The 67,816-nt window shown below is 44.7% G+C and overlaps 8 protein-coding genes, 1 long non-coding RNA gene and 2 pseudogenes across 14 annotated transcripts; 6 read left to right on the top strand and 5 right to left on the bottom strand.

Moving 5' to 3' along the window:
* The first annotated feature begins 4,019 nt into the window (after window positions 1–4,019).
* LOC133925345 (uncharacterized) lies at window positions 4,020–6,999 on the top strand. Its single transcript, XM_062371290.1, has 10 exons — window positions 4,020–4,513; window positions 4,604–4,701; window positions 4,798–4,843; window positions 5,049–5,131; window positions 5,243–5,304; window positions 5,802–5,863; window positions 6,087–6,146; window positions 6,250–6,282; window positions 6,420–6,485; window positions 6,621–6,999. Exons 1-10 carry the CDS (start codon window positions 4,109–4,111, stop codon window positions 6,663–6,665), a joined length of 960 nt encoding a protein of 319 aa, XP_062227274.1. The 5' UTR covers window positions 4,020–4,108; the 3' UTR covers window positions 6,666–6,999.
* Window positions 7,000–8,042: 1,043 nt separating this feature from the next.
* Window positions 8,043–11,154, bottom strand: LOC133925344 (uncharacterized). 2 transcript variants are annotated; one of them, XM_062371288.1, is made up of 4 exons: window positions 10,416–11,154; window positions 9,255–10,226; window positions 8,485–8,559; window positions 8,043–8,325 (listed from the first exon to the last, which is right to left on the bottom strand). In XM_062371288.1, exons 2-4 carry the CDS (start codon window positions 10,173–10,175, stop codon window positions 8,212–8,214), a joined length of 1,110 nt encoding a protein of 369 aa, XP_062227272.1. In that variant the 5' UTR covers window positions 10,176–10,226; window positions 10,416–11,154; the 3' UTR covers window positions 8,043–8,211. The 2 variants fall into 2 exon arrangements, with proteins under 2 accessions (XP_062227272.1, XP_062227271.1); XM_062371287.1 differs by having other exon boundaries at window positions 10,836–11,152.
* Window positions 11,155–12,032: 878 nt separating this feature from the next.
* On the top strand, window positions 12,033–16,735 carry LOC133925346 (probable methyltransferase PMT26). Of its 3 annotated transcripts, none has more exons than XM_062371293.1 (9): window positions 12,033–12,411; window positions 12,524–13,588; window positions 13,680–13,829; window positions 14,235–14,505; window positions 14,590–14,700; window positions 14,864–15,038; window positions 15,124–15,396; window positions 15,603–15,797; window positions 16,059–16,735. In XM_062371293.1, the coding sequence occupies exons 2-9, from the start codon at window positions 12,758–12,760 to the stop codon at window positions 16,273–16,275; spliced, it is 2,223 nt and encodes a 740-aa protein (XP_062227277.1). In that variant the 5' UTR covers window positions 12,033–12,411; window positions 12,524–12,757; the 3' UTR covers window positions 16,276–16,735. The 3 variants fall into 3 exon arrangements, with proteins under 3 accessions (XP_062227277.1, XP_062227276.1, XP_062227275.1); XM_062371292.1 differs by having other exon boundaries at window positions 12,715–13,588; XM_062371291.1 differs by having other exon boundaries at window positions 12,033–13,588.
* A 109-nt stretch (window positions 16,736–16,844) lies between these two features.
* On the top strand, window positions 16,845–20,794 carry LOC133925348 (proteinaceous RNase P 1, chloroplastic/mitochondrial). Its single transcript, XM_062371295.1, has 6 exons — window positions 16,845–18,055; window positions 18,913–19,002; window positions 19,117–19,298; window positions 19,527–19,647; window positions 19,916–19,984; window positions 20,090–20,794. The coding sequence occupies exons 1-6, from the start codon at window positions 16,943–16,945 to the stop codon at window positions 20,186–20,188; spliced, it is 1,674 nt and encodes a 557-aa protein (XP_062227279.1). The 5' UTR covers window positions 16,845–16,942; the 3' UTR covers window positions 20,189–20,794.
* Window positions 20,795–28,697: 7,903 nt separating this feature from the next.
* Window positions 28,698–29,441, bottom strand: LOC133925354 (uncharacterized). Of its 2 annotated transcripts, none has more exons than XR_009910936.1 (3): window positions 29,305–29,441; window positions 28,847–29,222; window positions 28,698–28,801 (listed from the first exon to the last, which is right to left on the bottom strand). It is a non-coding gene; the product is annotated as an uncharacterized LOC133925354 (long non-coding RNA). The 2 variants fall into 2 exon arrangements; XR_009910935.1 differs by having other exon boundaries at window positions 28,698–28,805.
* Window positions 29,031–30,646, top strand: LOC133925353 (protein STAY-GREEN LIKE, chloroplastic-like; annotated as a pseudogene).
* A 2,899-nt stretch (window positions 30,647–33,545) lies between these two features.
* On the bottom strand, window positions 33,546–41,177 carry LOC133925347 (SNF2 domain-containing protein ENL1). The gene is made up of 20 exons (XM_062371294.1): window positions 40,973–41,177; window positions 40,016–40,875; window positions 39,349–39,479; window positions 39,212–39,266; window positions 38,774–39,010; window positions 38,628–38,683; window positions 38,456–38,546; window positions 37,820–37,957; window positions 37,650–37,733; window positions 37,146–37,355; window positions 36,987–37,058; window positions 36,208–36,288; window positions 36,002–36,120; window positions 35,782–35,893; window positions 35,284–35,352; window positions 35,107–35,201; window positions 34,519–34,647; window positions 34,353–34,424; window positions 34,140–34,269; window positions 33,546–34,060 (listed from the first exon to the last, which is right to left on the bottom strand). Exons 1-20 carry the CDS (start codon window positions 41,142–41,144, stop codon window positions 33,890–33,892), a joined length of 3,084 nt encoding a protein of 1,027 aa, XP_062227278.1. The 5' UTR covers window positions 41,145–41,177; the 3' UTR covers window positions 33,546–33,889.
* Window positions 41,178–41,532: 355 nt separating this feature from the next.
* On the top strand, window positions 41,533–44,584 carry LOC133925349 (farnesylcysteine lyase). Its single transcript, XM_062371296.1, has 5 exons — window positions 41,533–42,095; window positions 42,400–42,573; window positions 43,038–43,397; window positions 43,643–43,818; window positions 43,916–44,584. Exons 1-5 carry the CDS (start codon window positions 41,616–41,618, stop codon window positions 44,199–44,201), a joined length of 1,476 nt encoding a protein of 491 aa, XP_062227280.1. The 5' UTR covers window positions 41,533–41,615; the 3' UTR covers window positions 44,202–44,584.
* A 2,491-nt stretch (window positions 44,585–47,075) lies between these two features.
* LOC133925352 (probable magnesium transporter NIPA4) lies at window positions 47,076–50,569 on the bottom strand (annotated as a pseudogene).
* A 152-nt stretch (window positions 50,570–50,721) lies between these two features.
* LOC133925351 (uncharacterized) lies at window positions 50,722–52,540 on the bottom strand. 2 transcript variants are annotated; one of them, XM_062371299.1, is made up of 3 exons: window positions 52,210–52,533; window positions 51,977–52,120; window positions 50,722–51,001 (listed from the first exon to the last, which is right to left on the bottom strand). In XM_062371299.1, the coding sequence occupies exons 1-3, from the start codon at window positions 52,411–52,413 to the stop codon at window positions 50,861–50,863; spliced, it is 489 nt and encodes a 162-aa protein (XP_062227283.1). In that variant the 5' UTR covers window positions 52,414–52,533; the 3' UTR covers window positions 50,722–50,860. The 2 variants fall into 2 exon arrangements, with proteins under 2 accessions (XP_062227283.1, XP_062227284.1); XM_062371300.1 differs by having other exon boundaries at window positions 50,879–51,001; window positions 51,936–52,120; window positions 52,210–52,540.
* A 68-nt stretch (window positions 52,541–52,608) lies between these two features.
* Window positions 52,609–54,776, top strand: LOC133925350 (uncharacterized). Its single transcript, XM_062371297.1, has 7 exons — window positions 52,609–52,876; window positions 53,049–53,169; window positions 53,273–53,434; window positions 53,564–53,610; window positions 54,116–54,275; window positions 54,356–54,419; window positions 54,514–54,776. The coding sequence occupies exons 1-7, from the start codon at window positions 52,673–52,675 to the stop codon at window positions 54,569–54,571; spliced, it is 816 nt and encodes a 271-aa protein (XP_062227281.1). The 5' UTR covers window positions 52,609–52,672; the 3' UTR covers window positions 54,572–54,776.
* Window positions 54,777–67,816: the final 13,040 nt, after the last annotated feature.

Genomic DNA, 67,816 nt, shown 5'->3' on the forward strand with positions numbered 1-67,816 from the left:
CGAACTAACCACGTAGCAGACAGCTGAGCTAGGAGACACATGAGATGACCCGATTACTCTTGGACCCATCCCAACAGATACTCCCTAAATAGTAAGGAGGTTAGGGTCAGCTGTTAGAACTTTTCGTAGTGGATACAAAATGAGCAAAGAGAGAAATGAGCATTGATGTACGACGTTGGAGAGGTAAGGTATAGGATAATGACAACTAATCTTGCTAAGATCTACAACAGGGTCATGTGGGGTATGAGGCCCCTTCCACTTGTTAGAATTATTGAAGGTATTATGCATGGAACTTGCAGATATTTCATTGATCGCTACACAGCTGCTTCAAAGGCAATGGAAGATAATCGTATGCTGTATGGACCGATGCTATGTGAGTATATGGAGAAGGCCACAAAGAAGGCACATATGCACCGCGTCAATAAGGAGGGAACTTTGGAGCACAGGTTCAATGTCCTGTGCTGTGATAAGGGTCATAGGGGTGGCAGACGTGAGCGTCATGTGCAAAAGTGCGTGCTTAGGATTGGAACATGCATCTGTACGTGCCAGAAGCTACAATTGCTACACAGGCCGTGTACACACGTCATAGTTGCATGTACTCGATCTCGAGGCACTTAGAGGTCTACCTGTTTTGGTTGTTCGGCTGGGTTATGTTCACCAGCGGTCAAGGCCACCTAGTTTCAAGGACCCTTGTTCCGTATGTTAGGTGGATCGCAGATGCAGAGCCCGATGATGTCCGGCAGCACGTCGCTTCGACTGCGGAGGCCTACCCGGGTCATTGGGACGAGGAAGCTACATTAGAGGTATGTGTAACCAACGTTTCGTTTATTTATCATATAATCCCATAAGAACCACTATAAACTGAAATTCCCATTTCATGTTTGTTTCAACAGGCTGATATCATATACGATATCTATAGGGACCGGCTGGAACCATGTAGCGCCTCAAGCAAGGGATGCATCTTAGTACGGCAGATGTAGCGGAATTTGTCAAGCTGGTTTTTGACAAGACTGTACGGGTCCTAAAGCTTACCTCATATTGATCCACTGCAAACGTCGTCGGTGCTTCTTCCAGGTCGAGTGGGGTCCACACAGTGTCGTCCAGGAAGTCTGATGTGCAATGACCTCCACCGGGACCGACATCCACACTGCCACCTGGACCATGCACTCGAGGCACGGACACAACAGGTATGCATTTTTCATACACATGGTGGTTAGAGATATTCATTTGTTATTGATACATTAATTTCAAAAAATATATTAGGTGCACCTACATACTTATCAACACTGACACCTAGACCATACCTAGTGCTGACACCTTCACCGCTTGCAGGCCTCTCAGGTAATGGATGCCAATATACTGCCGCATTCAATATATTTAATAGTATATCTAATATATTCCGCAAGTTACTACGGTGATGAAGCTGGGACGTCTTCATCTGCACCTCAATCATTCGCACGTCCACTGTTCGAACCTCCACTGTTCGCATCCTACTTTGGCACTCATGTCTGGACATCTACTGCTGCACCTACATATCATACAGGTACAACAATGCATTTTATGCTAATACATTCATTTGCACATTTACCGTATCTAATAAATTTATCCATCAACATGCCCCTCGAGTGATTATACATGGACGACGACGGCACCATCGCAGTCTTCATACCCGAGTCAGGAGCATGAGCCTGGGCAAGACCCCCCGTTCGACCTCGTGAGGGACTTCTTTGGGGCCACACCAGACTACGATGTCATCACGTGGTCCCAGTTGCCCAGTGCTCCACTTCCGACGCAGCAGACCCAGGAGGAGGCCTCAACACCTGTGATTGCTACTAGGCCTACCAGGCAAGTTGGTCCATCGGATGCCCTAACATACTCTATGAGCCACATGAGGGCGAACCAGCGGCAGCGGCTTCGAGACCATGATGGTGGGAATGGCCGACAGCAGCGGGGGAGACAGCAGTAGGATTTTACCTTTGCTATTGTAACTTACATGTTTGTTTCATGATGATGCATCTTTAATTCACGAGCTAATCTTACATATTCGGACGTGTCTACTTTCTATAGTCTACTTATCATGTCATTACTGCATTTCTTAATCCCATGTGACCGCATGCTAGTTGTATTTCTTCAACAGGTTGACTCATTTCTCGTTCAAGGCTTTGTATGAACCATTCACGACAGAGTTAGAAAAGCATTTCTTACAAAGCTACTTATACACGAAGTGACCACACGACACCTCTGTTGTGAGTATGGCTTTAGACACGAAGTGACCATGCGACTCAATTTTAACCATGAAATGACAACACATCTGTCCTGATGCAGGCTGTAGACATGAAGTGACTACACGGCAGAGCTTTAAACATAAATTAAATGATAACACCTCTATCTTGACACAGAGAATTTCTGTCTAGTATCAATACCACAATTTTTCCATCTTTCACAGGAAATTCTATGCTCTAGCCTCTAGCCAAGCCCATACACCCAGTCCATGTACCAGCCCCCAGGCACCATAAATAACCTCACCCTCATCCATGGATAGACCATTCTTTCCTCATCTCTCTCAATTGCAATATCTTCCTCAGCTCCACCAAGCCCACTCAAGAAATATTAGGGGATTTTCATTCCTCAGGGGGTCGAACCGCCGATGTGCTTCTGTGGCGACCTTTGTAAGCTTCGCGAGTCTTAGAACATCTCCTACACCCATGACCTATGCTTCTTCATATGTGCCAACTACCAATACGACAAGCCTCAACATAGATCGTATGAGTACCTAGCGGTATAGCGACATAGATCAGTCATGTGGTACTTTCAACATCTTGTTCCATACGATTTCATGCATTATTTTACTAATCTCACACCTTGTTTCATTTATCCAGTCTCCTTTACCTATCTGTAACTTCATTGAATGGCTCGATATGGAGCAAAATGAAGACCAGAAGCGGTAGGTCGACATGAGTATATAGTGGAAGAGGAAAGCGTACGAACGCCTGGAGCACAAGCAACAGCAGGAGGAACTACGACTAAAACGGCAGGAGGAGGAGCGCATGAGGAAGGTAGCGGAGGGGCTCGCCACGGCTCAAGCACGCGAAGCAAAGACGGCAAGGAAGCGGAAGAGGGTCTATCGTGCTAAGGCATGTGGCCCCGATGCCCTGAGAAAAGGTAAATATCCTAGGTGTACTTAGTAAAGAGCATCTACTGTAACTCGGCATATTTTCACTCACTAAGGTATGTTAGGATTAGCAGCGGCACGCTATTAAGTTGGTCTTTAGGCGTACCGTACATGCCAACGTTTGTTGTCATCGTGTCTTTATGGCTAGGGTCCATTCGCGCAGCAACAACAAACCCCATGTTCTATGTAATGTTTGTCACCGTATGTAACCTTCGTGGTCACCGTATGTAACCTTCGTGCTGGGTATTATGCTAATAGTGCTTCACAACTACAGTTGTTTAAAAAAAATTAGATTTTATATCCTCCAAACATTATGTCACTAAAAAATTACTCATACAATTTTACATCAAATAAATAAACAAATATCAACAAATTTACATTGATCCAAAATTTCTAAAAAGTAACTACTCAGTTATGCCGTTTTGACCACTTGTTACACAACTAACATTTTTCACCGAATGAATATGCACTATTTTTCAAATTGACGTATACAAAAGTTAAATTACAAAAATAAATTAATTTTCTAAATGGTGGGGCTAACCGCCCCTGAGAGGCGGTAAGGGCGGTACGGCCGCGGGCACTGGGGAAGATCCTACCCGTCCTCTGAGAGGGCGGTAAGGGGTGGCGCTGTCACCGTGATATCCTTACTGCTCTCTGAAAGGGCTGACAGTAGACAGCTATTTGTGCAAATCTTACCATGAGAAATCTATTTATTTAAATATTAGTTATAAAAAATATAAAAAAAAATTCGGTTCCTACCTACACATGGGCCGCGGAGGAGGCTGTGATTTTTGGGCCGGCCCGGGCAGCCTCCTCCTCCTGCTGCTGCTGCCTCTGCCTGTCGCGGCTTCTTCCCTCGTCTCGTCCTCCTGAGCTATCCACCACTCTCCTCCTCTCTTCTCTTCCTCCAGCAGTGGGAGGAGCGAGGAACAAGAAATGGCGTGCAAGCGTTGGCCGCAGCAGTTACTGCTAATTCACACCACCAAGCCGCCCTTGCCTCTGCTCCTGCCCCTGCTCGCGCGCTGCCCCACCCCCACCCGAGCCGTCTCCGTCCGCGCCGCACCACCACGTCAGCACCAGCCCCGCCGTGCCCGCCAGCGCCCGCCTCCCAGGAACAAGCGGGTCGACCCTCCGCCCAGGGGTCGCACTCGCTCGCCCGTCCCGCTCGACCATCATGACTACGACGACGACGACTATGACCAAGATGAGATTGAGGAGGACGAGGAGGGCAGGTTTTCGGGGGGCACCCGAGCCGCCGCCATGCCCAAGCCGCCCGCCGGCTTCGTCCTCGATGACCAGGGCAGGTGCATCGCCGCAGCCTCCAAGCGCATCGTCACCATCGTAAGTCAAGTCGTTTTGATTCATCCAATCCTAGGATTCTACGTTATCCCCATCACAAACTAAAGAAAGCGATGAGAAATTCTTGTGCAGATCGATGACACAAACAGCCGTCCCTTGGAGTGCATAATTAGGCGAGTATTCCGGAGCTCACAGGACCACGAGTGCATGCTCCTCTGCCCCGTTGACATGTAAGCTAAGCCCCCCCCCCCCCCCCCCCCAATGTCATATTGCCATAGCCACCCGTATTCGTCACAGGTGAAGTGAGACTATTTTCCCTCTTCCAGGCCTGTGCAGGTCCTCAAGAGCACTAACTTCAGTGGTTGGATTGCTGTATGTCTCCAGCTCCCGGTCTTATTATACTCCGTCAACTATTCTCTTCCCCCCCCAAAAAAATACTCAAGCACTCAGTGCTCAACTCTTCTGTGGAGTAAAAAATGATCATGGTTCATGCTCACAAGTTGTCAATTTCCCAAATGGAATGAATTGTCTTTGTGTGTTCTTCCTTCGTAAGCATATATAATATTTACTTTTGTAGGTTGACGATGACAAAATTAAGCAAATCATTCCATCTGTTGCCTACGCCCTTGCCAGAGTACATATGCACTTTGTCGAAAGCGGGTAAGAATCGCATGACCACCATATAAATGTGAAACAGATTGTCTAGCCCTTTTGTTACCATGTCCCTTTGCTTCCATCGCACTATCTATAGCACCTTGCTCTCCGTTTCAGATTCTGTTATACAGCAAGGGGTGGCTTCTGCTTTCCCGAAGAAGCCATTCAAGAGTTTCATGGTAACCAAAATCACTGCCATCCTTTTATAGATACCTTGTCATCTCGTTTTTCTAGGAGAACGTCAAAATGATCAAGATAACTTGAAACAATTGTGCATGAGCATGAAGAAAATTTGCACAAAGGTTTCAACAATATCTTGTCAATATGAAAAGTTAACCCTTTTTCACTTCATCAAAGTATAGTTTTGCCAGGATGAAGTACTTTGGTAGACTTTTCCTCTTGAACGGCACCACCTACTGTACCCAGTTAGTTGGACATGCATGTCTAGATATTTCCAGTTTAAAGAAATGAAACGTAGTTTACACTTTACAATGCTGTGGTCTATCATAATCTATTTTGAGCTTTCTTTTATGATCTTTTCACGTGGCTTCGTTTTAAGAACTATCATATGTAATGTCTCTTTGAATTCGAATCCATCATGTATGTCTTCTTTTGATCTGTTTACTATGACAATGTGTGAAGTTCCTCTTTGGTATCTCATATAAAAAAATGGCAGATTCTGGTGATGGTGGCGATGGGGTACCTTTTGAAGGTGTAGAGATTTGCTGCTTCAATTTGGTGAGCAAACTGATTTCCCTGCCTCGATATAATACAAGAATCCAATTTTGGTCAACCAGATAGTTCCTGTAATTTAGTTAGCTTCCCAGAATAATTAGCATATTTGCCATGCTACTACTGCGGTCGACCTAGCTCACCAAAATAACTAGTTGCTGAATATCTCTTCGGTTTTCATTTGCATGCTTGTGATTGCTGATGGTTTGTGTGTGCATTATATGCGCAGGATGGTGCACACTATATGATTTATACACCAGTTGATCCTCTTCTGTTCGTTGCAGTCAAGGTTAGTTGGTTGTTGTTCAACTTGTGTAGAAACTCCAAGCTAAACGTTGGTACGAGTTTCTGAAATTTGTGGTTGATGTCTGACTACACATGTCTTTCTACAGGATAAGGATGGTGTGCTACGCATTGCTGAAGATGTAAGCAGTGTTATGTTTTAGTGCTCAATTAACATTTTGTTTTCTTTATCAGTAGTGAATATTACTAGTGTTTGCAGTGTTGAAGCACTTTTGTATGTAGACCCCAGGAAATTCTTACTTGCATGCACTGTGAACAGGATCTGATGGATGACCCTGCCATTGTCGGTGCCATAGACGAAGAGACAGAATTTACAGCTTTAGTGGTAGGCTGCGTACTCCTTAGTTAGTTGATGGTGTTTCAGCTTGATGTGATGGATAAGATTTTCATTGGTTGAGCTGATTCACAGTTGGGTGTTTTGGTCTGTTGAACTTGGTTCTTGGTGTTTTTTGCCTTGCAGGAGGAGGAAGAGGCCCTTCTTGAAACAGTACTTGGTGAGAGGTGATGGAATCGATGTCAGGGGGTGCCCCATCTGCTCTTATGTTGCATCCATTCCATAGACCATAGGAGGAGGATAGATAGAGGGATACCAGTCCCATGGCCATGTATTATGCATGACAAGTACCAAGCAGTACAATTACATGAGTTGGTTTTGAAGAAGGAATGCAGCATGGCATGGCATGGCATGGCATAGTCGTGTTAGATGTGCAAAATATATCTGAGATAGGATGACGTTGTCTGCTGCTGCTGTTAATCGTCTTGTGTGTATAGATAGCTGAAGGAGCTGCAAGCTTTTGAATTATGGAATAACCAAGGGATGATGGCTCCCTTTTCCTTTCTTTTGGCGTGCGTATACCTAATGCGTGGTGTGATACCTGAGGAAATTTATCCAGATGTGTGTTCTTCTCCTAGCTACGCGCGATCCCAAATTTTGCTCCTTCCCTCCGCAAACAAACACTACAATGTCCTTACAGTAAACAATATGCATGTATTTCCAGCTGAAAATCCTACTAGCAGTTTAGTTTCCATCCTTGATATGTTATGCTGCAAATTAATTCACTCACTCACTGACAGTACAACTAATGCTTCCTCCAGCTCCAGCTTGTGGTTCAGTTTGTGGTTCAACATGGGACCTAAAATGCTACATCGACAATTTCTGTGTAGCAAACCCAGTCAAGATACCTTACCTGCAAACTTCTACTAGTTAATGTTTGTTCTTCAATTAATATATGCAGTCTTAGTGTTCTTGTACCTTATTTACAAGCTGGGCATATGCACTTGCACTTGTGTCTGTAAAGGGATGTGCAAAATGGTTTGGTCTTCCTTTTCAGCCTCTCACTAGGGCTGCATGCTTGTACGTAAAAAGATGAGGCAACAACAGAGACGCTCGCGTGACATTGAAGACTACTACTCAAGTTCAAGCGATGATGAATCAGCGGACAGCACTTGGCACAGATACATTTCAAGGTGTAGAGAGTCTGAAAGATCATTTCCAAGGAGGTCAGGTGATAGGAGGATAATTATCTGGAGAGGTCTTTGAGGCCCAAAAACTCTGTTGTCATGGATAAAGAGCAACCCAGGGTGAACCACCGGAGGCATGAGAGACCACTTCATAAGATCAAGGTGACTCACACTTCACGGGTTGTGCACAAGGGCAGTGGTACCAAGGCAAACCACATGAGATAATAGAAAGGAATGGGAACATTGTTATAACTCAAGCCTGGACAACTTCAGTTCTATCGTGAAGATCCACACATATGGCATCTCAGAAAAAAAATGATAATTAATTTTAGGTTATTTTCCCCACTTTTGTTTGTTTCAGTGCTGAATGTTAGCCTAGTTTTCTCGCAAGTGAGTAAAGAAAATTTACCATAACAACCAATAACAGAATTTTCCATCTTTCCTTGGGCCAAACATATACATCTTAAATAAACCCATTCAGAGAAAAGGCAAGCATGATATTGGATGAATATACACAAGGATTAAATAACTAACACTGCAACGGTGAAGCAATCCTACTTTGTCACAATGACTGAGGATAGACTGTATGCTCACGAGGAGCGTATGCTGCGAGTTCGAGAAGCCCAAACACCAAAGACTAGGAACCAGGACACAAACAAGATTGCCCAATATCGCATAGACCCATACTGGATTCTTGGGAAAACCTGCAAGCATGAAGGACGATGAAAATTAAACTACGCGCATTCAAAGAAAGAGTACCACTAGCAGGAAAGACCATCACTTTCTGAATATTTGCTCTCAGTAAAAGTTAAAAGGTGTGACAAGGAAATGCCATATCTCATGAAAAATCACTGTCTACTTACAAATCTCAGGGATACTATTAGAGTCAACGCGCATAAACCTCCAAGAAGCATATGAAGACCAATTACAGCAGCTTTCTGCACAGAAATGCAAACAAAATCATGTTTCCCATCAATGCTTGATCCATAGGATTACTTTGTGTATACATCAGCCATGCTAATTAGTTTTCTTTTATTCTAAAAAATAAGTAATCCTTGTCAATTAGATGAAAATTATTATATGCACAAAAACCAAATATTTATAAAGGAATGGATGAAATATGCATGTGAGTATGTCACATATCATGCACCCTGAACATGGTCCTAGAACAACCTAAGGATGCAAAGGCACAGCTGCATTTAAACTTTCTAATTCAGCCTCACACCTTAGTTCTACAAATAAGATAAGTGTCATTATCTAACAACCTTCAAATAAAGACCACTAGAATTACCTTGCACTTCTGTAAGGAGAAAAAAAGGAAGAAAGGCACACCATCACGCATACAAGTATGTTTCACCTTCAGAGGATGGAACACCTACTTTATGCATCTATACAGTTCTTCCTTTTTTTCATACGGTGCGTCTAATAATAATTTGAGACTGGGTGATTGGATCAAATTATTTCATGGAACTTTGTTCAACACAAATGGGAGGTTTGTTTGTGCTGTTAAAATGAAAATAGGAGGAATTTTTAATGGTTATGAGAAAGGGTGTGCAGTTGAGTTCAAGAGACATAATTTTGAAATGCCACAATAGATACATAAATAAGAACAGAACATTTCAGAGATACATACTTTGCCAACATGTGGAGCCACGAACCATGCAAGAGCAATGACAGCTAGGCCAATAACAACAAAAACTCCAGTACTTTCCAAACTCCATCTTGTATGCACTGCCCTTGCTGCCACAACACTATGCTCTAGAGCAGAATTATTACTTGGAGTGACTGCCGGTTGTTCGACGTGCCCTTGAGAAACAGCCACATGAGAGTTACGAGGATTGAACCAAGATGATATCTCGCTAAGCCGTTGCCTTCGTATTGCTGCAACAGCATCTGGATCAACACCTGTATCTGCCCCATACTGCAAATACGGAAGTTCCCCTGTAGATGTCCTTTCCCTGAGAGCTTCATAATCCTTCAAGGACGCGAGAACCTTATTGAAATCTGCAGGCCTTACATTTGCAGCAACATTTCCACATATCTCGCATACGGTGGATCCATGGCTGATGAACCACTTCAATGCACAGGCATAATGCGCAAGGGCAAGCTCGTTCTTGCAAGAACATCCTAGATCCATAAGATCATCTTGTTGCAAAGGTCCTGATTCCACGTCAGTAGCACATACGAATATCTCCCCCTCAGGGCTAATAAACTCAACAAATCTGGGAGCATTGGTGCCATCCTTTGACCCAGTGATGACATCCTTGCTGGTGGAAGTTTTGGTAGCATCGTTGCTCGCGTCATTATAAGTCCATGGAGAGGAAGGCTCTCGAGAAGGTGGCGCAATGCCCAAGAAACCGAGGGCGGACTCGCCTCTCAAATCAGGTTCGACACAATGACAGACTCGGCAAAGTGAAAGGCCAGAATCCTCGTCGGTGCTGCAGTTTGATACACGAGGGATGCCCGGTTTGTGATGGTCATCCGAATTAGGTGAGCTGATGGCTTTGGTTTGGTCAGTGCCATCCAGTTGTGCATGCTGTTCCTTGAGGCCCATCTTGAATCAAAAGATCATTTCAGGATGTTGAAAGGTGTGTCTCATGTAATACTGAACAAGAAAATAAGAGGATGATCATCAGGTCAGTGTTAAATGCGTGCTGGAAATATTTATATTTTCTGACGACAATCAAGAATGGTAGATGAAGGTCCAAGCCATAGAGAGATGAAATGAAGGTTGTGTACTAGTATGAGGGTATCCGAAATAGGAACAGCTAGGTGGGGTGGATAAGAATAAGACCTTTGCAGCTACAGAGAGTGAATTGAAAGTTGAGCCCCAAGATATAATTGGGTGCGGCGTCCCTCTGAATTCTCAATATCCAACCCACTAAATGGTGAGAAACCTGGTTGGCATCCACATTACTGGTAGTGTGGTCCCTAGTGTGCATTGGCTCCTGAGCAACCAAACGGATCAGATTGATATCCTAGGCGACCGACGTTGCAACTAGTTAATGATAGGAAAACAAGGCTCCCTCCCTGGCTCCAAGCACTGATGAAAGAGATACTACATCTGAAGCTGGGGCTGATATGAAAGTAAGGAGATTTGTGAAGAGAAAATTGGGGCTGTGGGCATGGCGATTGAAGCGCAGCATGGTAGAAGATGAGATCGGCAGGAGGAGGCGGGAGGATATGAAAGTAAGGATCGATTGGAGCAGCGCACCTTGTCGGATTTGATGGGTGAGATGCGGCGGCGGTGGCCCTCCTCCTGCTGCTGCTGGTGGATTGGATTTGGATTTGAGGGGAAGTGAAGCAAATTAAAAAGCAGAGCACCTAGCTAGCTCCTTTGACCTTTGCTGCTGCTGATCGATGGAGACTCTGCCTTCCGACCTGATCTCTCCTTTCCCTCGCTGTCCGGTGGGCCCATCATGAGAACGCTGCCGGTGCGGTGGTCAAGGGCCCACCATCCAGCTACTGATGCTTCTTTCCTCTTCTTCTCTCCCTCTACAGTGCCAGGCCTTTTTTCTCTCTTCCTTCCCTTTCATCTGTCTCGATAGACACAAGTCGGTGCAAAGGTTTAATGGACCTGTGTGCTATGTGCTGAGAGACTGTCGGTGTTTGGTGAAGAGATGATGAAATGTTGAAAAGCACTACTAATAGAGAGTAGTCTCGTATTGGTTATGAAAAAGCAATACACCAAATTTAAAAGTAAATGATCTCTTATCTTATTAACTAGCTTTTAAGTATAGAAAGATCTTTTAATTTAGTAGCCATTATCACTATCTCGATTGAGAAGACGTCACAAGACTTTCTAAGTAAGCAATAACAAATCATTAAACCTTTTATCGATTTTTATCACGTCATCACTCTTTCTTTCGTAGCGCTCTCCTATCCGTTTGCCTTTGACCATCTCCGATGGCTCTTCTGTTGCTAGATTCATACCCACTGCTCACTGCCAGATCCTGTTGCCAGTTTTATTAGACCATATCCTTGCCTCCCACCACTAGCATTGCCCATTGGTCGTCTTTCACTACCCACGACCAACGATGTCTTTTACCTCATTGCTCCGCCTCACGCCTTGCTTGGCCTAACTTCCTCCTCTGAAGTCCTTTCTAAGTCCAATGCTCATGTAAAACTCTCCAAATCAATCCCTCCCCTAACCCCATCGGCTTTCTTCGTAAAAAGCCTGATCCATGCATCTCATTTTTAGGCATTTGAAGATTAATAAGTATATCTAATTAATATTAAAAAACTAGTATTTGAAGAGGTCTAAGTGTCTTAAAATGTTGTTGTACGCAGTAGGAATGTATAATCATTTAAGGACTATATTGATATTAGAAAATTTAAAATAATTAAAATTTGCCAAGGTTATGAACTAAAGATTGATTACAAAATGCCACGGAATTTATCAAAAATCACTTGGAGGAAGAACATTAGAGAGGAGAAGGCGGAGACAGGGGTCTACGTCTACCTTGGAGCTCATCCTTTTTCTCCACGCCCGATTCTCCCCTCTCCTTCTCCTTCTCCTCCTCCTCTAGAACAATGCGGTAAAATCACGGCTGCCTGATTGATTGCAGTCCAACAATGGTTCGGGTTCCGAGACCGAGAGACAAGACAACAACTACAGCGCCGACCAAGTTTGGTTTTATTAGATTAGATTAGATTAGATTGGAGCAGAGCAGGAGGACGTCTCTCCATTTTCGGTGGCTGTTCTTGGCTTGCTGCCGACAAAGGGAATCTGGATCCTATCCCCTACCTAACCCTCCTCTCCATCGATTCCCGCCTCTTTCCCAACCAAGGTACGCAGTAATTCTTTGCTCTGATGCTCCTGCTGCAATCTCCTGAGGGTGTCTGGATTTATTCTTTTTTCCCAACGCACTTCCCTCTGATGAATCGGCCTGCCTGCACTAGGAAGCTCTAGCCTGCTCTGATTTCTCTGGTTACTTTCTTCTAAAAGCACCGGAATTCTCCCCCGACGGATCCAGTGACCAGATCCCAGCAATCGAACCCCAATTAGCTACTCTTCTTGTTGCCTTCAAAATGCATCATGTATGCAATGCACTTAACTTGCACTGTTCTTGCTGATCTGGCTGACCAACCAGGACGCCGGGCGGTCTAGCTGTTGGATGTGAGAATCGGATCGATATGGCGTTCGGACACACGCGGCTGGATGTCCGGCGGCCGCAGCAGTCCTCCTCCTCCTCCTACTGCTCCTACTCCACCACCACCGTCGTCGTCTTCGTCGCTCTTTGCTTGGTCGCTGTGTGGATGGCCTCCTCCATGCTCGTCACCCCTGCCGAGTTCTCTCCTTTCCAGCCCAAAGTCCGGCCATTGGTGCGTCATGACCCTCCTCCTATCGCCGGAGGCTTAACCAATGTCGATGGGGGAGATGCCACTGGCGAAATGGAGCGTGATGTGCCCGTTGATCCAGTTCCTGCGAAGGAAAACACTGATGAGCCGCCTGTAAGAGAAGAAGAGCCTCCTGTAAAACAGGACACTGTGACAGAGTCCAGTGTGGATGGCGCAAATCAGCAGCAAGATCTCAGAGAACAAGCCAAGCAACCTGATGAACAGAATGCCTCAGAGCTGAAGGAGAAGTTCGATGAGGAGGAACAGGCTCAAAAGAAAGATAAGTCTGCAGAGGTGTTCCCCGACGGGAGTCAAGCGGAGCTTCTAAACGAGACCACTACGGAGCGCGGACCATGGCCTACTCATGCTGCAGAGTCCAACAAGGACACTAAGGAGCAAACCGCAGCATCGAGTAGCCCATTGAGTTATAGTTGGAAGCTCTGCAACGTTGTGGCTGGAGCAGATTATATTCCATGCCTCGACAATGTACAAGCTATCAAGAAGCTTCGATCTACAAAGCATTATGAACATCGAGAAAGGCATTGCCCTGAAAAGCCTTCTACCTGCCTTGTTCCTCTGCCAGAGGGGTACAGAAATCCGATAAGGTGGCCTAAGAGCAGAGATCAGGTTTATGTTGCCCATTCATATGCCTTCATACTTGTATCATATTACTCCATCTGCTAAGTTGATTTATTTACTTGAGTTTCTCTTCCTACAGATATGGTACAATAATGTTCCTCATACTAAGCTGGTAGAATACAAGGGACACCAGAACTGGGTTAAGGTTTCTGGGGACTACCTCAGCTTTCCGGGAGGTGGGACTCAGTTCAAACATGGTGCATTGCACTACATTGATTTCATTCAGGAGGTAATATCCGTACGATTTCCATGTGTGTCAACTGTCATTGCTAGTGTCACGATAATTTTGTTACCAGTTCATTATAAATTTCGTATAAGTTGGTAATCAAAGTTTTTTCATTGTTGAAAAATGTTTATCGCAAGACTTCATTCATGATAAATGACTATAGGCTTCTCAGTACACACAGAATGCTAGTGATTCACTGAGTAGGTGCCATGCACAAATTCCTTTGGACTAAGATTATGCATATGTAGTAGTTATTCTTGCGTACAAGCTGTCCAAGGATTCAGACTAAATGCAATTAAGCAGAATGTGGCTCATTTTCTTTGCAAAAAAAGGATTTTGCACTCAATATGGTGTTTGAAATGTAGTTATACCATACATTTGACTGACATTTCTAATGCTACTGCGCAGGCAAAGAAGGACATAGCATGGGGAAAACGAACTCGTGTAGTTTTAGATGTTGGTTGTGGAGTCGCTAGCTTTGGTGGATATCTATTTGACAGAGATGTTCTCACTATGTCATTTGCACCTAAAGATGAGCATGAAGCTCAGGTGCAGTTTGCTCTTGAGAGAGGAATCCCTGCTATATCAGCTGTTATGGGTACAAAGAGGCTCCCATTTCCCAGTAGGGTATTTGATGTTGTTCATTGTGCACGCTGTAGGGTACCATGGCACATTGAAGGTGCTCTGTTACAAGAAGTCTCTTCTGGTACAATACCATACCTTTGTGTCACTGTTTTATAATATTATGTGCGTTATTTGGCAGGTGGTAAACTCTTGCTAGAACTGGACAGGCTGTTGCGTCCTGGCGGTTACTTCGTGTGGTCTGCTACTCCTGTATACCAGAAGCTGCCAGAAGATGTTGAGATATGGCAAGGTAAATTCATTGAGGACTCAGATGTTCAGAATTTTTCATTTTAGATATACTGTTGTTTGATGACTTGAGTCTGGATCTGCTCCTGAACCCCATCCAACTGAGGTGTTGTGATGAAATAACAAATTCCATACCTAAAAGTTATTTTTGTTTTGCATTGTCCTAGCAATGTCTGCGCTAACAAGGTCAATGTGCTGGAAAATGGTCAACAAAGTAAAGGACAGGGTGAATGGAGTGGGTATATCAATTTTCAGAAAGCCAATGGACAACAGCTGCTACGAGGCAAGACCTGAAGCAAACCCTCCACTCTGTGGAGAGTATGACGATCCTGATGCAGCCTGGTAAGTGTTCTCACCAGGTGATATCTACAATGATGATCACTTAATCGTGTACCTAATTTTAGGTTCATTTCTTGTTGCCATTCAGGAACGTATCATTGAAGACTTGTATGCATAAATTGCCAGTAGAGCCTGCCATTCGTGGTTCACAGTGGCCAGAGGAATGGCCATTGAGGCTGGAGAAACCGCCATATTGGTTGAAAAGTTCTGAGGCTGGAGTCTATGGGAAGCCTGCCCCGGAGGATTTTCAGGCGGACTATGAACACTGGAAGAGAGTCGTGAGCAATTCATACTTGAACGGCTTGGGTATTGATTGGTCTGCTGTTAGAAATGTTATGGACATGAAAGCTGTATATGGAGGGTAAGAATACATTACACGTTTTCATGTTGATCTATCTGTTCTTCTGAACACATGGAGTTATTTTTCTGCTTACCGATTTCTAGTTTTCTTTCATTGGAATCTGTGCTGGACCTTTTTTTAATCGCTGCTTCTAGCAATTCCTGAAGCAAAAAATGCATCACATTGCACCGCATCACACTTATTTGCCACCCCACTTTCTATTGTAGGTTTGCAGCAGCTTTGCGTGATCTCAAGGTGTGGGTCATGAATGTGATCCCGATCGATTCACCTGACACACTTCCAATTATATATGAACGTGGGCTTTTTGGGCTCTACCATGACTGGTGTGAGGCATTTAGCACGTATCCAAGAACATACGACCTTCTTCACGCTAACCATCTGTTCTCCAAGGTTAAGAAAAGGTAAGGGTACTTCCGAAGAATCTGACAGTTCAGAATCAAATATATGCGAAGCCTTACTATATGTCGCCACCTAGTTGGTGCTGCCAAGGAACAAAGTATTGATCCCTGCTGTGCTTATCCAAAATTTCTGCCCTCATTGACTAATCAGATATTGGCATATTGTGAATAATTTGGCTACTGCATTGCCCGGGATTGAAGTAGTCATTATATGACAGTTGAATAATCAGTTACCTCCTTGACGTGATTGTTGCCGTCTGACAGGTGTGAAATATTGCCTGTGATCGTGGAGGTGGATCGGATGTTGCGACCAGAGGGCAGGCTAATTGTAAGAGACAACATTGAAACTATAAATGAGCTGGAGACTATTGTGAAATCGCTACACTGGGAGGTCCGGATGTCTTACTCCCAGGACAAAGAAGGCTTGCTGTTTGTACAAAAGGCGATGTGGCGACCAAACGAAGTTGAAGCGAAGCTATGATATGATGTACCAGGACCGACCATTATCATCACCATGACCCTGACACCGAAACCCTTGGAAGAAGAAGAAAGTAAAGAAAGGAAGAGAGCAGCAGAGAAAGGAATGTAGAATGGGGTTGTTTGTAAATGGAGGAAGTTAAATTGGGGATTATTTTTTGGGAGGAATTGCATTGGTGTACATTAGCTATTGTTGTTCCATTGTGAGACGGGGGGTCGGCGACAGAAATCTCCCTGTGCAGATTTTGTAGAACAAGTGTAACATAACATAAGAGTGGGCAATGAATCCATTATATTCATCAGTATTTGGGGATTTTTGAGGCAGCTGGTGCTTTGGGATTGTGAAAGATGTAAGCGTTTGGTGTTGTGAATCTGGTCTGTATCTTCAGCTGTGGAATTACTCCAGTAGGTAACAAAGTTATTCGCTGGTGGAATTATGGATGTTTGCAATTTAATTGTGATTATTATTCTGATTCTGGTGGTAAACAAGCAAAGCAGATGAAAGGAATTCCTTTCTCCAGATTTGCCAATTTCTCCATCCAGACGCGAGAGAGAGAGAGAGAGAGATAGAGAGAGAGAGAGAGAGAGGTAACCAACCCATTACTGGTTACAAATGAAACCAAAGCCCCCCAATCCGTTCCAATCCAGGTGAGAAGAAGCCAAAGCAAGCCATGCGTGTCGCCGCGGCGGGGGCCCTCCGCCCCACGGCCGCCTCCCTCCTCCTCTTCTCCCCGCCGCACCCGCATCCGCACCGCCGCCTCTTGTCCCCCCGCTGCCCCGTCCAACACCTCCCCTTCGCCCGCCGACGCCGCCACTCTTCCTCTACCGCCACTGTCGCCACCCCGACGCTGGAGGATTCCAGCGCAGGCGGAGGCGGCGTCGAAGGCAAGGCCGCCCGCCGCCGCCGCGCCCGCGATTCCCCCGAGGGCCTCCTCCGCCACCAGCTCGACATGTGCTCCCGCAACGCCGATCTCACCACCGCCCTCCGCCTCTACGACGCCGCCCTCTCCCCCGCCTCCCCGGTCCCGCTCTCCCTCCACCACTACAACTGCCTCCTATACCTCTGCTCCAACGCCGCCGCCTCCGACCCCGACGCCGCCCAGCGCGGCTTCGGCATCTTCGCCAGGATGGAGGCCGACGGCGTCCAGCCCAACGAGGCCACGCTCACCAGCGTCGCCCGCCTCGCCGCCGCCACCCGCGACCCCGCCATGGCCTTCTCCGTCGTCCGTCGCATGGCCGCCGCAGGCATCCCGCCGCGCCTGCGCTCCTACGGCCCCGCTCTCTTCGCCTACTGCGACGCTGCCGACGCCCAAGGGGCCAAGCAGGTCGAGGCCCACATGGACGCCTCCGGCATCGTGCCCGAGGAGCCCGAGCTCGCCGCGCTGCTCCGTGTCAATGCGGACAAGGCCAGGGCCGATGAGGTGTACAGGCTCCTGCACAGGACGCGCGTCCTCGTCAGGCAGGTCTGCGAGACAACCGCCCAGGTCGTCGATGCCTGGTTTCGGTCGGACGCAGCCTCGGAGGTGGGGGTGGACACGTGGGATCCCAGCAAGGTCAAGGAGGGCGTCGTGAAGGGTGGAGGCGGCTGGCATGGACAGGGATGGCTTGGCAAGGGGCAGTGGAGCGTTGGCCAGAGCGAGATGGACAAGGACGGGACATGCCAACGTTGCGGGGAGAGGCTTGTATGCATAGACATTGATCCATCTGAGACGGAGAACTTTGCCAATTCGCTCACTGAACTGGCGAGCAAGCGCGAAGTCAAGGAGGATTTCCTCGGCTTTCAGGTCACTCTCCATTGTCTCATCCCACTACTCACAACTGGTTGACCGAAATTGTTCTCAATGGTATGTGCTGTAAATTAATAGGATAGTATCAGTACATGCTTATAATTATTTTAGTGTAGACCAACTAAGGAGTTCGGTAGGATGATGAGAAAACAATAATAATGAGTTCATTAAGAGGTAGAATGGGAATTCTGAGGCTCTATCATATCATTTGAAATGATAAAGAGTTACAAGAGATGGATCTATAATTTGGAGCTCTAAACATACGAGTGTGGTAGTGTTGTTTGTTTAATTGCGATTGTTTAGCGATTTATAATCCGTGGCACTTTGAGAAATGCCATGGAGTCACAAAATACGCCATCCATCAGGATTCAGGACCAAGCTGTATCCTGTAATACACCCTTCTACGGAAACCACAAGCTGTCAGTGGTTTTGTGCTGCTTTGCTAAACCACCTCCCACTAGCATTAGCTTATGTGGTGCTTACACAATGGTAGGAGGGCTTCTAGACCCCAAAATAAGCTGCTTGGTGGACCTTATATTTACCGTGTAAGCCCATAGCTGTAGATGAACCAGTCTAAACAGGTGCAAAGTAGGTACTGCTGTTGACGTTGTCAATACTCCACAAAACTTCATGCAGCACCAGGCGTCACTTATATCTGGGGCAGTTTCAGCATGTAGCTTCCGTCGTAGACCCAAATGTTGATATGGTCAGCACTCAATTAGTGTGCTATCGCTCATGCTTTACAAATGGTGTTGATAGCTTCCACTCTTTTTGTTATTTGTGACAGAGCAACAAATCTTCTGCAATATAACTTTGTAAGTTTATCATTCTAATTGACGACCTGATCTCTGCAGCACTGGCTACGTCGCCATGGGCCATTTGATGCTGTTATAGATGCTGCTAATGTTGGCCTTTATAATAGTAAATCTTTCAGTTTTTCTCAGGTAAAGTAAATAGTTTTTGTTCTGCAAAGCAATAAAACTATTATCTTATTCTTCTTGACACAGGCAGACAGACACAGCTAATACTGCAAATATTGGACCGTGCTCTCCTTGTAGGTGAACTCTGTTGTAAATGCTATACAGAGAGTAACCAAATCAAAGAAGTTGCCACTGATCGTTTTGCATAGGAACCGTGTAAATGGTGGTTCTGCAAAAGCTCCATATAATCAGAAGATTTTAGAGAAGTGGCGGAATGCTGGAGCACTATATGCTACTCCTCCTGGTTCCAATGATGATTGGTGAGGCCCTTTTCCCGCTTAACATAATTACAGTAAATTCTCCAGAAGTAAAAATTGTTGAGCTGGATCATCTTAGATGTAGTAGGGACTAGGGAGTAGATTCTGTCGAGGGAGTGATTTAGGGTATGATAATGTTTCCTTTCCCCATTTGATAGATTGGTATTTCAGCGCATGATCATTCTATAAATTTCCATATCCACAAATCATTAATTTCCTATTCTGCTGCAGGTACTGGCTGTATGCTGCTGTCAGTTGTCGATCATTGCTTGTTACAAATGATGAGATGCGAGACCACTTGTTTCAACTTCTTGGCACTAGTTTTTTCCCCAGGTGGAAAGAGAAACATCAGGTTTGTTTGTCATCACAGACGGCCATGAATTCTGTACTTTCTAGAATTTGCTACTGCTGCATATTAATGAGTCAACACAAAGCTTCCTCATAAATTCAGACATTTTACATTAGTGTTGAGGCCTGACGGCATAGAGCGTTTCAGAGTCATGAGTGGCCAGGCATTATGGAACCCAAAAACTTCCTCTGGGTTGGCTTGTGCTCTTTTTTTCCCCCCTTTCTTTTCTATCAAAGTTTTGATGTGAATAATCCTAGGCGGCTCTATGCAGGTCAGGCTAACTTTCTCGGGGCATGGGCCTAGTCTTCACTTGCCACCTCCTTATTCAATTGTTATTCAGGTGATGAATCTAAATCTGAACCAAATCTATATTCCCCTCACTGTCAATAATGCATTAAAAGAAACTGAACAGCACAGTGAATGATATTATCGTTGTTTGATATAGGAATCCGAAGATGGAAATTGGCATGTGCCAACAACAACGGGTGATGATATTGGAAAACCACGGCAGTGGATCTGTGCTACTAGGAAAACTTCCAAGTAGGCTTTACTAGATGGGATTTTTACCGGTTGCGCATCTACTGAAGTAGCAAATACTGAAATTCTGGCCACAGTTTCTTCCTTCATGCCTCTTGATCTTTGAAGAGAACAAACATATACATTATACCCATATGGCTAGCTGTTCTAGCGATTCAGTATGAAACTGGGATATTCAAGAATTGCGATCCTTATGATTGGCGATTCATGATTTGCCACCTCAGCCTAGCGTAATTGACACAGACAGTCCCACGTGGCAAATCCTGAAACTGCCAATCTTAAGAGTAGCAAATCCTGAAACTGCCAATCTTAAGAGTGACTAGTGATCAATCATGGGGTATTTTTTGAGGGAAATACAGTAGGGGAGACCCCTTCTGTGTTAATGGTGAGAACTGGTGTCGAGCGAGGCTCGAATGTTGGTGGCGTGGGCGCAACAACACGTTCTGGCCAACTACGCTACGCGCAATTTCTTCAATCATGGGGTATTGTCCATGAAATTTTTGCTGTAACGTGAGCTGTGGTAACTAGAATCGTGGCTATCACTAGAATTGTGGCTGCACGTTGTTCTAGTAATTATCTTGCAATTTTACAGTTACATGGGAATGTTTGGACCTCTGCTATCTCGCTCGCCATACTGTATTGATCCTTCCGCAAGTACTACTTGTTTTTCTGGTGTCTGCAATAATGGCTGATGCATTCAAAGTTGCATTTGTTGTACTTGCACCCTCGTCTAAACATGCAGATGCCAATGTGGACTTGCTTAGAGTTGAAGAAATAACCGAGTTCAATTACTTCAAGTATGTTCTGTCACCCTTGCTTCCCAAAATTTCCATATTACTTACTATGTTGTACATCATTATATGTTTTAACCAGGTATTCCTGGCGCAGGGTGACCCTGCAAAAATGAAATGCACGAAAATCTGTAATCACAAGGTATGGGCCCGTTTGGCAGGGTTTTGTATTCTCCTAGAAATGTTTTGGATTTGGTTTTCTCGTGGAAACGTTTGAATCAAATTGTGTAATCGTTTGACTAGTTCAGTAGTTCGGATTCTTGATGACGGTATGTGAGGAGGGGAGGGGAGTGGGGCTAGATTCTCTTGTAGACGTTTCTGCCCATTTCTCCCTCGGATCGATCGATCCTGGCAAGCGTGTTTGGCACGGATTCCGGCGAGAAACCGTTTCTCGCACGGCAAACAATCTCTGACATCGTCTGTTTTGCCGTTGTTGTACCTTATTTCAAACCCCTTCTTCCATGAATACAGATTGTAAAATTCGAAAGGCTCATCGAGATAATGAAATGAGTCGTTTTGTTATGTGTTTTTAAGTTGGAGCAGAAAGATCTTACAATAGTTGGTAGTGTTGACAATAAAAAACAAGTTGAAGAGGCATGGGCGTTGCATTCCACGTGTCACATATTCATTGGCTGCCATCAGACCTTGTGGACGAAATTGAGGCAGGAAGCGGGCTGACTGCCAAACTGACCCCACAAGTCATTGTCATTACATGTGCGGTTGGTCGGTTGCTAATCAGACAGACGATGGATTCTCCTCCTCTCTTCCTGGCCGGTCGGTCGGTGATCTGACCCGTTTTTGCATTCGATGGATAGTAGCAACTCGATGGAGCCTGAGACGAGGAAGGGGGAGGGAGACCACCCAAAGCAAGCGGTGGCGGTGAGAGTGTGGCGGAAGCGGAGTGGAGGGCGCGTTTGGTGGCGGAGGCGTACTGGCATTGCAGTTAAATCTTACTGTATTGGCATTGCTTAAAGCGATGGTGTTCCATTCATGGCATCACGTACGTACATTATCCTTATTCCGACGGGCAGCCAATAGAAACGTGCCAACTGTCGGAGATGCTCACATGGCTGCTGGTTGTCAACCTTCCATGTCACCGACCCAGTGACGACCACCACGAAGTAGGATGAGTTAGAAGCTGCACAAGGCGGGTGGACCAGTGAGAAGAAGAGAACTGTTGCTGAGGAGTACGCCAAAGGAGAAGGAAGGTGGAATGGAGTGGCGCTTTAGAGGAAACCAAATCCAAGGGTCCTTGGGCCAGAATGGCGAGTGTAACGGATTCCGACCCACTCCGTGGCATGTGTGGCCAGCTGGCTTGTAAGCGTTGTGAGAGCGTATCTGAGGGGGAGGAGAAATTCTATTTGAGTTCGTTATACCTTGTAACAAACTAAGAAAGAACAACGAACTGGAAGAACAAACGAAGCACGGCATCTCGCTGTTGCTCGATCCTCAATTCTCCTCCCTCAATTTCTATTAGTTGGTAACAAATGGCGAGGCACGATCACCGAACGCGGTTGCAAATAACGATGAAGATGGAGGATCAATTCACACTGATCTCATTTAAGGAACGGTAATCAACACACATCCTTTGACTCCCATCTTTTTTCTCTACAAACAGAATTGGTGATCCCCAGGGTGAAGAACTAGGTCTGATGAAACCACTTGCTTGTAACTCTCCGATCTGTTCCTTTAATAACTCTAGTTCATTAATTGTCATTCTATAAGGTCGCTTTGCAATCGGAGTTGTTCCGGGTAAGAGATCAACAAATTCGATGTCACGATCTGGTGGCATACCAGGTAATTCCTCTGAAAATATGTCTGGGTATTCACATATTACTGGCACATCCTCTATCAACTGGACAGATAAGTTGCATACCATAGAATCAGATTTGGGTCTTTTAGGCTCAAACGTTACCTTGATCCCTTTATGATTGACTAGGGTGATCTTCCTACTGGCACAAGTTATATTGCCTTTGTGCTTGGTTAACCAATTCATTCCAAGGTGCAGCTTTAGCACGATACCGCGAACTCAGCTTGGGGCTCCTTGATGGCAGCCGGCGGCCGAGGCAGAACCAGATGATGGCTGGAGGGGAGACAGCGACATGGGAAGGATTGGGCAGCACCTCCACTGCACGGGAAGGGGATAACCTGTAAAGAAACGGGGCCTGAGGCCCCTAGGCAACACGCCACGAAAGCCAACCATATACATGGAGCACTAGCACGCTGGCGACAAGCAAAAGCACGTCGGCGCACGGTAAAAATGGGCAAGGAAGGACTTGGGGGTGGCGACATGCTATCTACGTGAACGCATGAGGGGACTGGGAGGCTCATCGAGCGCAGAAACGATGACGAGCGGGGCGGCGGCCGGTGATCCATCGAAGAGGCGATGGTGGTGCTGTTTGGCTATTGACGCGGGTGGGCTCCCGTCGGGCTTCCAGCGAACGGACGGTGGCACAGGGATAGCGACAAGGTCCTTAGGCTCCTTTGACGACACGTGGTGGTAGGTCAGCGACGACTAAGTTGCGACAGAGATAATGGCACAGTGACGTGAGCTGTGGCAGAGATTTAGGGAGAGAGAGAGAGAGAGAGAGAGAGAGGTCGAACGGCTCTATTTATAGAGGAAGAGAGAGAGAGAGGACGGCAAGGCGGTGCAACACATAACGTCGTGTGGTCGTCAGCAGTAGCATGGTGGTGAGGTGGCGGAGCGGTGCCCACCATATTTTCCGTGGCGTGGGCGCTCTGCGCCATCCACGCGCGGTCGTGGATGCGGAAGTCGCGCGGTGGTAGGATATGGGTGCGCAAGCATGGGCATCAGAGAGAGAGAGAGAGAGAGAGAGAGAGAGAGAGAGAGAGAGAGAGATCGCAGCAGAGTGTTACGGCGATTTTTCTCAGAGGGGCGGCCATCGCGGTGGCGCAGCGTCGCGTTGGAGGGATGAGAAAGCGGGAAGACCGGACGGCCTAGCGGCACGTGGAGTGCATGCGAGCGTGCGGAGTGCGGCCTGGCGCGGGAGCTGGGCCGACGAGTGAGTTGGGCCGAGCGTGCGCGCGCGAGAGAGAAGGGGGGCTGGGCCGACGCTTGGGTGAAAACAAAGAAGGAGAGAGGAATCCGGCCCGGGGAAGAAAAGAAAAATGGAAAAAAATAGTTTTGGAATTAAATTTAAATGAGAGATTTGAATTTGACTTTGGATTAGGATCATTTCAAATAAATATATTTGAATTATGATTTGAACTTGAATGTTGAGCTTCTTAAGATAATTTGAATCAAGGGATTTGAATTTGAATTGTATTTGAGCCGAATAGAATCTAAGAGTAGATTTGAATTTAAAAGATATTCAAATTCAAATCTCCACACAAAGAACCATAAAGATCTCAAACCAAAGTATATGAACCAATTTAAAGAAGGGATTAATTCAGAAATTGTCTTGGTGCTATTTAGAATACTTAGCCAAAATAATATATTTGAATATATACATACAAGTATATATACTTCAAATATATATTTCTTGGTTTTATATTTGTTTAAATAATTATATTTTTTTTTAATTTGGATTGAAATTTGTAATAAATTTACATGCTAAAACTCAGGATGTTGCAGGTGAGCTGGGCTCATTCTGTCTCAAGGTAGGATTGATAAGATATAAATATTGGATTTGGCTCTCTAATAATATTGAATTGCAGAAGAAAGTGTTACAAGCCCTTCATTCTAGTGCCATTGGAGGCCATTCTGGATTTGAAGTCACATTAAAAAAAGATCAAACAACTCTTTGCTGGGTCCAAGATGAAACAACAAGTAAAAGAATTTTGTTGCCAGTTGTCAGATCTGCCAACAAGCCAAGGCAAAAAGAGTAGCTTACCCTGGATTATTGGCTCCATCACCAGTTCCCAAGGGTGCTTGGCTAGTAATCACAATGGATTTTATTGAAGGTCTCCCCAAACTAGCTCATTATAACTACATTTTTGTAGTGGTTGACAAATTTTCAAGGTATGTCCATTTCATTCCTTTGGCACACCCTTTTGCTGCTTTCCAAGTGGCTTTAGCCTTGAAAATGCATCTAGCCTCTATGTGTGGTTTTGGTAATTAATGATAATACCTATGGACTAACAATGGTGTTGAGTTTGTTAGTAGGTTGTTCCATAGGTGATGCATGTATAAGAGATATGCATGAGCTCTAGGTAAATGGGGAGATTGAAAATGCATCAAGATGAATGAGCTCTAGGTGATGCTCGGGTAAGTGATAACAATACATATGGACTAACAATCATATTGAGAATTACTATTAGGTTATTTCATAGAAGATGCATAAATGATGAAGCATGAATTCTTTGAGAAATGCCATGAGTTCAAATAATTGCATCAAAATTAATTAAGACTTTAGTGATGCTCATAAGAAGAAGAAGAAGCTCAATAAGATTAGCAATAATCTTGAAGGCTAAGTTGCTTGTGAAGATCAAGTAACTAAATGTATGATTTGTTAATAGAGTTTTATGGACTAACCTGTGTGCTATGTGTTTAAGAATGAGTGAGGTTAAGTTCTATATGAAGATTGACAATATGCATGAAGGCTAATAAGTTACTTGTGGAGATCAAGTAACTTAAGGTATAAAAGTTGTCATTTAGATTTTATGGACTAACCCATGTGCTTTGTGCTTAAGAGTGAGTTGGCGTTAGGATCTATAAGAAGTCATAAGTTGAATTGAAATCACATATGTCAAGAGTGAAGAACAAAAGTGGACTCCATATATGAAAAAGTGAATTCTCTGAAGATGTCGAATACAAAATGGTTTTATACGGCAAGACGGTGAAGGGCAAGCAAGACTCTGCTGCGATGGACCATCAGGTGGTGAAGGGCAAGCAAATGGCTTAGCGTCGAAGGACCAAGGCGATGGTGAAGAGCGAGTGAAGCTATGCGCCAATGGACCAAGGCTCAAATTGGTTCAAATGTGTTTTATCTTTGAAATTGAGTCTAGGTATGCCGCACTATTAAGCGGGATGCAACGTGAGCTAATTGTCATCTCAGTGCTCAAGAATTCCCAACCAAACCCAAAGTGAGAGTTTATTGTTAAGAGTCCGGAGCGGAAAGTGTGGAAGTGTCCAAAATGAGTTTTGGAGTGTTCCTAATTTTATCCTATGTGTTTTAGGTCATGAATTTAGTTGAGATGTGTAGCCCTCTGAATAAGCTTTTCATAGAGTCCAAAATCGTCGAAATCGGACTCCGGGATCAAAAGTTATCGTCGTTTTTCGGAGGTCAGCTGTGCTGTACTCGGAGACTCCGGTGAAGACCGGATTCTCCGGTACCTGGAGTGGCCGGAGACACCAGTGTAGGCCGGATATTCCGGTAAAGTCCAGAAAAGAGCCTAACGACTAGTTTTTTGAAGTGGGCTATTTATACCCCACTCACCCAATCCTTTGGGGCTGTTGCAAGGGCACGAAAGAAATACCTTTTAGAGCCAAAAGAACTCCATCCCACTCCATTCTAGTGTGTGATTTGAGAAGAAAAGTGAGTTGGGTTGAGAGATTGGAAGATTGAGTGCAAATGAGCTAAATTCATTCTTGAGCACTTGAGTTCATCGACAAGAAGTTCGATTGCGTTTGTTACTCTTGGAGGTGAAGCCTTCTAGCCGGCTAGGTGTTGCCCGGTGAGCTCCCGCGCGTGTGGTGAGCCGCGGGAAAGTTTGTGAAGGTCGATCTCGCCTTCGAAAGGGAAGAGATAAAGCTAGTGGATCGAGGAAAGCGGTTGAAAGAAACCCGACTCGTTGGAGCTTCCTCAACAGAGATATAGGATTCACGGTGGTGAATCCGAACTTCGGGAAACAAATCTTGTGTCTCCTCTCTTGTTTTTTTACTTTTGAGTTCTTGTTCAAATCTTTGTGCATATTGCTCGATCTACTTGTTTATGTGTATTTGAGTGTAGGTTCTTCGTGGATCTACTTGAAATCATCTCCGGGAACACACGACATCACTTGGTTTGAGTTAGAATTCTCTACCCATCATTTATATTCAGTTTCGGGCTCAGTTCTGTACAGAATCCAGAGAATCCGGACATCACCGGAGTTTCCGGACCTGTACAACCCGGAGAATCCGGTCTTCACCGGAGTATCCGGGGAATAGTAATTTCAGGCATATGAACAGTGTTTTCAGCCTTTTTCAATTTAAGTTTTATTGCATATCTCTTGCTAGATTAGAGTAATTTTTGTCACCTTAGGATTGTAATTTTCACACTTATTTAGGTGATTATACACTAGTTGAGCCTAGCATATTTAGGTTTTTCACTTGTGAAAAATCCGTTAGTTTATATTCCGCTGCAAGTTTAGGCCAACAGTAAAAGGGGATGATTTTTTTGTAAAAACACCTATTTATCCCTCTTTAGACGACATCATTGTCCTTTCAAGCCTTCATGAACAACATATTCAAGTTACATGGTCTTCCTCGAGCTATTATTTCAGATCGAGATAAGCCATTCCTTTGGCACACCCTTTTGCTGCTTTCCAAGTGGCTTTAGCCTTCATGAACAACATATTCAAGTTACATAGTCTTCCTCGAGCTATTATTTCAGATCGAGATAATATATTTACTAGCTCTTTTTGACAAGAATTATTCAAATTAACAGGAACAAATATGCGGATGAGCACTGCATACCATCCTCAAACGGATGGTCAAACTGAAAGGATTAATCAGTGTTTAGAAACTTATCTTAGATGTTTTGTCCATGCTTGTTCAAAGAAAATGGGTTAATTGGCTTTCCCTAGCGGAATTTTGGTACAACACCAGTTATCACTCAACTCTGGGCAAAATTCCTTTTGAGATCCTGTACGGCCATGAATCAAGACATTTGGGTATTGATAGAATTGAATCTTGCCAAACATCTGATCTTCAAGAATGGTTGAGAGAGATAGAGAGAGATTATGGTCAAATTGTTGTAGCAATATTTACAGAGAGCTCATCACAGAATGAAAACACAAGCTGACAAAAAGAGATCAGATCAATAGTTTGCAGTTGAGGATTGGGTTTATTTGAAGTTACAGCCATACTTTCAAACTTCTATTGCTCCAGAGCCAATCACGAGTTATCATTCAAATATTTTGACCCTTATCAAGTCATCCAAAAGATAGGATCAGTGGCCTATAAACTGCGGTTACCAGCCTCATCTTTAATTCATCCGGTTTTTCATGTTTTCCGATTGAAGAAGGCCATCAAGTCTTCAGAATAGGTACATGTTGATTTACCTAAATTGCCAGCTAATCTGTAGGTACCAGAATGCATCTTGGATAGTTGCCTACATCGACGCCAGAACAAGATGGTGCCTTAGGTCTTGGCGAAATGATCTCTTTGGTCGGAGTCTTTCACCACCTGGGAAGATGAAGAAGATCTCCGTGAACTATTTCCACAAGCACCGGCTTGAGGACAAGCCGTCTCCCAAGAAGGGTTATCACCGACCCAGTGATGACCACCACGAAGCAGGACGAGCTAGGAACTGCACAAGGTGGATGGACCAGCTAGAAGAAGAGGACTGCTGCTGACGAATACGCCAAGGAAGAAGGAAGGCGGAATGGAGTGGCACGACAGAGGAAACCAAATCCAAGGTCCTTGGGCCAGAATGACGAGTGTAAAGGATTTCGGTCCATTCCGTGGCGTGTCCGTAAGCGTTGTGAGAGCGTGTCTGAGGGGAGGGGAAACTCTATTTGAGTTCGTTATACCGTGTAACAAACTAAGAAAGAACACCGAACTGGAAGAACAGATGAATTGCTCGATCCCCAATTCTCCCCTCTCAATTTCTATTAGTTGGTAACATTCCACAGCCACAAAGCAATGGCAGCGGCCACGTCTCTCTCTCTCTCTCTGCCCCTGCCTTCTTCGACCCCAGTCTAGCTTGGACGTCTCTCTCTCTCTCTCTCTCTCTCTCTCTCTTGCCTGCTTCGTGCCTTGGACCACCACCGCCACCACCAGACACAATACAGACCTTGATTTGATTTGATTTGTTTTGGATGGCGGGGCCTGAGAGATGCCACGAGGTCTGCTAGCTAGCTGCTCCTGCATTCTGGATTAATCTAGCTTGCTTCATGCAGCGTGCCAGATTTGATCTCAAGTGGACGACACCGTCAATGGCGTCGCGCGGCGCCGCACTCTGCTTCTCCTCCTCGTCCGCCGCCGTAACGAGCAGCAGCAGGAGGGGTGGCTGCAGGCGGGAACCGCTGCGCTTCTTGGTCGTCAGCTGCGACACCAGGGCAGCCGCAGCAGACGTCTACTCCTCCCTGGTAAGATAAAGAATCAACAACTAATACTGCAAAATCTAGATCTGCTCACCTCATCACCTCATCTTAGTTAATTATATACCTGAAGAAATGAATCTTGTATCAGGCGGCCAAGATACTGGGACCTCCCACGACCTTCAACGCGGCGAAGCTCAAGGTCGAGTTCGCCGGGGAGGAGATGACGAGGAGCAAGAAGCAGCCTTTCCCCCAGGCCTATACTCTCACTCACTGCGACTTCACCGCCAACCTGACGCTCGCCGTCACCACCAGCGAGCAGCTGCGGAGCTGGCAGTCCACGCTGCAGAGGGACGACTTCGTCGCCGAGTGGAAGGAGGAGGTGGCAGCCGCCGGGGAGATGACGCTCCACGTGCATTGCTATGTCAGCGGCGCCAACCTCCTTCAGGAGCTCGCCGCCGGTTTCAGATACTACGTCTTCTCCAAAAAGCTACCGCTGGTTCTCAAGGCGGTGGTTTACGGCGACGCGGCGCTGTTTGCGGAGCGGCCGGAGCTGATGGAGGCCAAGGTGTGGGTGCACTTCCACTCCAACTCCAGGAAGGACAACCGGATAGAATGCTGGGGCCCCTAAGGAGGCCACAAAGGTATTCAATTTTAAGCTATTGGATTCGATTTTATCCGGGCATAAATATATGTACGTTTTAGATAATATATGGTCTTCAATACATATTTTTTATCATTATTTGTTATTAGAATATATTTATAAATTCATTGAATTTGTGATATTATGAAAACATTTTTGCAAGACAAATTTGCGTATATGTTTGTAAGATTTTCAAACTAAATATTTTGAAAGTTATGGTTAGTAAAAAATTTAAAAGTATTTTTTTTAATATAACATGTATTTATGACCGAGGAGGGAGTACATGTAAAGATTGCATTCCAATCATCCTATTCCTGATGGGGAACATAATGCCTTTGTTCTGAAGAGGAATTTACTGGACGAGTTGCAAAGCCCAATCACCAAGAGGCGAAGAAGTGGGCTAGTCTAGAGACAATCTTCAACGCCCTGGTGGCCTTTCTCCTTTGAACTCCCATCTCGTAATCCTATAGAATGAACATTTCTTTGCACAAACTACCAATTAAGCATCTGGAAAGATTGTTCATTCTTTGCTCTGCTGGTGTGCATTCATTCAAACACTGGACAGAAACACGCATCCTTCAAATTCAAATTTCTAGCTTGCCTTGTGTTTGATTTCTGGTGGTAGCATTTGTTCATAGATGATCATGCCCTTTTCAGCAGCACCGCGGCAGTATAGTATAGTGCTGCACATTTGCTTCTCAATCTCAACAGTGTGGGATTTCGGTAACAGCTGGTCGGTTTCAGAGTTATACTAGGAAAACAGGAGATGCTGCTTTCTCTTGCAGGGAGGGTTCAGATTTTTGTTCCTTGATGATTTCAGTGACAGCTTGTCACGCCCGGTTTTTCAAAAGAACAACCAGGTGTATTCCACATGTATGTCAGGATCAGTTTCATCATACATACGGTGACATATCAGTGATATACAGTTCTATATCGAACAAAAACAACTTTATTGAAACAATTACCAGAGTTTTGAATAGCAGCGGAAGAACTCGAGAAAACTCTAACGAAAGCTTTAGGGCACACCACAGGCAATCGACTGGGGGCAACGCGACCTAGGACGCTCCATCTTCATTGTAGTCTTCAGCTTCATTGATCTCTGTGTAGTCTTCTCCAACTGAGCAGCATTTATTTTTGGAAATAGCAAGTGTGAGTACATATCGTACTCCGCAAGTGTAGGAAAATATGACATGAGGGCTTAAGTCAAGAAAAGGTTAGACACTGGTTTACTGCACTAAGCAACATTAACCTACAACTCCCAGAATCAGGCATCCTATTTACTAGGTATGAAGACACAACTTAAAAAAGAACAGCTTATCGGATTCCATCCGACTACCAGGCTCACCAGATATTCCATATCCGGCTACCATAACTCACCAGACAATTCCATTACCTGGTTACCCGACCATCCATACCAGAACCCTGATCCCAACTAATCAAGAAGAAGTCCAAGCCGCTCTTGACCGTGAGCACGGCTGATCGATCAGTTTCACACTCTGCAGAGTTTGCACACTTTACCCACGAGTCGTGATTCCCGTTTTGCTTCACACTTCCGGGGTGTAGAGCCGGGGTCTCACTACAAGGCCTTTACAAAGCGCCTCCAAATCCATATGCACCCGCTAAGGTTTCACCACTAACAGGGATTCCATCCACTGCAGAGGCCCCCTCTTGTGCCACTTAACCGTCCATTGGTGCGTACAGAATATGAAGGGCACTAATTACTTGGCCAGGCCGTACCCATATAGGCCTCATGGTTGTGCTGTTATGCCAGGTTACAGGCTTCAAGAACCGGTCCTTAGGACCCCACACAGGAACAGACACATTCCTAACGTGCGGCACAACAAATGCGCCTTCATGCACCATCCACATAACAACCATCCTGTTAGGATCCCTATTTCATGTTGCTACGAAAGATTACCATACTCGATTCATGTTGCATAATCGTTAATCAAGTTTAACTTCTAACCCAACTAGGACAGCGACTAGCATATCTACCATTTTCTTCCCATGACCCATCAATAGCGACAAGGATATTCAGACAAAAGCTAGTAAACCCTATTCATAGGTTTCCAATTTAGACAAGCATGCAATGAAGGGTAAACAACTAACATAAATTCCTAAAAATAGGTGCAAGATGTTCAAAGACACTTGCCTCCTTCCGAAGTGCTGCTCAGTGTTGTCAAAATCTTGATCTTGAAGTCACTCGAACTGTTCCAGAACGTCATCGACTAATCGCAGGAACTTTTGACAAACAACACAAAAGAAACACTAAGAACAGTGCACCAAACAGAAGCAAGGCGCTATAAAAAGCCTACTAACGGAAAGTACTCGCTGCTACGATCGCGGGAGCGCGAGAATCGCCTAAAACGGAGCTTGTATGAAAAAGTTATGAGGGTTTTAAGCTACAAGGGCTTTTCTGAAAAAGAACAAGGGCTAATTTGTAAAACAGAAAATTCTAGGGGCTGATTTGTAAAAGTCCAGGGACCTATTCGCAATTAACTAAAAGTTCAGGGGGCTAAAAGTAAAATAACAGGGCTATCAGGGGTTGTTTTGTGAAATCATAAAAGTCTAGGGACCTAATTGCAAAAGTACATATTTAAAAGAATTAACAGATTTATTTTTAATTAGAAAACCCTATTTATGACGTCAGCATGACATCATCACGCTGACGTGGACGCTGACCGGCTCGGCTCGGCTGACGCGGCTGACACGTGGCGCTGACGTGGCTCTCATAAGCTGACTAGGTTAAAGAGGACACGTGGCGCGATCTGAATGGCTAGCGAAGGGGTATTTTGCAATCTAATCGTGGCCATAGCTGCAAGATCGGACGGCTCACCTTGAGTCTTCCTCCTCTGGTCGGCGGCGCGGGGCTCAGGGCGGCGGTGCTTGACCGGAGAGTCGCCGGAGTTGAGCTCCGGTGGCCGGACTTCGACGGCGAGCGGCGGAACGCGGAGAGGAGACGACGGCGAACCCGTTTGAGGGGCAAGTTCGCGTCGGGGCGGCCTCCAACGTCTCGGCGACGGCGGCAACCTTCGGGGAAGGTTCGGCGACAGAGTGAAGGCGCTCTGGGGGAGGAAACTCGATGAGATTTGGGGCTTTGGGTGCGGTGTGGTGAGAGGAGGCCCGTCCGGAGGTTTGATTTGGATTATATAGGTGGGAGGAGCGGTTGCGGAGAGGGGCGCGGGGTGGAGATCGTGCGGCGGCTTTTTCGGCGGCAGTTGCGGCACGGCATGGGCAGAGAGAGGAGATGGAGGAGAAAAACGGGCGACGGTAGTTGCGGAGACGGGCGTCACACAGCTGGTCGGTGCGGAGAGTACCAAGCTCAGCTGAAAATGACCTCACCTCATCTCCATGGATCGCTTCATCTTCCTCTGACTCATTCTCCATCTCAACACAATGCATGTGTGCGCGCGTGCGTGATTAATTTGCTGTTGTTCCCCCCTGAATTAAATCAGAGTCTATGATTGATCAACGCTTGAGATGAGTGCGATTCTAATATTTTTTCTAAACCCTATGATTGAGATGATGCTACTGCGGACCCCTCTCGTAACAGTTAACATTCACCTCTAACCATTGCATGATCGGTATCGTTCTTCGCAGCTATTCCTTTCTTAATTTTCTCCATTAGAATGAAACAGTTATTTGACCAAGGAAAAGGAGGGAGAGAGAGAGAGAGAAACAACACCGAATTTGACCTGGTGCTGCACAACATGCAAACAACTAACTGATACAGCTATGAGTTTAGTTTCTTTATAATAGGATAGGACTAACAGGTTTGCCTTGCCCTGACCTTCGCAGATACAATCTATCCTCATCGCCCTGGAAAGTCAAGTATTTGCAAATTCTATCCTCGACGCCCTAATTCAGCAAACAGACAATTAAGCTTAGAATTGCGTGATGCCACCAGGTTTTCCATATGACTCCTACGAAATACTCGACTCGACGTCCTAGTGAAAGCCGGCCGGGAGCAAAACAATACTAGGGGAAAGGAGTCGTCAGTCACAACACAGTGACTAATAATAAGTAGCAACATGAACGCAATGCTGCTGCGTCTGCGTGCTTCAAAACACTACATACCCCTCGTACCCTCGCCGAGATCATCGCTGAGATCATCCAAGCAGATCACCTCGGTGGCCCCTCTCTCCTCCGCAGAAGACTCGATCACCGTCAGCTTTTCATCCAGCTCACTAATCTGCCTCCTTATCTTCTCCCCACGGTCAGGTAGCTTCGACACCATCGCCTAAAATCAACAGTTCAGCACCCGGGACGTCTGATGATACATTGGTTGGGCGAATGCAAGATTAACTTGAGAGAGTTACCACGTTGGAGAGGGTCTGCGAAAGGCGGTTGATTCTCGCCTTGATGTCTTCAGGACTCTCTGCTCTGTTGCTTGGACAGTACCTCCGGGCAGTGAATTGTTCATCTTTTGGCTTGTACGCAAGAGCCGCCCTACGCGAAACAACAAGACATGTTTAACGGACCTACATATGCAGCACAATCCACTCATGCAGGAAAAAAATGACGGTTCTTACCCATTGGCAATATAGTCAGATGAGGATCCCTTATAATAGTTCTGGGACATCATGGGCATGGCTCGAGGTTTGCTGCACGTAAAAACAGCATAATTGAGGCATGTCAATTTACATACAATCATAACAAGAACACACATTAATGCAAGGTAAAGAATTGGAGACTAACCTGTACAGTGTATCGTTCTCATTCAATGTGGGCAGGATTGCTGTTTTAGAGAATAGGAGGCTGTGATGGCTCACACCAGCTATTCCTTGTTGCTCCAAAAACAGTATATGCTTCCTCAAAGACTCATCCCTGTATGATGCATTAAACAGGGAAAACTTCTCAGCAGTTTTCAGTGAGCTTAGAATTATGAGCAACTGTTGCACACTGATCAAGCAGCAAATTCATCTGAAAACTAGCTGCTACATGTTTTTGGTGTACTCCATGGTCTTCTGCTAAATAACGAATGCTTTCTGTGTATCAAAACGACTACAAAAAATCCTGGAGGAAATTCAAAACTTTGCAGAGTGTGCAGGTTCTGCCTGATCGACACTGTGGTAATAATCACAACCTTTTTCATTTTAAATTTCTGTGAAGATGTAATTAAACATATAAGTGGAGCCCTCAATTATGTACAGTAAAAATTAAAGGGAATATCAATAATTAACTTTTCAAAAGTGACATGTAAGATTATAAGAGGCAGTCCAGAGTCCACTTATCAAGTTCAAAGTAGTTGTGCTACAATTAAAGATTAATGGAAACATCTCTTACATAACAACTTGTTGACCATGCTCTTCTTGCAACTGCTTATGCGTAAGAGAAACATCAAAACCTTGTTGTGGTAAACTAAAAAGCTCTTGAACCTCCTGAAGGTACAAACAAGATAGCCATAAGTACCCAGTAAAACATTGAGAAAACAATGACACGAAATGGAATCAAGATAAGTACATTCTTGCTGAAGTAACGTGTTTGTTCTTTTTGCTCTGTAGCTGTCCTGAACAGAGCTCCCTTGAAGACCTGGAAAAAACATCATATCTTACTACTCACAGTCTAGCTTTCCTTACACAACTCTTTTTCTTTTTTTTTTAACAAAACTAGCAATGTGAGGTGAAGGCACAAAACGAAAAGCTGGAGATATCCAAGATAAAAAAATAGGTGTGTGCATGACATGGTAAAAGATACCCAACTACACATTACATTCCCAAGTTTCCTATCAGGGAAAAAAATGTTATTTTAACAAAAATTAGTACCTGATTTTACACCTAAAAGGCACATTTCGGTAGTATGGAGGTGCAAAGAGAAACACGAGCGATGCAACTAAAATTTCACCATGCAACTCATGTATAAGAAGCTCATACTTTTACTAAGGTTCCTAATAATTGCTTCAATGAACTGCATATGAATGACAGGCATCCAGCAGGTAAAAACTATCGATGATATTGGAACCTGTAATTTGTATATCTTTTCTTCAATGGTTGCAGATGTCATCAAGCGGTATACAATCACATCCTTGGTCTGCCCAATTCGATAAGCGCGATCAACACTTTGATTGTCTGTACTGTAAATAGAAAAAAAGAGTGTGTAAGGATAAAACCTTGTAGTGACAAACAATCAAGAAAACCTAAAGCAATTAAGAGTTAATAAGGAAGTGTCATTGTTCAGATACCTTGGGTTCCAAGCAGGATCAACTACTATGACACGAGCCGCTTTAGTGAGTGTAAGTCCAAGTCCACCAACTTGTGTGGTTAGCAAAAATATTGGAGCTCCACGACCCTCTTGGAAGTCCTGTAGGATGCAAATGCATGTAAGCAACAAAGCAGATACAGTTGAGTCCATGACATAAAGCTTTAAAAAGGAAACACGGAGAGGAACCTTCACAATTCTTTCCCTCTCAGAAACCTTGGTGGTACCATCAATGCGCAAAAACTTGTAGCCCTCTAATAATATGGCTTCCTGTTGCAACAAGCCAACAACTGAAACTGTTAAGCTAATAGGCCAAAGTTATAACACAAAATGTAGGCAATCATTTAAAAAAAAATAAAAAATGATGACATTGGATACACTTGTTAAAAAAGGAATTGTCAATGACGATTGCAATAGCATTCTGGTGCCAAAAGCCCAAAGCATCACTGACACTTAATGCCAGCAGTAGATCACAGGTCAAAAAAGCAACTGGCAAGCTAATACTCGTGGTTATCAGACCAATTGCTTTCAAGTTCTCTAAAAAATGTATCTCAACCACTACTGGATAGGGGTGGGGGTGGGGTGTGGAGTCTAGACAGATGCAGTAATTTGTTAGCTGGTGTCATTGCCAATAGCAGTATTAAAGCTTCCAAGACAAACAGGTTTGATGTTGCACCTCCGAATTGCACATATGTGATAGTAATGGCTAATGAATCAATGTATGTTAATGTCACCAAACATTTACTGGAGGCAACTGGCTGTACATGTGAATATGTGATCCTCCAGTTACCGACCTTATCCACGTGCATTTAGACTCAAGAGTAACAAAAGGTCCAAAGAGATTACTTTGCTCTAAACATGTATCAAATTAAAAGAAATTGTATTTTAAAAAAAACACAAGAAAAATGTCACATGTAAGTGTACTGTGGCAGGGTGATGAAAAATGGATTAAACTAGCAACAGCATACCTGAATAAGGTTTAGCATTTTACGAGTCTGCGAAAAGATTAAAACATGATGCCCCTCTTCAACAAGGTTCCGCTGCAACATCAGAAGTTAACTATTTGAATTTAGATGGACAAATACATAAGTAACAACTAATATGGGCATGCATCCGAGAATACTTACCAACAAGGACATGATGAAAGATAACTTGCATGAAACATCCTGACCAACTTGCAGCGCATCATCATCATGAGCCATATCTGCAAGGTTCATGGCCATTCTTTCAACCATTCCCATGTCCTGATCATTTAACATTTCATCCATCCCTTCCAAGACACCCTCAGCAGCTTTCTTAGTCAATAGCAGTGGGTGATCACATATTTTCTTCAATATCTGTTTGAGAAAAGAAACCAGTTTACCAAACATAATTGGATCAATAAACATGCACACAACAAAGTTTTCTATAGGCAACATAGCTCATTAAGCAACTACAATGTGCATCATAAAAACAACACTATCAACAACACCGTATCATGAGTAAATATCCCCTTCCACAACAAAATACAGGATGAGCAATATTGACGGGATAAACCTCAAGACCCAAAGGAAGCAGGCAACATGAGGGCAAATGAAGGTAAACAATATCAGTATAAACTATAAAGGAAAAGCTTTGAAGGTAATTCTTACTGTGATTGCGGCCAAGGGTGAACCCTTTGGCTGTAATGCTAAATGAACTAATTCACTTTTTAGAAAAGCTTCATATAATTGCCTCTGCACCCAAAAGAAAGGCAATTAGCAAAATATCCATTAACCAATAACTCAAGCAAATTTTTACAGCAGTGACAGCAAAGTTGAACCTGGCAAGCTGTTAACTTCAGCCAAATTATTAACTCATTCTTCTTGGATAGAGTTTTTTCTTCTGATGTGCCGCTATCAAGGAAAACTTCAGTTTTCATGCGTCGCAAAAAGTATGGCTTGATCCGTTCTCTTAATTCCTGTGAAATGTAGTCGAAAACCAACCAAAAACCATATATTATATCAAGTAAAGTGCAACATACTTAAAAGTAATGATCTGGAGTGGTGAGTGGCATTTACACACAAAAAAGGCATCAAAAGTCGGTGCTTTAACTGAATGTAGATTTTATTTAATCTGAAGTCTGAATGCAGCCTATTTGCATTGCTTTCAAGGGTCCAGTCAAAGATAAATTTAGTACCTAGTTGATATATGAATTTCTCTAAACTTACAATTTTGTTGATGTTTAACTGCGTTATTTTCTCAAAATCATTGCACAAACTGGAATATACCAAACCCCATAAGCTTTTACAGTACAAAATGCGAACATAAATGGAAATTTTGTTCTCCAAATTCATTGAACCCATAACAATGAGGAAATACAGAAGTTTTTCGCTTGTCCAACCACAATAACAGGGAACCAGGACTCAAACACCATCCATATCTTAGTAGAACACAAACACAGGAAAGAAGTTAGTACCTTTGCTACATTTGAGCCAATGTGCTTCTCTCGAGCGGTAGCATTCTTGTCATTTCCTCGAAGGATAGCCATCTCATACATTGTTTTGAACCTGTAATAATATAGAGAAATAAATGACACTAGATTGTGCAACCGGCAACTTTGGATATGCAGGAAAATAAGAGTGACTTACTGTTGTTTATCACCCAAGACATCTGGGCAACAGAAATTAAAAAGAGCCCACATTTCCTGCAATAATAATCAGGTTTACTTGCAACACGTATAGGATAGCGCGTAAAGTACAAAGTTTCAGGAATTGTGAGGGGGGATAAGGGATACCTTCAAGTTGTTCTGTATAGGTGTTCCACTGATGACAATGCGATGGATACAAGGTATTTCAAATAAACTTTGGGCTCTTTGTGTCTTATTGTTTTTAATAAGATGCCCTTCATCAAGAATGACGTAATTCCACAATGTTTCATCCTCATCGTTGTAATCATTGCTGTAGGAGTTACCTCTTATCAGCTTGTAATTGTTCCGGACAATGTCATAGGTTGTTAGGAGAATACCACCCTCCTATAGAAAGATGATAAAAGGAGTTGAATATTTCCTAGGATTCATTACATATCTTGGGAGAGAACTGGGTATTTCTTTTAAATGATGATATGCATAAATCAATCTCTGTTCAAACTTTCAAGCATTACGAACTGCAAAGTTGCAATAAGCCAGATCAAGAATAATCCTCATGGAAAATATCGTTGTGGTACAAGAACGGACCTTGAAAGCATACTGAAGCTCACAATTGCGGATATTTGTGCTAGGGCCAGAGTAGCTGTAAAAAAAAAAGATGATTAGCACCTACTAAAAGGACTTGAGTCCTATGAATTCGAGAAAAGATATATAGTGTATTGTACTCTCTGATCTTCTCTTTAAGGCCCACAACCAAAAGCTCCTTGGTCCAATGAGCTAGAAGTGTCTTTGGGGCAACAACGAGTACTCTCTTTACTAGACGAGAATGAAACAATCCAGCCAAGAATGCAGAAACCTGTACAATAAAAATTAAGGTTGCATGCACCAATTAGTGGAATCCACAAATAAATATAAGGTAAATGGGTTCACATTGCATCTCTTAATATTAAAATAAACTGGTGGCAAAGGGGAGAAAATGTCAATGAAATTCACACAAGAAGCTAACTGGGACATGACTGTAACTTCACTGGTTCTAAAGCAACAAAAGAGGTCTATGATTCTGTCTGAAGAAAATTGCTTTGCTTCATAAATACAGAAACTAAGCAGTACAAAAGGATCTGGATGTTCACATTTCTGTAGTCTTCTATAAGAACACAAAGGTAGCACAAGAAACTAGAAGAAAACTTCCCCTGATCCTACCACTAATTGGGAAGTAAGCCCCAATCAATGGTAACATCCCTGAGATGAAGAAGGACATAACAAACTAGCATCAGCGGTGACAGAAAATACTACCTTGGCCTTAGTGTAATCAAATGGCAGCGTGGGGAACATGAAACATTAAAAAACAACAACAAAAGAGCAGTGGAAGCAAAAGGGGAGAGTTACGGAGACCTGCATGGTCTTGCCAAGGCCCATGTCATCACCGAGGATCCCTCCGGTTCCCCTGCAGTGCAGAACCCAAAGCCATTGGAGGCCCTCACGCTGGTGGGGGTAAAGCATCTTGAATATCCTTCCTGGGAGCTTGTAGGGACTGTATGTTGCAGCACTTCCAGTGGGCTCCATCTTGAAGTCCTCCGTCTTCTCCCAGCCAACATCCTCAGCATCATTCTCAACAACTCCACGGTTTTCCTTCTCCTTCCCCAGGTTGCCATCGTCGTCGTCATAATTCCTGAATGACGAGGCCTTAGGCGCCCTCCTTGTCAATGCCTTCCTTCTTATATGCTTAACAGCATAAGCTGTTGCTGTCCCTTCCTCCTCACCGTCGTCATAATCAGAATCATCAACATCAGAATCCACAAAGGATGAAGCCTTTGATACCCTATTTCTCCCCCTATTGTTGGTACCTCTGTTCACCCCCTTGTCGTGGACCTCCTCGAGGGCATGAGCAGTAAAAGCTGAGGTGACTGAAGTAGGTTGTGCTGGTTGGAGCTTATTAGCACCACTGGTGATGACCGTCGCAGCTTCATCGGAGCTAGAAACTTGAAGGGGCGAGGAGGCGTTCCCGTGGTCTTCATCTGGGTCCGTGGCGACGGCGCACGGCAGGGGGGCGAGCTGCTGCAGTGTCGGCCTTGCGGGGTTGTGCTTGTGGACAGATAGAGAGTCGAGGCGGGTGGTGAGATCGTCTAGTATGTCGCGGATGCTGTAGTCGTCGTCCTGCTCTTCCTGGGCTGTTGTGGAGGCGGAGGCGGCGAGCTTGCATAGGCGGCGGTGGCCGGCGAGCTTGACCTTCCGGGCTTCTTGGGCAGGAGCTTCTGCGAGAGGGGACGAGGAGTTAGCGGGCGCGCGCGATTGATGGATGAGGCGAGGAAAAATAAAGGAGCGAGTAGGCCGATAGATACGATACGATACCTGGAGGCGGCGGGTTAGGGTTAGGGTTTTGGGTGAGGCGGAGGAGGCGGTCGTTGAGGCCGTTGGGCGTGGGGGCGGCGGGTTTGGGATGGCGATCAGCGGGGGTGGCGGTTGCGGGTTCGTCGTCGTCGTCGAGGTCGTCGCAGATATCGAAAGGCGGGGGAGACGCCATCCAGGCCAGGCCACCGGAGTGGACGAACGGTCGAAGGGGGGGGGGGGGATTGCTTTGGTGATTCGGTGTTGGTGTGTGTGTGTGGGGGGGGGGGGGATTGGATCGCTGCTTCACTGCTCACTGCTCACTGCAGGAGGAGGAGGACGACGACGAACGAAGAGAGGGGGAAGCCTTTTCAAATTTTCGAGCTAAAAAATTTCTAACCTATGTATCGTCAGTTTTTGTTGTCTTCACGTCAGCTCGCTCACACGTATCGTTCGTCCGTCATTCGCTCCCATCTAATACCGCTTGGTCACCACCAATGTACGATTTTTCAAAATTAATACCTATTTTTTAATATAATTTTTCGATTTAAGAAATATAAAAATAAAAAAAAGTTCATCGAAGCTAGTCAACTGAAAAAACTTCTACTCTACAGAGTACAGAGTGACGAAGAAAGCACGGAGTAGGTGTCGAATCGAATCGGAATCGATGCTGCCCCTCCTCCTCCTCCTCCTCCCAGTGCCCCCCCTCCCCCACGCCTCCGCTGCCGGCCACATCTGCATCGTGGGCGCTGGCATCTCCGGCGCCTCCACCGCCTTCTTCCTCACCAACTACACCACCTCCCTCGCCCCAGGGTCTTTGACCGTCTTTGAGCGCCGTCCCAAGGTCGGCGGCCGCCTCGGCACCGTCGCCATCGCCGGCGACCACTTCGAGGCCGGAGGCTCCATCATCCACCCCCGCAACCTACACGCGCGCCGCTTCGCCGACCTCCTAGGCCTCGCCGTCAAAACTGGAGGCGACGACGACTGGCTAGGGATCTGGGATGGCCACCGATTCGTCTTCCACACGCTCCGCCCGCCACCGCCCGGCAGCTCCTGGTGGCGCCGCAAGCTGCACGGATTCCTCAACTCGCTGCTGCTGCTCAAGCGATATGGCCTCTCCCTGCTCAAGATGGACAGATTTGTCCAGGTTAGTAATTCTTCTTCCTCGCAGCTCTGCTACTCTCCTCTATCTTCTACTATACCCTACTCCTACGTGTCAAGGTTGCATGCATTTTTTAATAGATATCCAAGGCCAAAGGCCACCAACTTTCTTTATTCACAAATAAAATTGATAATGGTAGGCACCATCCTATTCCTATGCCAATTCATATGGTAGCAAATTGCACAATTCATCATGCCTGCTCTGCTAGAAAGAATTACCAGCCCCTCGATTGAGTTGTTTAACAAGCAACTTGGTCAGGTCTGCTAATCAGTTACATATTGCTATGCAGGAAATGCTGCAAAGATTTACGCTTTTCTACAATGGATTCGAATCTCGCCCTGTGTTTGGCACAGTTGAAGAGATGCTGAAATGGACGGGCCTCTATGGGCTCACACACAGGACCCTCGAGGAGGAGCTGATCGATGCCGGCCTCAACTCGCATACTATATCGGAACTCGTCACTGTATGATTCTTCTCAATTTCTTGTCTTCCCTCATCTCAGTTGGTTCATAACCCACAGTTATATTGGCAGATAAGGATATTTTAATTCTAGCTGTCCTAGGCTTCCATAATTTGTGCATTGTGTGGAATTTGAGCTAAGCCTCCTTTGTAGTTGATAGTAGTCTTGCATTTTCTTCTCGAATGCATAGTATTTTGCTAGAGGCAAATCTCTTAGCATCTCCCATATGGTTTAGATCAGTGTTTCCCGCCTTGAACAAGACCACTTTTTCACGAATGATATTCATGGTATTACAATTCACTACTCTACGGTCTTTATAGATATGATACTAATTGCCTCATGCTTTCTGCTGGAAGGTGTATCATGTATTGTTACTAGAAAATCTCAATTTATCTAATTTCCCCCTAAACTTCTTTTTTTTATTCTGATAGGCATGATCAGTGCTTTTCTGTCCCTATCCTTGGCAGGTGATAACAAGGATCAACTATGGCCAAAGCGTGCGTATAAGTGGCCTCGCAGGTGCTGTGTCTTTAGCTGGCTCTGAGTCAGGATTATGGGCTGTCAAAGGAGGCAACTGGCAGCTAGCTGCCGGATTGCTAAAGATCTCTAACGCCACCTTGCATCTCCAAGAAGGCATAGACTCAATCACTGATGCCGGGGATTATTATGTTCTGAAATCGAACATAGGGAATGAATACAACTGTACAGTGACAGTGGTGGCAACACCTCTTGACGAGGTGAACATTACATTTAGCCCTCCAATCTCCATTCCACCGAGGAAGATGCAGCATACACATGCAACCTTTGTCAGGGGCCTCTTGAACCCTGTAAGTGTTGGTGTACCAATTTATCATCGTTAACAAACACTGAGATTTTCGTCATTTTTGTAGTTCCTGACATGAACAGAGCAACACTCTAACAAACAGACATGAACAGAGCAACATACATAAGCAGCAACAACCGATAGGATGTTAACTTGTTATTGATGAAAGCCTGTTATACTCTTCTAGTCTTCCTTGGTTAGGACGACTGACGAGAAGTCACTTGTGTTTGCTGTTTGTTACGGTTGCAGCGGTATTTCGGTGTAAGCTCAGTGTCAGATATTCCAGAGCTGATAGGTACCATGGAGCTCCCTGGTATCCCTTTCTCAAGTATCTCAGTTCTGAAGAAGTACAGCGAAGATGACATGACCTATAAGGTGTTCTCGCGTGCGAAGCTGGATGATGGCTTGCTGGATCAGATCTTCAGGTAAGAGTTGATTTGATAAGGGTTGTTATTGTTGTATTTGTGGGTGGCAATACAAAACTATATATGCAACTGATGGGCCTGATTCAATGAGGAGCAGCGCAAGGAAAGAGACGATTCGGATAAACTGGGCTGCTTACCCACACTACAAAGCCCCAGAAGTTTTTGCTCCGATAGTGTTGGATGGGAAGCAGCTGTACTACGTGAACACCTTTGAGAGCGCAGCAAGCGCCATTGAGACAGGCGCTGTGGCAGCGGAGAACGTGGCTCGGCTCATCATTGCGAGGCAAAGAGGAGCCGAGTCTGCTGCTCCTCATATCAAATCATTCGCTGAGGAGGAGGAGGAGGAAGAGGAAGGATCCTGGCGTCGGCATGTAGACCTGTGAAGCTGATCTCCGAGGATCACGGGGTTCATGTCCTTGGCATTTCGGATGTTTGGTTTGGTTCCATGTAGATGCATACATTTGGTTTGGTGGGCTCTTAACGTTTTTCTTCTGAATTAAAGAGTGGCGTCTTTTCTCCTTATGGTGCTCGTCAGAAAGCATGGATGGAGACTCTGTAACAACATATGTGATGTTTGAAGTTTCGGACTTCTTTTAGCTTGTTAGACTTCATTTTATTCAGATTTCCGCCCCTCAACTATGTGTTGTAGCTTTGTAATAAGTTAAATCTGACTGTACGATCGAACAGGTGTGCGTGTGTGTGTTTTCTTTTATCTAGGCATAACGATAAAAGATACATTGGAAGATTCTAGATTTTTAGTGTGCGAGTATGTATATCTTATTTATTGTGTATGCATGTGCATACCTTATGTTGCGTCTAGGATTCATCCTAGAGCAACTAGGGGATAAACCCCCAGTGGTGGCGGTCTCTATGTGTGTTTTGATAGGATAGAGCGTGTGTTTTTTATTTTTATATTTTTTATTTCAAAATTTACAAATATATGTCAGTTTTTAAAATTTACAAATCTATACTCTACTACCTGTGCAGTGGGCGAGAACCTATCGCCTATTTAACAAATATAATAGTGTCGCTGCGACGCGGGGCTGCAGCGACACAGCGGGATAGGCCGGGGCGAGGTATTTATATGATGTAGAATGTTAGGGTTTGAAAATGAGATATTTATATGACGGATATACAAGTTTTATGGGTAAATATATGTTTTACCCATATTCGTATCCGTTTACCCGTCAAGTAGTATTTTTTACTCACGAACATACTTGTGGGTATCATTTGCTACCCATATCTTACCTTATTCGAATATTTATCCATAAGTAAACGGATAATCGGGATAAATTACCATCCCTAATCGTAACATTAGCCCTCCTATGTAAACTATGCATTCACCTTCTGCGCTGTGTGCTCCCCAGTCAGTCATAGTCCACAACCCCAAGGTCCAATTATTCGCTCACCTACAATTTACTAAACCAACAGCCTCAATCTCATCGCATTGTTATTCTTTGACCTAATTAACGCGTTATCTATTACCCAATTAATTCTCCATGCCATCTTCCAGGTTACATACTGGCAGTCTATTGGGGATATAGTGTTTTTCAAAGTGCCCACGGCATTACATGCATGCCTTTTTCTTCCTCCTTCCGTTTGTTTACTAGTTCCTTGCTTTGTTTCCAGTCTCACAATGTGCAGCTTTGAGTTTCAGAATTGTGGTGTCAGTAAGGATGTTGTCTTTATTAAGAGGATATTGGCCACACCTGGAGATTTCATTGAGGTAAACTGCATCACTGTCATTTATTCCAGCCAATATGGTCATACCAAGACGCGCGGAGATTTATTCACCAAGTGTAGTCACCCAACGTCCTCTTATGCCGACCATTTTATAGGTTCGACAAGGGCAGCTTATTGTAAATGGTGTTGCACAAAAGGAGCATTATATAGCAGCACAAGCGTCATACACAATGGAAGCAATGGTTTGTGCATATCTTTACTCAGTGAGCATTCTCCTTGAACAACATTGAGTTGTTATTGCCAGGTCCAGAGATATTAAAATGCTGTTAACACAAGGGTCAACAGATATGATGAGAGAATTTTCATTCACTACAAGAAGATGACAAAAGCTCCATGTTGTTGACTTGCTGAGTGCCTTGTACTGAACGGGCCTCAGATGGTGGATGGTCTCTTCCTTCCATTTTCCTTAACTGCTGCGTGCCTGAATCCTCTACTGAAATGATGCATCCTCCTGCAGCGCCTCCCTAAGGCCATGTCTTTGTCATGGGTGATAACCGTAATAACAGCTGTGATTCTCGTGCCTGGTAAGAAACACACTCACTTCCTGCACAAGCTCAAATCACAACTGATTGTTAAGCTTGAGATATTACCCTAGACTGCTTCAATTGTTGAGAAAAATCTCTTGCTAAGCATCTTAACTGTGCGCTCTTGCTCCTATGCTGCTTTGGAGATGCAATCCAATTTGACTATAGATAGCATGCCGTGATTAGCATCGACACTATATTAGGAGAATGGTTTCCTAGATGCTAGGACTTCAAGAGTAGTGTTTGCTATTGCCAGAATGTGTCAAATTGATTTTGTATGGCTGTTTTGCAGTTGTTTTTGTAGCCATTATTTGGGAACTAATAGTGATAATATTTGTGGTGTTTGTGGTAACAGGGGACCTCTTCCTATTGGCAACATCGTTGGAAGATACATGACGTCCTTTATAAGATCCTCTTTCCAGTAACTGAGGTGAATAGGCGTCACTCATGACCTCCAGTAGCAAACACCCTGATGATTGATGTTGCTTGATATGATGATGTCGAGCATTATTTGTCCGACTTGTGTGACAACTTGGTTTTCAGTATGCTGTAACATTGTTGTAGTATGTGATCGCATTTCTCCCCTGCCGCTGTATGCAAGTACCCTCAGGCTGTCATGTGTTGAGCCTACCTGTTGCTGTGTAGAACCTGCAGAATATATGTAAAAGTTGGAAGAGGTTACCTTAGGTGACCGAAGCTTATCGGTAATGCCTATCGCATGCTTGAATGCAATATGCATCAGAAGGTTGGAAATGAATCGATTGTGGTGGTTGCCTCTTCTGTAAATCATATATGTGTCGATCCCTGCATTGCTTGTGCACCACCTGTTTGCATATAGCTAGTTCTATTGGCGATACAGTTGGTATGATTTTCCCATCTTTATTGCATGCATATAGCTAAGGCTTGCATTTGGTGCAAGCGATCACTTATTTCTGTTTGCAATGATGGAGTGGGTTCAACCGGTGTATGACTTACAGGGGACAACACAACAGACTACTCGTCAGTTTATTTCAAGCATCCTGCTCCTGTCCTGCGTGATCAAATGAGTATCCAATTATCCAGTAGAGGAGATCGCACAACACCGCACCGCTAATAGCTTAACAGCACTCTCACTCCAGTGCTAACCAAAGAGCAGTTAAGCTCATGTATGCTGTGCAAACATACAAATCTGCTCATGTATATGTGCCCTAGACTAGAGAACTTGTGTAAATTAATGTTCAGCCAGCATCAATATGGTGACCGGAATGATTCTGACGATCTAAGAGGAATTCCTTCACCATCTTCGTCTGTTTACTTGGAGAACCGCACTGACGAAGACATCAGAAGACGGAACGAAGATGAAGCTGAAAGCCCTACAGTGACGCATGAAGAAAAATAAATTAATATGGTTTCTGAACACGCAACCTATCACAAAAGCAAGAAGAAAAAAATGTCAGCATGACGAGAAATTCATAGCACCATCAGCCATGTCTTTTGTTTTATGAAGAAGAAATGTTCCCAAAAGGATCGTAACAAAGCCACACATCTCTGTCGCAATTTGTGTAGGATTTTACCTGTCCCAGTCCTGCACATAGATGCATAAAAAACCAACAGCTTTTCATCTTCTGACTAGATGCATTTGCAGAGTATGCCTGAAGCTCAAGCTCATGCTATACAAATGAAACTCATGGATCTCCGTTTGTAATTGGGTAGGAAACCTAGCTGAATCATTCTTGGGGACTGGAACTGTTTCCTTGGTCAAATTTGAGAACAAAAGCAGCAAACAGAAACGATAAACTAAAGCAATTGAAACAACATACCTTGAACATGATGACACTAGCCAAGATGGTTAACGATGTGAACATGGTATAATAAATGGGTGATACAACTGCTGTGTTAAATGTGTCAAGGGCCTGCACTCCGGGAGAAAAGAAATTACGGTCACCATTTGTTTAGGGAAAAAATGCTTCATTGGTCATGCAAGTAAATTTGGTGTCATTATGATGTTATGATTTGCTGGTAAGAACAAAGCAGCATTCAGGAAATTACTTTCAGCTTATACAATGCTAATTAAAGCTTCATCATCATATCTCATTGAATCATATCTCCAATAATGCAAAAGTCTCACTTAATTTCCCCTAGGGATCAAATATATTGGAAATTTTGGACATTTTGAGGCACTACTAGTCCTGGTGGATTCGAGGAGTAAATAATTAAATCATATGCCATTTACTTATTTTCCCAATCACCTCTTTTTAGGCCTGGTAAACTTTTAGAGTTGTCATCACCCCACTAGTACGCTGGCATATATCATGTAAGGAGGGAAAATACCACTTTGGTTCAGAGTGAGGAAATAAGAATACCTTGTTCAAGTAGTTCATTTGTGTAATGACACATGAGATAACAACCAGAGTAAAAGCCCATGTCTGTGGATATATGAGTTGGTTCATTCCAGAAAAGGTCAGCTTCAAAGCTATACGAAGAGCTTTTACGCTCATGACCTGCATAGTTCAACAAGCACCTTTGTAAAAGGTACACAACTAGAGACAATAAATACTGGATAAATCAAGAGAGAACATACCGAGATGGAACCTACAAGAGAGCAAACACCTATATAGACCATGACATGTGTTTGACCATAAAGTGGGACAAACTGGTAAACAAGTATGGCAACTATAGCAATTACCAGTGCTACATAACACATGAAGGCTGAAAAACAACATCAAGTGGTTAGGACTTGGTGTGGTGCTATTTATAAAGAACAATAAGTGCCACTTCAAGAAACATTAGGAAATTGGGCAGATAGAGAACAATGTAATAGCAAATACCTGGTTCAGTAGCCAGATCCCACACTTCCTGTCACCGACTCAATTTCACGTTCCAGTGGGGCATGAAGGACAATTGTGGTGGATCCCACAACACATAGGACACAACCAAGAATGCCGAATATGTGCAGCTTCTCCCGCAGCATTACATGTGCAAGCACAGCACTGCAGAACAGAAGGTAGCTACAAATTAGTGACGAATCAGAAAAAATTTCAGCAAGGCAAAGTATACAGTATCGCGACTCAAATTCGTGCCTGATAATAATGCTAAGAGCGCCAAGAGGAGTGACCAAAATAGCTGGAGCAAATGCATAAGCTGCAAAATTTGCAACTTCCCCAACAATCACTGCAAAAGAATTTCCAAAAGAGAAAGGTAACAAGCTATCTGTTAGAATGAAACAAAAAATAGAGAATAAAAGTAAAGTAAAACTGAGAACAGCGCTTACTTGTTATCATGCCAACCCACCAAAGAGGCTCATACAAATAAGAATAACCACCAACCCCTTTCATAACATGGAACATTAATACACATGTATCATACCACCAGGGAAACACACAGACACCACGGTCCACAAAAGTCATATAAATAAACTGAGCAGGAGCTCACGAAAACAACAACAGAAGGCTGAAAATTGGGATATCAACTCATGAGAGGGAGATGCAACATGACATAATTATCTCTGTCAGGAATACATGCCAATATAACATTCAGCGCAGGGCCCAGGCAAGCGGTAAATCGTCTCAATTCTGGATATACTAGCAAATCAGAGGGATCAGGTCGGTGAGTATTAGTCACTGTAGCATTTATGTTAGATCCCCCACAATTTAGCTGTAATGCAATTTTTAGTCAACCAACAAGTCAGGTCGTTAGGGATACATTAGTCATTTTGATGTTGTAAATCAGTAATAAGCTATAATCAGCTGCCGCATTTTGTTAGGAACATCACTGCCGCCACTGAACTCCAACTATTAGGATTGTTACCTAAACAATGACATGAAAAATAAGTAGCGCACCAATGGCGAATCGAAATTGCAAGGCATTCGCATGAATAAGGGTCACAGGGGTGATTAGGCTGATGCGTCCCCAATTGCTCGTCCATTCTATGATGACACATATAATGAATAGAAGAAAGGCACGGACAGGGGAAGTAGAATGGGTACCGGCCCTGACACCGGAGGAGGCGGCCTTCTCGAGGCCCTTCTTGATGATGAAGCTGGCGCCGATGAAGAGGCTGGAGGAGAGCACGAGGACCAGGCCCTTGATGTTGTCCGCCGACATGCCTGTGTACCACCACCCCCCAGCCGAGGAGGAGGAGGCGAAGGCGGTCGAGGCTAGGCACCCTACGAAGGGAATATGATCACCTCGCCTCACCGCGAGGAGGATTGGGTTGGCGGTGCCCTAGGTGGCATCAGGAGGTAGGTGCGTCTGTCGGCTTCTCTCTGACCTCACCGGAGCGCCTGGCCTCACTGGGGAGGGGTGGCGTGGCGAGATGGGTGAATTTTCTTTGCAGTTTTTGCTTTTAATTCCAAAAATACGTGTCGAGTTGTTCTTTGTTCCATGTTCTGCCTTTTATATAAGGGGCAATTTGCTGGGTTCGGAGTGAGGATGACATGTGGGTCCTAGATCCATATGTCATCCTCGTAGCCGATAGTATTTTTCAATACAAACACTTTTACGATAGTATTCACTTAATTTTACCTTTATATAATAGGTAAATTCCTCATCTACCCCAGATTTGGGTGTCAATGACATATGGGCCCATGCCAGAACTAATTGAATTGTTGAAAAACATATATGGAGTATATGCTACCCTTTAATCATCAGCCAGCCCTTCAACAACTCGTTCCATTCTCTTGTTCAATTTCAATTAAGACCAGAGATTAACACATTGTACATGCATATACGACAAGAGAAATAGCCTGTCTTCAACCTGGAGCAGTATTACAGCTTGCTACGGTCCGCACCGGGATTCAGAGTTTACTAGATGCACCGAGATACTTGGAGTGGCGAGCTTGAGCAATGATTTTGCCGGATTTCTTCTTCAGTTCCACAACAGCCACTCCTACCGCCTTCCCAGCACGCAGAACCTTTGCCTCGATATCAATCTCTTCCTGCAAATTAGATGCCAAAACACCTGCTCAAATCCAAGTAGGCATTCATCCACAACAATTCAATTTTCGAAATCAAGATAACTAAGTAGATCTGCGTGCTCTTGGATGCACTTAGAAAGGCAAAAGAAGAAAGAACTGAACAAACACAACCTGGCTATAGCACTGGGATATTGTTAATGATACATGGATAAAGATAGTTCTTATCAGAAAGTTGAATAGCGATGATGAAACCCAATGATTTGCCGAGTAAAGAAAGGCTTAAGCAGAGCCCATACTTGAGTGCTTGACGCAGCAATGGCAAGAAAAAGTGCTAACTCACAACAGTGTGACTTAACAATCTTGGTTGTTGCTGTCAAGTGTGAATATAAGAGCACTAGGCTCAGTAACAGACAGGCACTTAACAATGCATGCATGCTTCACCAAAGAAGAGGCCATTCTGTTATTTACTAATTTTGCAATCATTCCACTATTCCAGTGGCAATGGCAACATCTAGATCAAGATATAGCTCATTTGACTGACTGTACATAATGTCCATAACTATCAATCCAAAGATGACAGCGCAAGAAATGTGCTGATTTTGAAATGCCAGCAAGGCCAAATGAATGGTATCAAGCTTGTAACACTATCATATCATAGCTGCAAGTCGTTGTACTAGCCTGTAAGCTGCAGATAAGATAATGGTAGCCATGTCATGTAAACGAGACAAATTGGACCAGTAGGCGTTAGTTGATGTAAATAGCTCCAGATACTAGTAACTAACCATGTCCAAAATTTGGTCTGATAATGATATGATACCCTGTCAGCTGTTAAAAAGGATCAATCAAACGTGCTGAATTTCATCTATTAGAGGTAGCATGCCATGAGGGAGGCGATCAAGAAAGGTAATGGTTTGTTCACGAGCATTTCTTGAGGCAGAGAGTATCCAGGACATACAGTAGAGTTATAAAGAGAGGAAGGAAGCTCAGTTGACTGACATCGGGGAAGGCGGCATCCAAGTAGGAGATGTTCATCTCGAGGGGTGAGCCCTTGGTGCGGAGGCCGGCAGTGCAGAAGGCGGCGGAGGCAACCAAATCAACGAGGGAGGCAGTTGCGCCGCCGTGCAGGAAGCCGCCCGAGTTCTGCAGTTAAGGAATCACTCAACTACCACCAGGAAACAACCTGAGCTGATAGAGGTGGAAGAGGGAGGGAGAGAGAGACGGTCGCTCACGAGTAGCCTGGAGGGGACGGTGAAGTGGCAGAGGAGGGTGCCGGGGCGGGCGGCCTGGACGCGGATGCCCCTGAGGACGAAGGCGTCGTAGAACCCCCCCTCCGCCTCTGTGGGATTGGTGCTTGTGGGCAGCGCCGCCTCCTCCAGCAGCCGCCGCGCCGTCTCCAACGACTTGTTCCCGCTGTCCGAGCTGGAGGAGCCCATTCCGAGCTGGCCTTTGCCGCTGAACAATCAAATCAAAGCGACTCACGATCGATCTGGTCCCCTGCGCTCTCCTCCCCTCCCCTCCCCTCCCCTTCCCTTTTCGCTGCGGCTTGAGAGAGAGAGAGAGAGAGAGACGCTTTCAAAGGCGTCGTTACGCTTTCAAAGACGACTTACGTATTAGGTAGGGGAGGGGAGGGGAGGGGAGGGGACGTCTCTCTCTTCTCCTCGCTCGGGGCCGGCAGATGCCGATGCCGAGCCGATGATTGAGATGGCGGCGGTGATAAAGATGGCCGCCGTCTTCGGCGAGGCCAAGCCGGAGAATGACGACGACGACACTCTTCCGCGCCGCCCCGTGCTCTTCCACGCCCACGCAGAGGAGCAGGGGCCCCTCCGCGTCGTCGCCACCGACCTCCACTCCCTCGCCTGGCACCGCTCCCTCGCCCTCCCCGACCTTCACGACCTCGTACGTCGTGAGCTTACCTCCTCCTCCATTCGATGCTGCTTACTAGTAGTAGGACCGGAACCAACTGGACAATCTCTTACTAGTAACAGCACAATCTCTTGCACTCCTCCTAATTTGTATCTTCTTGTCTTATGTGTTGGGATCCATCGTTGCGCTGCGTGCAAATCCAAAGCGAGATGATGTTGGCATCGCTGGCTCCTGGCCCGACTTCCTCGACTACCTCTATTCTTCCTTGTCTACTTCTGGCCAAGTCAAGCTCCTCTTCCCTGCCGGCCCACAACATCGCAGCTCCGGTATCCTCTTCACTCGGCCTTCTCCTCCTTAGTCTTAAGCTAGCAACCTCAACAATGACGCCTTCACCTACCTTACCTATACAATATGTTATATACTATGCAGGTTTTGATTGTGTTAAGCTTGTGTCTACAAAGGCAAAGGGGTTGCCTCGCATCACTATCTCCCTCGATAGAGTTGCTGCCTCTGAGCTCAGTGATGTCATAGCTGAGTTCTCGCTTGCACTTTATGCGGCTCACAAAACTACGCAGGAACAGGTGGCCACAGGTTGTTGTTGTTGTTGTCACTTGCAGTCTTTTTAAGCCCACTTGTTTTTTCTGTACCTTCATTTTTCAATGCAACAAGGAAATTTTATTGCTCATCTTTATTCCCAATTCTGTTTTCCTTCTTTTGCAGAACAAGAACGAGTGTCACAGCTCAAGGAAAGTCTATCATCTGAAAGAGTAGGTTATCCCCTGATCTCCACTGATATTAGTAGCTACTAGTGCTCTTGCTGCTGCTACTGCTACCTGCTGCTTGCTGAATATAGCTGGGTAAATGAATCAAAGATATCTTACTTGATCAGTTATTCACTTAATCTATATATTTGCCTGTCAGAATGTCAAACAGTTTACCAATCTAGGTTGATGTAGAATATCAAACAGTTTTTGTTGGCGTAAAACTTGATAGTCCTATCTTCAGTAGTCCATTATTTTCCTGAAAGTCTTCACGTCATGAAAGCTCCAACATCTTGGTTTTATGTGTTGGCCTAGCATGACAGTTGATCCAGATGTCATTGAGATTCATTGCCATTTGTTTCCTTCTTGCAGTTTTCTTTGAATTATGAGCTTTTTTTTTGTAACGTCAAAGAACTTCATATGTAGTATTCTTTTGTTTAATAGATGGATATTCAGAATGTATTATGATGATGTTTGTATTCATGGAAGCATTTATTGTTTCATTTCACAGGAAAAGAACGAAGTAATGCAAAAACAACTTGAAGCGCTTTCTTTCCTAAACAAAAGAAAGGCAACAAAGCCAAAGCTGGTGGCTGATCAGGTTCCAAGTGTATCTGGTGTGCCTCCAGACTCTGATCAAGCTATTGTTCCTGTGCAGCAGCAAACATCAGGTGACAATGCTTCTTGATGAATAGTTGCAAGTAAAAAAGAACCTAAAACTCTGTCAGCTAACGAAGTTGTAAACCTGCAGCGGCTTCACCTAGCAAAGTGCCTCCTGTTAAAGCCACGAAGCGGGTAGCCCCTGTGTCTCGGAGGTTGCACACAATCCTTGAAACTCTACTTTTATGTGAACGGAAGTTAAATATATCTGGTTGTAGGTTGGTACTGATGTTTGCTCTTCTTTTTTAGGGCAAGAGTACGAGGAGCTTTGTTGCAAGATACTGAAGAAAATGATGATGATGAATAGTTTAGATATTGCTGACTTACTGGCATCGATTAAATTTGTCGTAGTGTAAACCAATTACATTTTGGTGTGTGGTGAAATGATTAGTTTTGTGGCTGTTTGACTTGTGTCAAACTTGTGTAATCAAACTAAATGCAGCTCATGGTGTAGTAAGATATAAGGAATTGTTTTCCACTTTTCCCTAACATATTGTGCCTTTCCTACTCAACCATGATTCTGCTCTGCATGACCTTAGTGTGCTTATCATTACACATCTATTAGCTGATTTAGTAAAGTTCTTTGCTAATTAAGTTGTGTATTGGAGATGGTAAATTTTTATTAAAGATACTTAGAGCCATACTTCTCACCTTTCTTGGTTGTTTTTTGGGTTATCTGATTTACTAGTTTAATTCCTTGCAGAGTCTGTATGTGTAGAATTGTAGACACCAGAGCTGTTTGTGAGAGAGGGCTAAATTGTGGTGAATAATTCATACATAAATACTAGAACTATGAACATTAAGGTATGTACAAACATCATTGATCTCCAGCCTCCAGTTTCCTACAGGCAGAAGTGACCACCGGCTACCTGTTTCACTTTGTACTTCCTGGAATTGAAGAACGGATAGCAGCCCATTGATTTCCTGCAAATTTGTAGATCGTCTTAAAGATGAAAAAAGAGGTATAGTAAAAGCAAATTCTTGTTGTTTTCTCTTTATATATCACTTGTCCTGATATTTTTTCCCTTTCTTATTTTCTATGTGGTTGTGCTTATGCATTTCCTTATCTCCTGTTATGTATGTGTTGTTAGATGAAATGTCCAGATTATTTTACAAGGATATGGTGGTTATGGACTAGACAACTGGCCTCCATGATTAAGGGCCCGTTTGGATAGGCTGCGGTTTCTACAGAAGCAGTTGCTGACTGGTTGGTCAGGGAAGCGGCTGTGACTGTTGGGCTTCTCAGCTGGTAAGAAAGTCGTTTGGATAGCTGGCTATCTACGGTAGCTATGGCTGAATGAGAAAATATCTGAAATACTCCTGGTTTAGCTGATTAGTTGTAAATATGTTGTTAAAGCGTAATTGATCTGTTTGCACCTTGATAAAGCTGCAACGACATATGTACGGACAATGACATCAAACAATACATGCATTCCTAACCGAGAATATTTGACAAATAGTAGGATATCACGTTACAATACCGAAGTCTTATTCAACAAATAGTAGTAATAGCATGTAATGAAAATATTCGATAATTAGTAGGATATGTCTTGTTACAATGAAGTCTTATTTGGCAAATACTAGTAGTAGCATATAATAAAAATATTCCTAAATTCTACTTGTCATCAAGGAGATAGTAATACTGTCACGAAACTAGATCATGTCTTGCTCATTGTGCTCTATAGCGGTGCCGTCATCACCTCCCACTTGAATAACTTTTGGAACGTAGTCCTCATTAGTATCACATTTTTCAAAGTCCTCATCACGTAAGGCACCGTCACATATGAAATTATGAAGGGCTATACATGGAAGAATTATTTGAATTTGCTTCACCATTGGGTACGCCGGTATGCCTAATAAGATCCTCCATCTCATATTTAAAACATCGAATGATCTCACATTTTGAAGAGAGGAATGAGCATGATTAAACACTTCATACTTCCCGCTTGGTTGTTGTCCTTGACAAAATTCCAGAAGATGATATTTCTTTCCCTTGTAAGGTGCAAGGTATCCATGTTTGTTTGGATATCCGGAATCAACTAGATAGTATATACCTACATGCAAGGTCACATGTCAGCGGTGAGTTAAAAAAAAGTTGAACTGCCAATGGATTAGTAAAAATGGTTAATTGCAGGTGGGTGAGGGAGACTTGTCACATATTTCCTTAATAAGTCATTGAATATATGCGTAGTGTGCACTAACCCCGGCCATCCGGCCACCACAAAGGTAAATCTCGTATCGAAGTCACAAATAGCCATCACATTTTGCGTTGGATAGCCACACCGGTGTGATTGACAATCTCATCGTTAGGTACAATAACACGTATATGTGTGCCATCTATTGCACCGATGCATTCACTAAAATGAGAAAAAAACCTACTATCTTGCAATCTGGAATGCATGATGGTAAAGTTGGGATCCCTAGGTCTAATGTTTTGTGCAGCTAAGGTATTGACAGAACGCAAGACATGTAGAAATTTTCTACAAATTGTTTCTTTAGACCTCTTGAACTTATTCTTTGCTTGCCTAACTGATTCTCCTGCTCCTACCATCCATAGAAATATAGTCAAACTTTTAACTGTGGTACATAACCTACTTGTGTGTTGCAACGGTCACAAAAAATTTGTTAAACAAAAATGAGATGACACCATGGCATGCGTGACCCATAACAAAAGAACATTAAGAAATTGTCGGATTGGAAACAGCGTCAAGGTGCCAAAGAGATGTACATTGTACTCACATTGTCAAGCACACCGAGATGTAGTGAAAGCGGACGGCGAGGTTGCGGTGACGGGCGTCGTGGTTGAGGATCCCGGTGATGGATAATATAGTTTATTGGGTGACGTTGTACAATTCTGCAAATCTAAGTATATATACAAAGTATTCTGCAAATCTAGTACATATATAGAGTATAAAAGTAAGACAACTGTACAATTTAGTTAACACAACATTTAACATGACATTAAGAAACTCTAGATTTCAATAGGTACCCTGATCTCAGCCTTGCACATATTTCCAGCAAGTGGAATGTCACCTTATATGTTCATTTCCCATAATTTGCATGTCTTTAAAAAGTGCCCTAGAGTTTCCCTGGAAATACCATATTAACAAAAAATCAACTAAATGTTGCAGAATTGAACATGACAATCATGGCTCCTTCCGAAATTTGTGCATAGTATCAGGAAATCTAGCGTAAAGTAGCTATAGCAGAAATTACATGATGTAGACATAATTAGATTTTTCACTGCCAGGGTAGCCTTTGGGCTGTCAATTGCCAACCCAAGTTGGACATCAATTGCCTGGTAACATGATGTAGACATAATTTGTTAGGATGTATTTTCCCTAGTCAAACAGGTAAAAATAACATGTACTCAAGGTTATGCACGGCATGAATAAAATGGCATGATGAACTCAGAAGTGGACATCTGAGCTGATATTCACATGAATCATGTGATTTAGAGCTATTGTCAAGAAAGATAACCAAAATGAAAAGGATGGCAAAGGGACAAAAGGGGGAACACATACTTGACCCAGAGCTTGCGTGCAGATCGCTTTCAGGACACTAATTGAAATAAAAAATTTAGATGTCCTCCATACGCATGCACCAGCATATATGAACCGTAAAAAGATCTGCCCCTGCTGGCGACAGACCTGCAAGCGGCTGGGGTTCTGATTTATGAAACTGCAACAGGCCACGCAAAATTGACTGACCATGAACCAAGCTAGATATTACAGGTAAGCGATACAGTAAAGCTCAAGATCAGTAGCCATGGCATAATAGCAAACCATTTGAGGTCATAATGCGATTCATTACTTCTCTAAAATTCTTCAGAACTAATTAATTGCTCTGATGGAAGCGTGCATATTAAATTAATGCCTGCTAAACTTCTCTTTGTAGATCTGCATCCCCAGCCCTATTCCCATATTCAATGGCAACAAAGATATTCATTGTAATGGAAAGGGCTACTTAGATCAAACTATAACACTGTCAAACAAAGGTGATCCCTATGTGGCCGCATTTATCAGTTACTTGTAACAAATTCAAGCAAAAGGTCAAGTGATAATAACGAACAGGTAATTGCAGTAGTTATATCTCAATCAGCTGTAATTATATTTATACGTTATGTGGCCGCATTTATCAGTCCATGGGCGGCGCACAGACCACGGCCATGACCATAGAGCTGAACACGTTGGACGACACCGACGACACCTCAGACGCCAGCGCCCCATCCCTAGACGTGGATGACGAGCTCCGAAACAGTCGGCTCTGCTTGCGCACCTTGCTCCCCGCCTTCTTTGCCGACGATGCCTTCTGGCCCACCAACGACTTGATCCACTTCCCCGACACCCCCATTGAAAAGCCCACAATGTAACTGCCTACTCCTCGCTCGATAGAACCTTCCGCTTGGTGTGTTGGGTAAGGGGACTAGGAGAGGATGATGATGCTGTGGCCCTGGTGGAGAAGCACAAGTTGACGGTGGCAACAGGAGAGGCGGGGGCCGGGTGCGAGAGCCAATCGGTGCGGGGAGTATCTGGGTAGAGCCACTACGGCGGCGGATCGTCTGTGCGGGCAGCGGATTGACCGATCCAGGCGGAGCCACGATGATGACAGATTGAGGAGCCGCACGGACGGGTGAGGACGGGGCCGATCCGGTATGGATCCGACGGGTGGAGCACGGCGGCAGCAGTGCAAGAAGCTGGGGCGAGACGGACGAGCGAGCATACCAGAGACTGGCAGCGTGGGTGGAAGGCTGGTGATCCAAGATGATCCTACGTGCATGTCATCTTCTCTGGCCAACCATGGTCACCCGTCCCCCGAGCTTACCACTTGCACTGGGGCAGCGATCCAGGCGCCGCTCCGGCAACGGCGGAGGGCGATGATGATGCCATTGGAGGAGGGGGTTAGGGTTTTGGGGAGGGGAGGGGAGGGGAGCTGGGTTGCGGGAGGTTGTATGATAGGTGGGGTCATAATGAGGAAGGGATCAGGCAGAGGAATCACAGAGGAATCTTGTAACATCCTGAGTTTAAACATGTTAATTAATTGCAAAATTCACTCTGAATTAATTTTTTTAGGGTTAATTAGGCAAACTAAGATAAGGAAATAAGTATATGAATGTATATGTACTAGTATGAATACAATCATGTATATTAAGTATACTAAATTAAATAGGATACCAAAGTGCACTAGAATCAATTCAAAATAGCCCCTGCATTAAATTGGCTCTTATGCTTTAGGTTGAGATTTTATGGTTCTTGTGTGGAGGTTTGAAATTGAATGTCCGTGTGATGCTAGATCAGACCAGAGTGCAGGCTGCAGCTGTAGAGGATACCGCGGAAAGGAACCGCGAAGTATGGCAGAGGGCGGCGAGAGCCTATCACAGGGATCTCAACCGCCAGCATGCCATGAGTGGCTCCCAAACTAGGACGACAGCTAGAAAGAGCACCTTCAGTATCCACGCGAGTAGGACCCAGCACGTCGTCCTTACAGGTGTTCCTCTCCTGCCAGCGCATATAGCAGTGGCTATAGCAGATGGCCGGATTGAACCCTTGCCAGTTCCCGCAGCCATTGGAGGTTTGGTGCCTGCCGAGCCAATTCAGGACGGAGATATGGTGATACCCACGGAGGACTCTGAGGAGGAGGAACCTAGCGAGCGTGAGTTCATTAGTGACCGCAATGAAGACAGCTTCGACAGGACCTCCGACCCCACTTTTGCACTGACACCAGCAGGGACTTTCTCACCTGCTAAGTCACATGTTGGCAACGCCGCCGACAGGTTCACCGATGATGCCTGAGGATGACGCGTCTTGGCTAGATAACATTAGGAGTAGATCCTTTGGTAGCATGATGCTCTGCGAGCACGCTTTTGACGTAGTAGATCAAAAACTTTTGTACTAGTGATCTAGTGGAGATAGTCCTAGGTTTGTTTAACACGCGTTGCTTATATCCTTGTGTAGTGTTGCTTCTTGTTCGCATCTGTATTTGTTTGTATGGCAAGGCTGTCCTTGCTCTTATCTTGCTTGTCCTAATCTTGCAAGCTTATTCTCAGCTATTATATCCTCTCTTATCTTCAGAAAACGAATGGAATCATCAAGGCAATCCTCTCGCCTTTGCCAACAACGCTAGCTTGTACCTATCAATGTAGCCCCCAAATGTGGATCTGAAACAGGGAGTACAATAGGATCCCGAGGAAGGGTCGCTATGGGCCAAGGTAGAGGTAGAGGGAGAGGTAGGGTCATCAACTCCCAACCCAGTGAAGAAGTCTACCAAAGCCACCGCAGCAGTCAAGGAACCCCACTACCCCCACCCCAAGAGAATGATCTGGTAGCTATAATGGCCAATCAAACCCACCTATTGGAGGCCCTAGCACAAGCAGGAATCAACAATCGAGGTTATGGACCTCATAACAAGATGGCCAAATTTATGAGGATCAAACCTCCAACCTTCGATAGTACCGACGGCCCCTTAGAAGCTGACGACTGGCTTAGGGCAATTACTAGGAAGCTCAAGGTCATCAACTGTGAGGGCCAAGAAAAGGGTGAATTTAGGAACCCATCAGCTCACTGGATCCACAGCAAAATGATGGGAGAACTATTGTGAGGCATCGGTGGATGCAGATGCCATCACTTGGGAGGAATTATGCGAAGAATTCTGGAAGTACCATGTACCGGAGGGTACCATGGAGATGAAGGCTGATGAATTCCGTGACCTAAAGCAGGGATCAATGACAGTAAACCAGTACATTCAAAAGTTCATCCGCCTGTCCCGTTATGCCCCGGAAGATGTGTCGACTGACAAGAAGAAGCAAGATCACTTCAAGAAGGGGGTGATTCGTAGCTTATATGTCCAATTCATGCCTGTCATCTACCTTGACTTCAATACTATGATGAACAGGACCCTCCTTCTAGAAGAGGCTCGTGCACCTATAGAGGCAAAAAGGAAGAGAAAGTTATCTGACCAGAAGCAGCAGGGTAGTAGGTTTCAAGGGGTAGGACCCAACCAACGCCAAAAAGCCCAATACTAGCAGCAACAGACTATGCAGTATCAGACTCCGGGATCCACATCTCGCACTACAGCATCAGCTTCCCGTAGTTCCAACGCAGGACAGTCCCAGCAGAGCAGCGCCCAAACACCAGCAAATACCCAGAGGGCATGTTTCATCTGCCATCAGACGGGCCATTTCATGAGAAACTGCCCTAATGCCAACCGGAGCAATGCTCCAGCTAATTCAGCCCCAACAACAGGAACAGGGCGAGGAGGGAACCAGTCCATAGGTTAGCAAAAGAACTATGGACGAGGCCGCATCAACCACATGGACGCTCGGGAAGCCCAGGAAGCACCGGAAGTCCTGCTCGGTGAATTTCCTGTCAACTCAACCCTTGCAATAATCTTATTTGATTCTGGAGCTTCACATTCATTTGTTTCTTCAAAGTTTGCTGCACAACATGAGTTGCCATATGTGGTTCTTAAGAAACCTAAGCTTGTCCGATCCCCTACGGGAAATATCTTGTGTCATCTAGGACGCCCCCGGGTTAAACTTTGTTTAAGTGGGGTAGAATTCCTAGCAAACCTAGTGGTTCTGAATTCCAATGGAATATATGTCATCCTTGGAATGGTTTGGTTAACCAAGCACAAAAGCAATATAGCTTGTGCCAGTAGGAAGGTCTCCCTGGTCAATCATAAACGGATCAAAGTAGAGTTTTAGCCTAAAAGACCCAAATCTGATCCTATGGTATGCAACTTGTCTACCTAGTTGATAAGATGTGCCAATAATATATGAATACCCAGACGTATTTCCAGAGGAATTACCTGGTTTGCCACCAGATCGTGACATCGAATTTTTTATTGATCTCTTACGCGGAACAACCTCGATTGCCAACCGACCTTATAGAATGGCAGTTAATGAACTAGAGTTATTAAAGGAATAGATCGGGAAATTACAAGCAAGTGGTTTCATCAGACCTAGTTCTTCACCCTAGGGATCACCAGTTCTGTTTGTAGAGAAAAAAAATGGGAGTCAAAGGATATGTGTTGATTACCATTCCTTAAATGAGATGACCATCAAGAACAAGTACCCATTACCCAGGATTGATGATCTGTTCGATCAGCTAAGAGGAGCCAGATACTTCTCCAAGATAGATTTGATATCAGGATACCACCAGTTAAAAATTAGGAAAAGTGACATCCAAAAGATGGCCTTTGTGACAAGGGATGAGTTGTATGAGTTTACAGTCATGTCATTTGGACTGACAAATGCCCCAATCTACTTCATGAATCTGATGAATAAGGTGTTTATGGAGGAACTAGACAGGTTTGTGATAGTGTTCATTGATGATATTCTCATCTACTCGAATAGTGCCAAAGAGCATGAACGACATCTGAGGGTAGTCTTGGAAAGGCTAAGGGCACATCAACTCTACGCCAAATTTAGCAAGTGTGGGTTTTGGCTTTAAGAAGTGGCATTTCTTGAGCATGTTCTGACAACTGAAGGAGTATTAGTGGACCCTTCAAAATTTGAAGCAGTGGTCAATTGGATACAACCAATCAATGTCTCAAAAATCAGAAACTTCCTTAGATTGGCGGGTTATTACCGCAAGGTGAGGGATTTTCAAAGATTGCAAGGCCAATGACCAAGCTTCTCCAGAAGGACGCCAAGTTTGAATGAGATGAAGCCTGTGAAGAGAGTTTCCAAGAACTCAAGAAGAGGCTGACTACTGCCCCAGTGTTGAAATTTTCAGATATCCAGAAGGACTTCGTGGTCTATTGTGATGCGTCACGGCAAGGTTTGGGCTGTCTGCTGATGCAAGAAGGCAAGGTTGTGGCTTATGCATCCAGGCAACTGAAGGACCATGAGCAAAATTACCCAACTCATGATCTGGAGTTAGCGACAGTGGTACATGCACTTAAGATATGGAGACAATATCTTCTTGGGAATAAATACGAGATCTATATAGATCACAAGAGCCTGAAGTATATTTTCACCAGTCAGAATTGAATCTGAGGCAACGAAGATGGTTAGAATTGATAAAGGATTACAATCTGAGTATCCAATATCACCCAGGCAAGGCCAATGTTCTGGTAGATGCCCTTAGTAGGAAAGTTTACTGCAATAATCAACAAGTCCAAGAGTTAATACTAGAACTATTCACGAAAATGAAACATTTGAATTTACACCTAAACCAAGGGCAAGTTCACACTCTAATGGTACGTCTAACAATGGAGGATAAAATCCGTGAGGCCCAGTCAGAAGATGAGGAAATGCTAGAGGTCAAGAAGAATCTCAGGTTAAATAAGGCACCCGGGTTTAGGGTAGATCCGTAAGGAATTGTATGGTACAAGGATCGATTATGTGTACCAAACTAGAAAGATCTTAGGGAGTTTATCATGGATGAAGCCCACAACTCTCTATATTCCATTCATCCTGGATGTACCAAGATGTTCACAGATCTAAGGGTTAACTACTGGTGGACCGGATGAAGGTCGACATAGTGGGATTTGTCGCTTGATGTGACACATGTCAAAGGGTGAAGGCAGAGCACCAATGACCAGTAGGATTGCTACAACCGTTGTAGGTCCTGACCTGGAAGTGGGATGAAATTGGTATGGATTTCATAGTCGGGTTACCCCGAACTCAGAAGGGCAATGACTCCTTATGGGTTATAGTGGATCGTCTGACTAAAGTAGCCCATTTCATACCTGTGAAAACTAGGTATGGCGGAGACAAGTCGGCAGACTTGTATATTGACCATATTCTGAGGCTACACGGAGTTCCTAACAGGATCGTCTCTGACCGAGGACCCCAGTTCACATCAAGGTTTTGGAAAAGTCTACACACGACCCTAGGAACTAAACTGGACTTTAGTTCTGCTTAACACCCACAGACGAATGGTCAGACCGAAAGAATAAACTAGATCCTAGAGGATCTTCTGAGAGCTTGTGTGATCACCTACGGAAAAGACTGGGAGAAAAGTCTATCATTTGTAGAGTTCTCCTACAATAACAGTTATCAAGCCATTCTGAAGATGTCGCCCTTTGAGGCACTGTATGGAAGGAAATGCAGAACACCTCTGCTATGGTCAGAAGTAGGAGAGTGTACACTCTTCGGGCTTGCATTGATTAAATATGTAGAAGATCAAGTTACCAAGATAAGAGAGAACTTGAGAGCAGCTCAAAACAGACAGAAAGGTTATGCAGATAACTGAAGGAGAGACTTGACCTTCAAAATAGGAGACTATGTGTACCTCAAGGTATCCCCAATCAGAGCCACTCGGAGGTTTCGAGTTCATGGGAAGCTTTCACCAAGATATGTGGGGCCTTACGAGATACTTGAAAAGATTGGAATGGTGGCATATAAGTTAGCACTTTCGGAAGAGATGTCCGATGTGCACAATATGTTTCATGTATCACACTTAAAGAAATATTTGAGAGTGCCAGAAGAGCAGATTCCCTTAGAAATCATGGATCTACAGCAAGATCTTCACTATGAGGAGAGACCCATCTGGATCTTGGACGTGGCAACCCGTCAAACAAGAAGGACAGTAGTAAGGTTCTATAGAGTACAATGGAGTAATCACACGGAAGCAGAAGCTACCTGGGAACGCGAAGAGGATCTGATGAAGGAGTTCCCAAATCTCTTCGATGAGCTTTCCGAATCTCGAGGTCGAGATTCTGTTTAAGTGGGGTATGATTGTAACATCCTGAGTTTAAACATGTTAATTAATTGCAAAATTCACTCCGAATTAAAAAAAAGGGTTAATTAGGAAAACTAAGATAAGGAAATAAGTATATGAATGTATATGTACCAGTATGAATACAATCATGTGTATTAAGTATACTAAGTTAAATAGGATACCAAGGTGCACTAGAATCAATTCAAAATAATCCCTGCATTAAATTGGCTCTTATGCTTTGGGTTGAGATTTTATGGTTCTTGTGTGGTGATTTGAAATTGAATGTCTCTTAATTTCAAATCTACTCTTGGATTCTATTCCACTCTAACCCAATTTGAATTCAAATCCTTTGATTCAAATCATCTTCAAAAACCTCAAGATCCAAGCCCATATAATAATTCAAATATATTTATTTGAAATGATCCTAATACAAAGTTATTTCAAATTAAAATCCCTCATTTGAATTTAATCCCAAAACCAAATTCCTTTTCTTTTTCTTTTTCTTCCGTGGGCCGGATTCTCCTCTCCATTCTTCCCCCGCGCAGCCCAGCCAACCGCGACAGTGGCCGCCTTCCTCCCCCGCGTGCGCTGGCCCAGCTCGGACACGCCGACCTGCCCCCACGCGTGCTCCCGCGCCACACGATTCTCTCTCATCCATGTGTCGCACATCCGACCGTATACCGTCACGCTCCTCTCCTTCCTCCTCCAGCACGACACCGTGCCTTGCTGGCGCTCGCCACCGCGACATCGACGAGCCACCAGCTCTCTCCCCCATGCCGTCATCCTCTTCGTTTTTTCTCTCCCTCTCTGCTCTCTCTCCCCCGCAGCCCGAGGGCCTGGCGCTGCGCGACTTTCATGCCCCGCCGGCGCGTGGACGACGCAGAGTGCCCATGCCGCGGGAAAAATGGTGGGCGCCACTTCGCCACCTCACCATCGCGCCGCCTGCCGACATCCGCCCGATGTCGCACGCGCACCGCCCCTCTGTGCTCCCTCCCCTGCTATAAATAGCGCCCCTAGCCTCTCCTCCCCCTTTCCCCACATTCCACTGTCGTCGTCGCCATTACATGCCATCACATCTCGCCGCCGTCGATCCTCCGACCATGTGTTGCCAAGGAGCTTCAGGACCTTGCCGTTGTCCCTGGGGTGCTGTCTATTCGCCGAAGCCCGACAGGAGCCTGCTCGCGCCAGAAGCCAAATAGCGTCGCCGCCGCCTCTTCGATGAATCACTGGTCGCCGTCCCGATTTTCGCCATTCTTGCGCTCGGTAAGCCTCCCAGTCCCCTCGCGCGCCTGCCTAGCTAGCGTGTAGCTGCCCGCACTCTTTCTCTTAGCTTATCGCGACGCACCGCCGTGTGGCTGCCACCGCCACCGTGCTTGCGCTCGCCGCCGGCGTGCTTCTGCACTGTAGTGTGGCTCGATCGTCGCGCTGTGATGCCTAGAGGCGCTGGGCCTCTTTCTTTTGCAGGTTGGCACCTCCTAGTGCAAGGGAGGTGCTGTCCAATTGTCTCGCGCCACTATGCTCTCCTCTGGCCGTCGTTTGGTAGAGTTTTCATCGTTGGTCGCCATCGACAAGCTCCCCTCTGAATCCATCGTGCCACGTAGTATCCCGGCGTCTGCTCGTCGTCGTGAATCCTTGGCCGGAATGCGTTGCCGGTGAGCACTCCGGTGTAGCTCCACTGTTATTCCTCGCCGCCGAGCCAAGCCCCTCCCCCCTCGTCGGTTGCGCGTCCGCGCGCCTGTGCACGCGCTTAACTAGGCCGCTACTCGTGCGCCTGCGGCCCAACCAAGCCGGCGTCGCTCGGCTTGGCTGAATGGGCCATGACTTGACCCATCGGCCGGCTGGCCTGCTTGGCCAAGAGTCCGTGGGCCAGCCCAGCTCCCGTAGCCCGCTAAAACACCCAACCCAAACGCGAGCGGGCCGATACTGTGCAGTCTAAGCCTGACCCGACCCATCCAGGCCCGGACCTAGCCCAATCTGGGCCCATATCGGCCCAATGAGTTACTGTTCATGTGGCGTCCCACTCATGAACAATGCTATTTGGTATTTTTTTCGATTTATTTTATATTAAAACTTTCGGGAGCTATAACTTCTCCGTTCTGGCTCCGATTTCGACGATTCTTTCACCGAAATTCATCTAAAATTAAGATCTACTCATCTGTCGCATTGTGATGTCCATTAGGGTTTATTTGGTTTTCCATTTGGTATTATCTAATTCTTTTCTAGTGTAGCCGTTATTGATTGTAGTCACAATTGCAGAGCAACCAGAGTTCTGCGAGTGCTGCGCAGGAAGCATCAGGAGCGAAGAGGATCCTGACTACAACCAAGACTCTGAAGAGAACTTCAGAGAAGGCAAGTCCTGTCTCCTTGATCATATTGAACCTATATTTTCAAATAAGTTACATGATCAACTAAAACTGGACTTATTATCACATGTGCTATATATTGCGTTTTCTTTCAAACTACTTGTAGTAGTTAATCCTATCAACACTACTGTGCCTTACATGTTATCATCCAGAATACATATCACCCTAGGAATACATGCTGTTAAATATATTAACGATGGGCGACGCCTTGATATATAGCATGCTTAGGATGGAATACGTCTCCTCGGAGATGTCGCTTTTTAAACACCTCCCCTCAGAGACAAGATTTACTATTATCAATAATAACTCATATACCATGAATCCTTGATGGTTGTGAATTCCGTGATGGTTGGGAAATCCTTGATGTTGTGTGGGATACGGTGGTAGATGTGTAAAAATAGGTGAAAACTATTTGGCGGGGGCAGGTGAAGTAGTACTCGGGATGATGATGCTCCTAGGGGCTTGAGTCACCTCTGTGGTGTTCATTGCCAGAAGATACCTGCCCTGGCCGTTTAAGAGCCG

The sequence above is a fragment of the Phragmites australis genome, chromosome 7 (genome assembly GCF_958298935.1).
Source record: "Phragmites australis chromosome 7, lpPhrAust1.1, whole genome shotgun sequence".
Classification (NCBI taxonomy): domain Eukaryota; kingdom Viridiplantae; phylum Streptophyta; class Magnoliopsida; order Poales; family Poaceae; genus Phragmites; species Phragmites australis.

Bases quoted from the DNA above. Each gene is read 5' to 3' on its own strand.
- LOC133925349 (XM_062371296.1), top strand. From the start codon at position 41,616: ATGCTGCCCCTCCTCCTCCTCCTCCTCCCAGTGCCCCCCCTCCCCCAC. The intron at 42,096-42,399 runs GTTAGTAATTCT...ATTGCTATGCAG, and splicing joins AGATGGACAGATTTGTCCAG to GAAATGCTGCAAAGATTTAC. The intron at 43,398-43,642 runs GTAAGTGTTGGT...TTACGGTTGCAG, and splicing joins TCAGGGGCCTCTTGAACCCT to CGGTATTTCGGTGTAAGCTC.
- LOC133925344 (XM_062371288.1), bottom strand. From the start codon at position 10,175: ATGGGCCTCAAGGAACAGCATGCACAACTGGATGGCACTGACCAAACC. The intron at 8,560-9,254 runs GTATGTATCTCT...ATTTCTGTGCAG, and splicing joins TGGCTCCACATGTTGGCAAA to AAAGCTGCTGTAATTGGTCT. The intron at 8,326-8,484 runs GTAAGTAGACAG...TCATGCTTGCAG, and splicing joins TAATAGTATCCCTGAGATTT to GTTTTCCCAAGAATCCAGTA.
- LOC133925345 (XM_062371290.1), top strand. From the start codon at position 4,109: ATGGCGTGCAAGCGTTGGCCGCAGCAGTTACTGCTAATTCACACCACC. The intron at 4,702-4,797 runs GTAAGCTAAGCC...TCCCTCTTCCAG, and splicing joins CTCCTCTGCCCCGTTGACAT to GCCTGTGCAGGTCCTCAAGA. The intron at 4,844-5,048 runs GTATGTCTCCAG...TTACTTTTGTAG, and splicing joins ACTTCAGTGGTTGGATTGCT to GTTGACGATGACAAAATTAA.
- LOC133925348 (XM_062371295.1), top strand. From the start codon at position 16,943: ATGCGTGTCGCCGCGGCGGGGGCCCTCCGCCCCACGGCCGCCTCCCTC. The intron at 18,056-18,912 runs GTCACTCTCCAT...TGATCTCTGCAG, and splicing joins AGGATTTCCTCGGCTTTCAG to CACTGGCTACGTCGCCATGG. The intron at 19,299-19,526 runs GTGAGGCCCTTT...ATTCTGCTGCAG, and splicing joins CCTGGTTCCAATGATGATTG to GTACTGGCTGTATGCTGCTG.
- LOC133925350 (XM_062371297.1), top strand. From the start codon at position 52,673: ATGATTGAGATGGCGGCGGTGATAAAGATGGCCGCCGTCTTCGGCGAG. The intron at 54,276-54,355 runs GTGACAATGCTT...GTAAACCTGCAG, and splicing joins TGTGCAGCAGCAAACATCAG to CGGCTTCACCTAGCAAAGTG. The intron at 54,420-54,513 runs GTTGCACACAAT...CTTCTTTTTTAG, and splicing joins GTAGCCCCTGTGTCTCGGAG to GGCAAGAGTACGAGGAGCTT.
- LOC133925351 (XM_062371299.1), bottom strand. From the start codon at position 52,413: ATGGGCTCCTCCAGCTCGGACAGCGGGAACAAGTCGTTGGAGACGGCG. The intron at 52,121-52,209 runs GTGAGCGACCGT...CCTTAACTGCAG, and splicing joins CCGTCCCCTCCAGGCTACTC to AACTCGGGCGGCTTCCTGCA. The intron at 51,002-51,976 runs GTCAGTCAACTG...TCTAATTTGCAG, and splicing joins TGGATGCCGCCTTCCCCGAT to GAAGAGATTGATATCGAGGC.
- LOC133925346 (XM_062371291.1), top strand. From the start codon at position 12,758: ATGGCGTTCGGACACACGCGGCTGGATGTCCGGCGGCCGCAGCAGTCC. The intron at 13,830-14,234 runs GTAATATCCGTA...GCTACTGCGCAG, and splicing joins ACATTGATTTCATTCAGGAG to GCAAAGAAGGACATAGCATG. The intron at 15,397-15,602 runs GTAAGAATACAT...TTTCTATTGTAG, and splicing joins ATGAAAGCTGTATATGGAGG to GTTTGCAGCAGCTTTGCGTG.
- LOC133925347 (XM_062371294.1), bottom strand. From the start codon at position 41,144: ATGGCGTCTCCCCCGCCTTTCGATATCTGCGACGACCTCGACGACGAC. The intron at 38,684-38,773 runs GTATCCCTTATC...TTATTATTGCAG, and splicing joins CTATACAGAACAACTTGAAG to GAAATGTGGGCTCTTTTTAA. The intron at 38,547-38,627 runs GTAAGTCACTCT...ATATTATTACAG, and splicing joins GTCTTGGGTGATAAACAACA to GTTCAAAACAATGTATGAGA.